The 57,500-nt window shown below is 42.7% G+C and overlaps 3 protein-coding genes across 4 annotated transcripts in view; all 3 read left to right on the forward strand.

The window, feature by feature from the left end:
- Nucleotides 1–657: 657 nt before the first annotated feature.
- Nucleotides 658–7,798, forward strand: LOC118216906 (probable G-protein coupled receptor 139). Its single transcript, XM_035398515.1, has 2 exons — nucleotides 658–1,066; nucleotides 6,700–7,798. Exons 1-2 carry the CDS (start codon nucleotides 919–921, stop codon nucleotides 7,725–7,727), a joined length of 1,176 nt encoding a protein of 391 aa, XP_035254406.1. The 5' UTR covers nucleotides 658–918; the 3' UTR covers nucleotides 7,728–7,798.
- Nucleotides 7,799–10,554: 2,756 nt separating this feature from the next.
- On the forward strand, nucleotides 10,555–38,840 carry proza (protein Z, vitamin K-dependent plasma glycoprotein a). 2 transcript variants are annotated; one of them, XM_035399103.1, is made up of 9 exons: nucleotides 10,555–10,780; nucleotides 12,015–12,191; nucleotides 34,873–35,036; nucleotides 35,317–35,341; nucleotides 35,836–35,949; nucleotides 36,128–36,268; nucleotides 36,656–36,771; nucleotides 37,133–37,250; nucleotides 37,682–38,840. In XM_035399103.1, exons 2-9 carry the CDS (start codon nucleotides 12,116–12,118, stop codon nucleotides 38,212–38,214), a joined length of 1,287 nt encoding a protein of 428 aa, XP_035254994.1. In that variant the 5' UTR covers nucleotides 10,555–10,780; nucleotides 12,015–12,115; the 3' UTR covers nucleotides 38,215–38,840. The 2 variants fall into 2 exon arrangements, with proteins under 2 accessions (XP_035254994.1, XP_035254993.1); XM_035399102.1 differs by having other exon boundaries at nucleotides 10,555–10,757.
- Nucleotides 38,841–47,008: 8,168 nt separating this feature from the next.
- The window catches only part of gprc5ba (G protein-coupled receptor, class C, group 5, member Ba), an 18,476-nt gene continuing 7,984 nt past the window's right edge, over nucleotides 47,009–57,500 (forward strand). The window contains exons 1-2 of the mRNA XM_035399252.1: nucleotides 47,009–48,613; nucleotides 56,157–57,189. Of these exons, the coding sequence (XP_035255143.1) occupies nucleotides 56,163–57,189 (1,027 nt within the window). The 5' untranslated portion in view covers nucleotides 47,009–48,613; nucleotides 56,157–56,162. The remainder of the gene's footprint in view (nucleotides 48,614–56,156; nucleotides 57,190–57,500) is intronic.

Raw genomic sequence — 57,500 nt, forward strand, 5'->3', positions numbered from 1 at the left:
CACACAGCTACACTTCTGCGTCCTGTAATTGTAAGGGACTCCCTTGCGTGCACTTGTATGTCTTTAAAAAAAATAAATGTCTGTGTGCTTCTCTCGTCTGTCAGACCCTCATCTGTATCTTAATCTGTTCCTCCTTCATCTAACTCCACTCATGCGTTCACCCTCTCAGTCTCGTTCTCAGTCCCTTCCCCACTCCTCCCCCGGGTTCCCATCATTACCGGCACTCAGTCTTGCTCTTTGTTTTTGTCCTTTGTTCGTTTGTTTTCCCTTTTTTTACCCCCTTGCACCCTCATCTTTTCAGAGCTGCCTCCTTTGCTCTCCCCCTCCCTCCATCTCTTTCTCTTTCTCTCTCTCTGTCTCTAATTTTTCCTTTCACAATTTTAGAAATCTCTTTTATTTTTCCTGTCACTGTTCCAGCGATCTCTCTCTCTCTCTCTCTCTCTTTCTCTCTCTCTCTCTCTTTCAATCTCACTCAATCTTTCAATCTCTCCCTCCCTCTCTTCTTTCTCTCTCTATCCCCCCCTCTGTCCCCCCTCTCTCTCCCCTCTCTCTCTCTCTCTCTATCCCCCCTCTGTTCCCCCTCTCTCTCTCTCTCTCTCTCTCTCTCTCTCTCGTTCCTGTTCTTACTCAGTCACACACATGCAGGATCTCTCCTCACCAGTCTTGCCACTGCTGTCCCTTCTCTCTCACACTCCTCCTCTCTCTGCATCTCTTACCAAATCATCACTGCTTTTCTTCTTCTCTCTCTCTCTCTCTCTCTCTTTCTCATTCTCTCTCACACACACACGCACACACACACACACACATGCCGACTGACTCCCAAGGACAGTGCACCCTCTCTCTCAGCCCCTCTGTCTGGCGCTGATCTTCGCAGGAGGAGGAAGAGGAGGAAGAGGCAGGACGGGTCCTGGCTCCTGGATGATGGAGCACAGCCACATCTTCTCCCTCCTGCCCTCCAACAGCAGCGCGTGGAGCCCAGGGCAGCTCCCCCCCAGCCCCCTGCGCTGCCCGCTGGGGCCCCTGCCCGTTATCTACTACAGCACCCTGCTCTGCCTCGGCCTGCCCGGTGAGTGTGTGTGCGTGCATGCGTGTGTGCGTGTGTGCATCTGTGTGTGCGTGTGTGTGTGTGCGTGTGTGCATATGTGTGCATATGTGTGCGTGCGTGCGCGTGTGTGTCTGCATGCATATGTATGTGCATGTGTTTGTGTGTGTGTGTACGCGAGACTGCATACATGTTTTCCATGCACGTGTGCCCATGAGTATGAATGCATATGTCTGTTTGTGTGAGAGGAGAGAGAGTGTGTGTGTTTGTGTCTGCTTGTCTGTCTGTTTGCTTCTGTGAATGGGTGTGTGCGCATATGAGCGTGAGTGTGTCTGCACGTGTATGCACTTGAATGTGTGTCCTTGTGTGTGGCTGATCAAGTGTCCCGTCAGCTGCATTTTTTGTCTCTTTTTTCCTCCTTCACTTTCTTATCTTTCCTTTCAAACTCAGGGGCAGCAGATGAGGGGTAATTTTCAGGGTTAACTTGCTGTTAGATAAGGCTTCATTAATAAAAGCCCGCAGGACAAACCAGAGTGATGCCCTGATGTCAGAATTTTAGTCTTTTTTTTACATTTTTTATTTCTTCCCAATTTGGAGCGCTCGGTCGCGCGCTAGCTCGCGAGGCAGCCCCCGCCGCGGATTCGGGAGAGCGCCGGCGGGCATACGCTCTCCCCCGAAGCGCGTGATGTCATGTCAGCCGCCGCTTCTCGGCGCACCGCAGTCAGCGAGCCGGGCCTCATGCAGATATGAGTCACAGGACCACGCTCCGGCGGGCGCGCTCGCAGGGCCGCCGGCTGACCAGCAGGGGTCGCTGGAGCGCGGCGCGATGCCGTCGTGCCGAAAACCCTCCCCGTCCGTTCCGTGGGCGGCGTTAGAGCCAAACGCGCGTCGCCCGGCGGACCCGTCAGCCGCAGAGATCACCGGCGGCTTCTGGGTCTGATACCGGTCCGTGTGGCCCACACTGCCTCGAGAGGAAGAGCCATCGATTGTGTACGAATGTAGCAGTGAAGTCAATGGGTTTATTGGACTGATGAGAGACACCAGGAGGACTAGGAAGTCTCTGGCCGGCCGACTGTAGTTCAGTCTGTTCAGCGGAGCCCATAAGCCATGTTTATCACACATTCTGCTGGTCAGCCGTGCCTTTATACCAGGGGTGTCAAACTCCAGTCCTGGAGGGCCACAGTGTCTGCAGGTATTTGTGGTTTCCTTTTAATCCGCAGGTAATTAAGCCTTTGAGTACAAGGTGCGTGAACTTTTCAACCAATCAATGACTTGAATTACTGACTTGCGCTGAAACACACCAAAAACCAGCAGACACTGCGGCCCTCCAGGACTGGAGTTTGACACCCCTGCTTTATACGCTGATGTGGTACAACGCAGGAAGTTACGCTGAGTCTCTTGTGAGCAGCGGCAGATTGATTCTCCTTGGCCGTTCCATCCTCTGAAGCGTCAGCCAGAGGCTGGGTTGGCGGATGTGATGCGGTCGCGGGTCTGCAGTTCAGTTTGTGGGTGCCGAGTGCACACCAGCGCTTCGCCGAAACCTGTCAGCAAACAGGTCACAGATATCTGGGACGAGTAAGTGTCATCCAGAAGTGGGCAGACAGAGAGAGGTTGAGAGACTGAGGATGCGCGTACACGTGTGTGTGTGTGTGTGTGTGTGTGTGAGAGAGAGAGAGAGAGAGAGAGCCATAGTGAGGAGATGTTTAGAGAAGAGGTATTGAGCTTTGTGCGGGAAATGTAGCAACGAAGCTGAGAAATGGCAACTTTTTTTGACAACTCCTTCACCACCTCGTTCTGCTATGTCCCACAGGTGCTGTGAATTATACCCCCATACTGCTGCCATGGCAACATGTCTCGCTGCAGATCTGTTAACTGTATTTTTTTTTTTGCTCGGGTCTCAACGTATCTCTTTAATGTCCTGTTGCTCAAATCACGGACCTCGAGGTGCAAAAACTGCTGGTTTTCCACCCTCCCTTCGCCTGGCAGTCAGGTGTGAACACCGTCTGGCCAATCAGCAGCACTAATTGTTCAGTTAGTTACCTGGGGGAGAAGAAAACCAGGGCCGGATTTGGATTTGAGGTCCAGATTTGAGTATTCATACTCTAATGCGTCACGGCCCAAGGTTTGAGTCCATTTTTCCAGCCGCCACGTGACATGAATATCCCTGGTTAAGTTGTGTTTCTTTCTGCACGGAGGCCTCTAGCTCTCTGCTGTCAGTTCATAGGTTAAATGTGTCAATGTGGAGAACGGTTAATGTTTTTTTTCAGTATGTATCACGTGGCTGCACGCGTGTTGATTCATTCTGCCCTGAAATAACCCGTCCATAACCCAAAAATATACATTTCAATCAAAGGTCTTTCTGTAGGGAAATCACTACAACGTACACACATGCACACACACACACACACATGTACACACACATACACATACATCCACACGTAACGCACACATATACGCACATGCACAAGCACGCACACACAGACACACACACTCACACTCTCACACACTCACACACATACACACTCACACACATACACACACACACACACACACACACACACCTAATTAACTCCAGCGCCCAGCAGACCAAAGACAGCCTCAGACACCTTGGAGACGGTGCTTATTTCTGCTCTTTCTCTGCCTAACAGTGTAAGGAGGCTCAGGACAAAAGGCTGGTCCAGAATTGGGCCATCCCATCAAGCGGGGGACGACTCAGCCAGCGGCCCTCGTGGGCTCACACCTGACCCCCTTTATTTGTGTGAATGAATCACACCCCCAGGACCCGTCCACATGCAGACGCCCCCCCCCCCCCACAGCGACACGCAGGACGGCAGCTCCTTCACCAAGCAGGAAGAAAGGAAAGGCCTTCCTCCCCTCTCCACTGCTTAATCACTTAAATGAGGCTCGACCTGGAACAGGCCTTCGCCATGACAACGCCAATCGCAATGATTTCTAGGGTTTTTAATCCCCCCTGCCCCGTGCACCCTGGTTTTTCGCGGAGCGCCGTGCCGCGCGACCCATGCGGGGCCCACGCGTGTTCCGGCGTGTTCCGGGGGGGCGTCCTTGGCGTGTTTGTCTACAGATTGAACAGATTTGCAGCCTGTTCTTGTGTCACACTGACACCGTCACCTGGAAGCCTGTTGTGCCCGGTTAGATTCCCTATTGTGAGCACAGATAAAGCAGAATGATTGCAAAGCCGGGAGGAGGGGGGTGGAGGGGGAGGAGGAGGAGGAGGGGAATTGTGGGGGGGTGGGTGGGGGGGGGGGGGGGGGAGGCAGTAAGAGTGATGTATGAGGAATGGAGGGAGATGGATGGAGAGATTGAAGTGCAGTTTTATTTTCACATTTTTATTCCATTCTCATTTTATTTTAACACCTTATTAGACTCACAATTATTGTTTTGTTTATCTATGCATGTTTGTATCACAAACAATATGGCATGGTAATTAAATATATTTTAAATTTGGATTGCACGGCATATGGTTACTCTGGTTAGTCATGCTGAACGAGTGAGAGAGAAAGAGGGAGTGAAGAAAAAACGAAATGAGGGAAGGTGTTACAGAGAGAGAGAGACTTTTTTATTGTTCCTTTACTGAAACACAAAAACTTCCCACGGTTTCCTTAAAACATATCCCAACCCCACATTTAGAAATCCAAATCTCCCACCCCTATCCACCCCCCCCCCCACCCCAAAAAAAGAAAAAAACAATGATGCCCAACACCTACACTCAACCTAAACATATTTACATCTCTTCTTAATTTACCGCACAAACAGCATCCTTTTAAAATACTCAGATTCTACCTAATTCTACGGCACGCAGAGACATAGCACCTACAAACTTGCAATACATCCATTGATTCCTTGGCAATATGCATTTGGACATTTGTCATGCCAATAAAGTATTCAAATAGAGAGAGAGAGAGAGAGAGAGAGACAGAAGGAGAGAGGAGGAGAGAGAGAAGGAGGGAGAAGAGAGAGAGAGCGACAGACAGAAGGAGGGAGAAGGAGAGAGACACAGAAGGAGGGAGAAGGTGAGAGAGAGAAATGGACGCATGGAAATAGACGCAGATGGCGTGCATACGTGTGCAGGCATGTGTGATCAGATGTGCATGTTTGTGCTTCTGTGTTGATCTGAATTGAGACGCCCCCCGTGACTGAAAGACAAACGGAACGCACTCTCTCTCTCCCCTCAGAGCTCAGACCAAAAGTTCAATTAAGCTTCAATAGCAGGATGAACGGCAGCCGTTCTGTCACCAGGACGTAAATAATGATAACAGTTAATGGCACAAGCTATGACAGAAATACTGCTCCTTTTACTGCAATTACTACTGCTGCTTCTGCTGCTGCTACTACTATTACTACTACTGCAATGGCTACTGCTACTGCTACCACAAATACTATCACTACTGCTACAAGTAGTAGTTCTGCTACTACTACTTTTACTATTGCTACTGCTACTGCTACTACGACTACTATCACTACTGCTACAACTACTACTACTGCTTATAATAATAATAATTATTATTATTATAATTATAATAATTACTATTATTATAATAATAGTAACAGGGCAACCATTAAGAACAAAAACATGTAATGATAAAATGACAGTGTATTTTAGGGTGATGTGATTCTGTACTTGCCTGTTTGTAGTGCTTAATATGCATGCTGGCACATTGTGTTGTGTGGACGTCCCTGAGAAAGACTTCACAAGCTTTAAGAGCCAGTGTCTGATCCATCTCTGCCCTTGCCTATCACACACAACTCCAAAGTGTGAAGTGCTGCAGTTCATTATGTGAAAATGCTCTATGCCAGTATACTTATTATTATACATCTGTCTTGCAAAGACACTCTGTTTTCGCATTTCTGGTACAAAGCTCAAGACTGCCTCTTTGGAAGGTCAACTATATCCTCATTATCTCTGTCTCCCTCTCTCTGCACCTTTCATTTCACTATTTCTTGACCTCTCTCTCTCCGTCTCTCTCTCTCTCTTTCACTTGCTCTAGGTCTTGTTTTGTTTCTGTTGCTCTTGCTGTTACACTCTTCTCTGTGAGGGGATGTGTGTGTGTGTGTGTGTGTGTGTGTGTGTGTGTGTGTGTGCATGACTGCATGTACGTGTGCATGTGTGTGTGTGTGTGTGCACAAGTGTCTACTTGTGCATTGAACGAATGATAGCAGTGGAGCACAGTTGAATATCGTACTTCCTGCTACACTTTTTCTCCTTTGATGTAGCACGACTCTTAAAAGCTGAGTGTTTATGTGCTGCATTTTTTCCAGTCATTCTGGATAAGAGTGTCTGTTAGTCGGATGCACTGGAAATGAAAATGTCATCTTCATGTGATGATGACGAAGATGGAATCTGCCACTGGTTCTTCCTCCCTAAAACATCCTGTTCTTTTATTACACTCACTTCCTTGTTCTCTTGTTGCTTGCAATGATTGCTAAATACCCCAGCGACTAATTTATGCTAATGCTCTACTTATCATTACCATAATCTTCTTTTATTATTTCCTTCCTACTGTCCTCTCCCTTTGTCTGTCTCCCTGCCCTCCTTCCATGTGTTTTCATTGTTCTTTCTATACTCTTTCTCTCCTCTTTCCCCCTTCTCTCTCTAACTACCCCCCCCCCCCCCCCCCCCCCCCCCGTTCCCGCCTCAGCGAACATCCTGACGGTGGTGGTCCTGTCCCAGCTGGTCCTGCGGCGGCAGAAGTCCTCCTACAGCTACCTCCTGGCCCTGGCGGCGGCCGACATCCTGGTGCTCCTCCTCATCGTGTTCGTGGACTTCCTGCTGGAGGACTTCATCCTGGGGGCCCCGCTGCCCCCCTCCCTGGGGAAGGCGGTGCTGGCGCTGGAGTTCTGCTCGCTGCACACCTCCGTCTGGATCACCGTGCCGCTGACCGTGGACCGCTACGTGGCCGTCTGCCACCCGCTGCACTACCACGTGCTGTCCTACCCCGCCCGCGCGCGCCGCGTCATCCTGGCCGTCTACCTGGGGGGCCTGCTCTCCGGCGCCCCCTACTACTGGTGGCCGGACCTGTGGCGGGGGGCGCCGGGCGGGGGGTTCGGGCCGGGCCAGCAGGCGCTGGTTTGGGCGCACTGCGTGGCCGTGTACCTGGTGCCCTGCGCCGTCTTCCTGGCCCTCAACTCCGCCATCGTCCGGCAGCTCCACAGCCGCCGCGCCACCCTCCGCCTGCGCGGCCGCTACTCCACCGGCAAGACCACCGCCATCCTGCTGGCCGTCACCTCCGTCTTCGCCGCGCTCTGGGCGCCCCGCGTCATCGTCATCCTCTACCGCCTGTACGCCGCCGGCCCCGCCCCCGACCCCGCCCGCCCCCCGCTCCACCTGCTGGCCGACCTGGCCAACATGCTGGCGCTGCTCAACACCGCCGTCAACTTCTTCCTGTACTGCTTCATCAGCCGGCGCTTCCGCGGCATGGCCGCCGCCGCCATCGCCGCCTCCCTCTGCTGCCGGAAGAGGCTGCCGCCGCCGGCCTTCTGCGCGGGACACAGCCTGTCCGTCACCAGCAGCTCCCGGATCTCCCCCGCCGGCTCCCGCTGCATCAAGATGCTGGTGTACCAGTGCGACCGGAGCTCGGCCCTGTCTCTCTCTCCCCCCCAGCCCCAAAGCCTGTCCCCCTCCCCCTGCCATTACCGCCCCCACCAGCCACTTCCTGGGGGCAGCTGACCGACTCTGTTGGGACAGACCTACGGGGCGTCGGGCTGTCAGGAAGAAAGTGATTGGACGGCGATGCCCCCTGTCTGCTCCAGAGGGATGGGGGTTTGAGAGAAAGATGGAGAGGCCGGGGGGGGGGGGGGGGGGGGGGGGTGGAGAGGGATGGAGTGAGTGCAGCAGCCTGACAGACTGTGACCTCCGGAGCTGTACACCCACAAAAACAACTCCTGCAATAAAAAGATAATGCTCTGCATTGCCTGATAAGGAAAGGTAAAGAACTTGGAAAAACTCATGTGCATTATTTTGTGTTATCTTCCTTTGCAAAAATGTCTATGCTTCACTTTTAAAATTGAGAGAAAAGCAGAAGAGAGAGATGCAGAGGCAGAGACCTAGAGGCTTATAAGTGCACTGTGCATTTTTAAATAACCACAAAAAGGTACAAAGTGGACGGGGTCTCTGCCAGTACTGGTGCCGGAGCGGGTGTACCAGAGAATTTTGCGGGTGGACTGAGACGGGAGATTGAATCGCGGGCTGGGGGCGGGGGGGGGGAGACATTGGTGGAACCACCAATTTTTAGGTGTTCCAATCAAAAACTGGGCATGTCTAGCTAGGCCACCCAGGACACGGCACGCCACCGCCACCAGGGGTCTCTGCTCTCTGAACCTCAGAACCTCACATTCGCCGGTTTGTTCATTTACTGAAGTCATAACACCTGATTGGCAATCTTGTGGAAGTTCCCCTCAAACAGGGGGGTTGATATCTATGGTTTTGATCCTCCAATCGGGAAACGCAGGCAGGCAAAACCAGAGAGAGCTCTACTGAGATGCAGCAGCAGCTTGGAGCAGGTGCAGAACACGTGATGTCGAGCGTGGCGTACACACAAACACAAAGGGCCAGGCGATGTGCCATTTCTCCCCTCCCCTTGCATTTTGGGGTTCAGTCCCCTGCCATGGCACTTGCTGTGCTCCCCTCTCTGTCTGCTGCCCTCTCTGCGTTCTACCTGTCTGAACAAAGCAAAAATACAAAAGGTGGGCAGTCTGTCCCACTCTCCTTTAAAAAAAAAAAAAAAAAATCAGGGCGAGAATAGATGCTGATATCAGTTGGCCTGATTCTCATTTGTGTGTGTGTGTGCACCTGTGTCTGTTTGCCTGGCTGTCTGTCCGTCCGTCCGTATTACAAGTTTTTTGTTTTAACCTTAATTTCATTGTCGTACCAAAATTTCTAAAGATATATGGATGTGAAACTCCTTACAAAGTGAATGTTACAATTTAACTTGAATATGTAATGCAGTGCAATGTATTGATCTATTGATATTTATTCTCTGTTGGGTAGGTGTGCCTTCTTTATGTACATGTCTGTGAGGACACCAGTTCAGTAACAGTTTTTCTATAATATATCTTTTTTTATTTATTAATGTCCTACATTTTGCGTAAACATTTGTAAATGTAAATATGTACGCATGTGCTGTATTTGCATTTATCTTGTGTTTAGATTCCTCTGCTTCATATTCTAAGGTCAGTATTTCTTCACTGTTCCTTTTTCATGGCCGACCGCATGCGATCGATTTTAATAAAACTCGATTGGCTGCACAGTGAGTTCCAGGTTCCAGAATTCAAAATCACATTCTAGAGCATCTCAAGTTGGTGGCTGATGAATTCAGTGCTGTTTTAAACCATAAATATATGAAAGCGAGGGTGGGTAGCAGGTCCCTGTATGTGTTTGTGCACAAATGGAAGGACTGAGAACCATAGTATTACAGCATACTTCATGCATACTTATTCTTTATAGGAGGCCTTGCTGTAAACAACATGCAATATTTCTAACAGGGGAAATGGTAGTGGGGTATTCTGTGCATAGTACCTTTTTTTCTCTAGCTAACGATTTTGTGGCATTTTTATTTGTTGGCAAGTATTTTCAATTTGTTCTGTTGTATCAGCTGACAAATAATCCTCTTTTGAAATGCACCAGGAAATTTGATGAATGTACTTGCTACATACATAAGCCTGGATTCAATCAACATTTTTTCCTTCACTTTGATTCTTGATTAAATTCAAAAGCTTGCATTTTTCATGACAAACACAGTTTGGCGTGTTTGACAGCGACCAAAATTAATGTGTCAAGCCGAGACTGCGTGGAAAATAAATCTTGAATTTAATTGCAAAAGTCAAAGGTGCAATATACAAGGTGGAATTATTGTTATTTTTTAATGTAAACATATACCCTGCTTCAATAGGATGGAGGGTAGAATGAGATTTCTGTGGACCAATTAGTGGCTCAAGAGGGATGCAGAACAGTAAAAATAAATCAGTTTCTCTCTCGGCAGCAAGAAAATTTAACTCATTCTGCCAGTGTAATAATAAAAACAATAAAATTGTAATAATATGTGTGTACTGTACAAATTAATTAGAAAGAGCATTTGCCATTTGCCTCAAGTGTACAGGATGAAACTCTGCTTGGAGAGTAACTACGCTACACATTGCTTGACTAGCGCAAAAGAGGATGCCATTCGTTAAGGCAAGGTGAATTCATAAACTCGTCAGCCTAGAACCGTCATCATCCTAAGGTCTCCCGGTATACAAACAAGCAAATTCACTGATTTTCCCGAACTCCTTCAGGACGTTCAGTGAAATTCAGACGCGAGAAACTAGAAAGGCAAAACACCTCTGTCTTAACCTCGCATTCTCTTGTTTTTTTTTTTTTTTTTTGCTGTTTGGCTCTGGACACTTTTATTCAATCTACCTATACCTCTTGTTTGTCAAAATTCAGCAGTTCTACTGTGAAAGCGCTGCTAAATCCCGTCCTTTGAAACGCCATGTCTCCCTCCTGTGGCTAAATTGTTAAATTGCAATGGCCTGGCTGGACCGAGAACACTCGGAAGATTATTGCGCGTGGTTGTTTTCAGATCTCGGAGATAAGCACTAGAAAGGCGTGGGCGACAGCAGCGGGTCAGGTTTGACGCATCAAAGAGGGCCGTTAGTGAGTCGCGACCAGAACTGCTAGGGATCAGCAATACCGCGACAGGATTCAGACACGGAATCGAAGGTCTGTACCAACGCAAAACGCACGTAAGCCGTTTGTCTGTCATCTTTGCAGCTACATGGCAACATTAAATGCACGCGCAGGAGTGTATAGCTAGCTGCGGGACATCGCAATTGCGTATGAATACTTTATTTGCCAAGGTCACAATTATTCATCCTTTGCCGATAGGTTATATATTGTTATGAATCTGCTTTTTAATAAATCCACGTTTTTATACACAATATAGAGTACTTAGAGTATTTTAATTTTATTATGTAGCTTTTTAAGCATTTATGCGGCAGCAGTAACGGTAGCTAATTTCTGGACCGTTGAGTCCATGTTGTTTAAATAATAATAATTAAATAGATAACATTAGTGATTTGGGTGGGTTTTACCGTTGTACCATCGTCTTTGTCTTTTGTGGACATGCAGATTGTATAAAATGGTATTACAAAGTACACCACGTGATGTCAGTATTGGAGCGTTCACTTTAACGTTTTGGCTGGCCGTAGCTTACTCGTTTGTTACCTGTGGAATAACTCATCACAATAAAGTTCGTTTCAATGCCTTTTCGTATTTATGTCTGACCTGGCTGTTTATTTATTTAGAGAAAAAAGAAACTAATGGGAAATGAACATAATTATGTAAACAAATTAGACATTTTTCCCAGGATGAACTTTACTGCTTGTATTTCTGAAAGTATTTGTTTATAATACTAATTAGGGTTTCCTGGCTCCCATCTAAAAGAACAAATCCTTATCCAGGACGCGAACCTACAATCTTTGGGTTTCAAGTATATTACATTATATTTACTTAGCTTATCCAGTGTGCCTTATAAAAATGGAGAACATCAGTGTTGGTCTCAGGAATGCAAGATCACTAAGAAAACACGAACGGCTCCATTTCTGATAAATTAAAAGAAATAAAAAAATTGAGTTAGCCAAACAAACCAGCAATCATTATTATAAACACAAGTGAATACCAGTACAAGCTAAATGTATCCTTTCACAGAAATACCTATAACATTACTATCACAGATGGAAATTCAAGAAGAATTTCTCCCGTGACCACGACCCAATTTTCCTACCCTTTCTTTTAAAAAGAATATACCACTCCAAAAGTACCACCCCATCCCGCCCTCCCCCCTTCCTCTGTGTTTCCCCTCTGCAGTCCAGTGGGTGGAGAGTGGGACCGTGGTCGAGTCCTCCTCTTGGGCTTTTGGGGGGGGGGGGGGGTGGCTACAGCAGCCTGAAATGCGTTGTGATTTGTCCTTGTTTGCAGGGTGAACTTTGAACCCTGTGGGGTTGATTTGATATAGTGCACAGACCAGGGGCCGGGCCCAGAGCCTCTGAGACAGACGGCCACACAGCGTCGTCGCCACCATGGGCATCCCAGCCATCGCGCTTACTCTTAGCCTGCTGCTTGGCACGACCACCGCCCTGCCAGACCAACGCTCAGGTATGCCGCTGCCAAGAGGGTGTTGACATGAGAAGGGGGGGCGGGCATTGTCATTTTAGTAGGTTTCTCTGCCCTGGGAGATGGAACCCATTTTCCTGTGCATGGTTTCACTTCCATTCAGTTGTGGGACGCTTCTGTGCAGAATTATTTGCAAATCAAAGAGCACCGTTTCTTTCTTATTGGTTCGCAAGAACAGAAAATGACAGTTGGTCCTGCTGGAGGCAGTGGCAATGTATATTTGGAGCCGTAGAACTGAAGCAGGTTTACTGTTAGCATAATCGGCTATCCTGTGAATCCTATGAAACTGTTCTGCATTAAATCTAGACACTGATAGCTGGAGAAGGAAAAAAAAGGTTTGAGGTTTTTAGGGAGTTGTGATGAAGTCGGAAGAGGTCAGTCTCCAGAACTGCCATGATAATCCTATCTTCCTATGCTGATTGAAGATCCACTTCAGGGGGTGGGGGAGGGGCTCAGATAGACCCAGATTGAGGAACAGAGTGTTCTGGCCTTTCGTTCCATTCGCTCACAGGCAGGCCTTTTGTGCGGTCGATTCTCAGCCCTGCGTGCTTTGTATGACTTCCATGTTAGTTTCAAGAAATTTACCACCACCCCACCTCGCCCACCCACCACTGTGGTCTGCTTCAGTGCACTGAACAAAGTAGCACAACTACATCAATTTAGAACTGATGCCAATAGCAACATAGTTGTTAGCAATGGATGCAACATGATTAGCAGGAGGTCATTTTTAGCATGCAGTGTCGTGTTAAACAGCGCAAAAGTCTATGAGTCGGTGTGACTCCCCCAGAAGCAAGAGGGGATTTGGGAACAACACGCCCTTTTGCTTGCAGTGTGTGTACCATGGAGGGGTCAAAGTTAATGTGTGGCCGGTGTTTATATTTGTACAGCGCTGCTCTCGGTTTGGCTGAAGCAAACTGCGGGTTAATGAGTGTCATAGCAAAATTCATTTCAGAACCACTGTGCATGGGTTAGCAATATTTCTGCTATTGATCCAACTACTTCCTCCTTCATTAAGCTTGCTGGAACAACGTAGAATATTCCAGAACACAGGAACAGTGTAAATGCTACATAATTAATACATTTGGAAAATATTCTTATTATGGAAGAACCCATCCCCCCACCCAACAAACCAACCAAGGTTTTGTGACCTCATTTCAGATTTAAATGTATTTCACTGTAGAGTAAGCTTTCTTACATTATGTTACAGGTTAGTATTGTTTACAGACTGTAAGGGATGGATGCACTTTTTGGAGGCCAAGCACAAAGGGTGTTTGTTTCTTCTTCTTCTTCTTCTTCTTCTTCTTCTTCTTCTTCTTCTTCTTCTTCTTCTTCTTCTTCTTCTTCTTCTTCTTCTTCTTCTTCTTCTTCTTCTTCTTCTTCTTCTTCTTCTTCTTCTTCTTCTTCTTCTTCTTCTTCTTCTTCTTCTTCTTCTTCTTCTCCTCCTTCTCCTTCTCCTTCTCCTTCTCCTCCTCTTGCTAAAATTAAAATTTTGCAAGTATGTCTAATATGGCTGCAAATTTGTTATGCATAACTCCCATGCTACTGTTACGGTTAGGGTTACAGCTAGAGTTAGGGCTAGGGTTTGGGTTACAGCTAGGGTTGGGGTTTGAGTTACATCTACAACTAGAATTAGGGTTACAGCTAGGGTTAAGGTTAGGATTAAAGCTAGGGTTAGGGTTAGGGTTGCAGCTGCAGCTAGGATTAGGGTTTGGGTTACAGCTAGGGTTAGGGTTACATCTACAGCTAGGGTTAGGGTTACAGCTAGGGTTAAGGTTAGCATTAAAGCTAGGGTTAGGGTTAGGGTTGCAGCTGCAGCTAGGGTTAGGGTTTGGGTTACAGCTAGGGTTAGGGTTAGGATTAGGATTACAGCTACAGTTACGGTTAAGGTTTGGGTTACAACTAGGGTTAGGGTTACATCTACAGCTAGGGTTAAGGTTAGGATTAAAGCTAGAGTTAGGGTTAGGGTAACAGCTAAGGTTAGGGTTAGGGTTAGGATCAAAGCTAGGGTTATGGTTAGGGTTGCAGGTGCATATAAGGTTAGGGTTAGGTTTACAGCTAGAGTTAAGGTTAGGGTTACAGCTACAGTTAGGGTTAGGGTTTGGGTTACAGCTAGGGTTAGGGTTACATCTACAGCTAGGGTTAGAGTTACAGCTAGGGTTAAGGTCAGGATTAATGTTAGGGATAGCGGTAAGGTTGCAGCTGCAGCTAGGGTTAGTGTTTGGGATAAAGCTAGGGTTAGGTTAGTGTTTGGGTTACAGCTAGGGTTAAGGTTAGGGTTTAGGTTACAGCCTGGGTTATGGCTAGGGTTAGGGTTACGGCTAAGGTTAAGGTTATGGTTAGAGTTAGGGTTATGGATAGGGATAGGGTTAGGGCTATGGCTAGGGTTATGGTTAGTGTTAGGATTACAATTAGGGTTAGAGTTAGGGTTACGGCTATGGTTAGAGTTAGGGTTACGGCTAAGGTTAGGATTACGACTTGGGTTAGGGTTAGGGTTAGGGTCATGGCTAGGGTTAGGGTTAGGGTTACGGCTAGGTTTTGGGTTACGTCTAGGGTTTGGGTTAAGGTTTCGGCTAGGGTTAGGGTTAGGGTTACGGCTAGGGTTAGGGTTAGGGTTACGGCTAGGGCTAGGGTTAGTGCTAGGGTTAGGGTTAGAGTTGCGGCTAGGTTTAGGGTCAGGGTTACGGCTAGGGTTTGGGTTAGGTTTACAGCTAGGTTTTGGGTTATGGCTAGGGTAAGGGTTAGGGTTACGGCTAGGTTTAGGGTTAGGGTTCCGGCTAGGGTTAGGGTTAGGGTTACTGCTAGGGTTAGGGTTAGGGTTGCGGTTAGGGTTACGGCTAGGGTTAGGTTTACTGCTAAGGTTAGGGTTAGGGTTGCGGCAATGGTTAGGGTTAGGGTTAGGGTTACGGCTAGGGTTAGGGTTAGGGTTACGGCTAAGGTTTGGGTTAGGCTTCCCGCTAGGGTTAGGGTTAGGGTTACTGCTAGGGTTAGGGTTACACCTAGGGTTAGGGTTACGGCTAGCGTTAGGGTAAGGTTACAGCCTGGGTTAGGGTTAGGGTTACAGCTTGGGTTAGGGTTACGGCTAGGGTTAGGGTTAGGGTTACCGCTAGGGTTAGCGTTAGGGTTACTGCTGTTTTTAGGGTTAGGGTTAGGATTGCGACTAGGGTTAGGGTTAGGGTTACGGCTAGGGTTAGGGCTAGGGTTAGGGTTAGGGTTACGGCTAGGGTTAGGGTTAGGGTTACTGCTATGGTTAGGGTTAGGGTTAGGGTTACTGCTATGGTTTGGGTTAGGGTTGCAACTAGGGTTAGGGTTAGGGTTACGGCTAGCATTAGGGTTAAGGTTTCGGCTAGAGTTAGGGTTAGGGTTACTGCTATGGTTTGGGTTAGGGTTAGGGTTGCGACTAGGGTTAGGGTTAGGGTTTCGGCTAGGGTTAGGGTTAGGGTTACAGCTAGGGTTTGGGTTACGGCTAGAGTTAGGGTTAGGGTTACCGCTAGGGTTAGGGTTAGGGTTACTGCTATGGTTAGGGTTAGGGTTAGGGTTGCGACTTTGGTTAGGGTTAGGGTTACGGCTAGGGTTAGGGTTAGGGTTATGGCTAGGGTTAGGGTTAGGGTTACGGCTAGGGTTGGGGTTAAGGTTACGGCTAGGGTTAGGGTTAGGGTTACTGCTATGGTTAGGGTTAGGGTTAGGGTTGCGACTAGGGTTAGGGTTAGGGTTAGGGTTACTGCTATGGTTTGGGTTAGGGTTAGGGTTTCGACTAGGGTTAGGGTTAGGGTTACGGCTAGCATTAGGGTTAAGGTTTCGGCTAGGGTTAGGGTTACATCAAGGGTTAGGGTTAGGGTTACCGCTTGTGTTAGAGTTAGGGTTACTGCTATGGTTAGGGTTAGGGTTAGGGTTGGGACTAGGGTTAGGGTTAGGGTTACGGCTGGGATTAGGGTTAGGGTTACGGCTAGGGTTAGGGTTAGGGTTACTGCTCTGGTTTGGGTTAGGGTTAGGGTTACGGTTAGGGTTAGGGTTACTGCTATGGTTTGGGTTAAGGTTAGGGTTGGGTTAGGGTTAGGGTTAGGGTTTCGGCTAGGGTTAGGGTTAGGGTTACGGCTAGGGTTAGGGTTAGGGTTAGGGTTACGGCTAAGGTTAGGGTTAGGGTTAGGGTTACTGCTATGGTTTGGGTTAGGGTTAGGGTTGCGACTAGGGTTAGGGTTAAGGTTACGGCTAGGGTTAGGGTTAGGGTTACTGCTATGTTAGGATTAAGGTTAGGGTTGCGACTAGGGTTAGGGTTACGGCTATGGTTAGGGTTAAGGTTACAGCTAGGGTTATGGTTAGGGTTACGGCTAGGGTTAGGGTTAGGGTTACCGCTAGGGTTAGGGTTAGGGTTGCGACTAGGTTTAGGGTTATGGTTAGGGTTACGGCTATGGTTTGGGTTAGGGTTAGGGTTGCGACTAGGGTTAGGGTTAGGGTTACGGCTAGCGTTAGGGTTAAGGTTACGGCTAGGGTTAGGGTAAGGGTTACATCTAGGGTTAGGGTTAGGGTTACTGCTAGGGTTAGGGTTAGGGTTACTGCTATGGTTAGTGTTAGGGTTAGGGTTGGGACTAGGGTTAGGGTTAGGGTTAGGGTTACTGCTATGGTTTTGGGTTAGGGTTAGGGTTGCGACTAGGGTTAGGGATAGGGTTACGGCTAGGGTTAGGGTTAGGGTTACGGTTAGGGTTAGGGTTTGGGTTTCTGCTATGGTTTGGGTTAGGGTTAGGGTTTCGGCTAGGGTTAGGGTTAGGGTTATGATTAGGGTTACTGCTATGGTTTGGGTTAGGGTTAGGGTTGCGACTAGGGTTAGGGTTAGCGTTACGGCTAGCGTTAGGGTTAAGGTTTCGGTTAGGGTTAGGGTTACATCTAGGGTTAGGGTTAGGGTTTCCGCTAGGGTTAGGGTTAGGGTTACTGCTATGGTTTGGGTTAGGGTTAGGGTTAGGGTTGGGACTAGGGTTACGGCTAGGGTTAGGGTTAGGGTTAGGGTTACTGCTATGGTTTGGGTTAGGGTTAGGGTTGCGACTAGGGTTAGGGTTAGGGTTACGGCTAGGGTTAGGGTTAGGGTTACGGCTAGGGTTAGGGTTAGGGTTACTGCTATGGTTTGGGTTAAGGTTAGGGTTAGGGTTAGGGTTTCGGCTAGGGTTAGGGTTACGGCTAGGGTTAGAGTTACGGCTAAGGTTAGGGTTAGGGTTAGGGTTACTGCTATGGTTTGGGTTAGGGTTAGGGTTGCGACTAGGGTTAGGGTTAAGGTTACGGCTAGGGTTAGGGTTACAGCTAGGGTTAGGGTTAGGGTTACAGCTAGGGTTAGGGTTAGGGTTACCGCTAGGGTTAGGGTTAGGGTTAGTGCTATGGTTAGGGTTAGGGTTAAGGTTGCGACTAGGGTTAGGGTTAGGGTTTCGGCTAGGGTTAGGGTTAGGGTTAGGGTTACGGTTTTGGCTAGGGTTAGGGTTAGGGTTAGGGTTAGGGTTACGGCTAGGGTTAGGGTTAGGGTTACAGCTAGGGTTAGGGTTAGGGTTACAGCTAGGGTTAGTGTTAGGGTTAATGCTGTGGTTAGGGTTAAGGTTGCGACTAGGGTTACGGTTAGGGTTTCGGCTAGGGTTAGGGTTAGGGTTACAGCTAGGGTTTGGGTTAGGGTTACAGCTACGGTTAGGGTTAGGGCTACAGCTAGGTTTAGTGCTTGAGTTTTTTTTTTTTTCCATTGGAGACGACTGTCTATGTGGAATGATATATATTTTAGATACTTGCAGACATTGTTTTGTGACCAGTGAGCATTGCTCCAGCTGATACATGAGCTTTTGATGGTTTGTGGTCTAAAGCAAGAGAATTTACTTTCTGAAGTACCTGCAATGCTGCCTGCACAGTTATGTTATGTTTCCAATGGTTGTACATATGATCACATTATAGTGTTATCTCGCAATTACAGATGTAAGCATCAGCTTTAATGTGATGCTGGTATTACCTGAGAAGAATGGTCTGAGGTTGCATGTACTGTAGCAAATATTTCAAAGCAAAAATAAGGTTAAACATCATTTTGAAAAGTATAATCAGGGAATGTACACATGTACAACCTCTGGAGGCACAGTGTCACAGTACAAGCTATTTTGCATTGCAGCATTGTAAAATACACTTCAAGTGAACCCGAAATGACGTTCCTGAGAATTCCTAATTTTGAGATAAAAGGTTTTTGCCATTGATAGATTTAATGTGGCATGTACCCACTGTTGTTTCAGCCAATGGTGTGGTACGATCCAATATGGTACACATGAAAAATATCTAATTATCACTAGGAAACAGGGGAGGAGGAATCAATATGTTTAGTGCTCCCTTGCAACAATACGCACACTGTTTGATGCTCCCTAGTTGCACAGGCAATAAATTGCTCTTGGGATCATTAAACCGTGTGAAGAGATATTATTCCTTATATCTGTCAGGTTATGGGTCATGATTTAGATAGCTTAGAGGATGGCAAAGCCTGTGTGCTTCGTAAATGTGGCCATGAATGTTAGTGATTTACTGACATATAAAACTGGGCTTGTAGCTCAGAGACTACAAGTTCCGTCCCCAGGAGGGGTACTGCCCTCAAGCAAGGCACTTAGCCTAAATTGCATCAGAAAAATATGCGACTTTTTAAATAGGTTGTGTGTTTAAAAAAAAAACATAAATTCATTATATATTTTAAGCCATGTAAGTTGCTCTGGATAAGAGCATGTGCTGAAGGCTTAAATGTAGATATACAATGAGAGAATTTTGACATCAGGAATAACGATGTGAGTGCAGACAGGATGATGAGAAAGCCAAATATAGGAAAAGCTTCACCCTGTTCTCCTGTTATGTAATGTATAGACTCCTGCTGTGTTACAGTTATCCCTTCTAAACCAATTACCAATTAGTCTTTCCTGGATGCAACGTGAATAACTCATTAAAGAACATATCGGGTTGAAACATTAGTTCAGTGTGTATACCTGGAACCAGTGGTCTATTTGTGGTAAAGGCTGCCTGTTGACTTTTAAGATGAAGTCTTATCTGAGAATATTGTCGGTTTACAGTTGCTGTTTTGCTGTCCTGCACCCACAGGTGCAGGACAGCAAAATCTCTGGTTTCACCATTAATTTTTGGAAATATGATGTATTCAATTATATTTCACTATGAATATCTGAAAACTCATTGTATTCAATTCAGATGTATTTCGTAAATTTGATTAAATGAATTGAATACAATTAATTTTGTGGAGTTTATTGTGATAAAATGATTTCTCCACGGAATCAGAAAAATACAGAAGTCATACATACATAGTCTTATGTCCAAGAACTGAAAACATTTGACAAATATGTGTTTTAACTGCTTGAATGAATACAGAAGGGAGAATATGTAATAAATATGAATAAATAAATAGAATACAAAGATTTTTCAGGCATTTATGGTGAAAAAATGACTTTTGAGGCAAACTAGAAAAATATAAAAGACTATAGTCTTATGTCCAAGAATTGAAAAAATGAGAAGATTTTTATTTATATATTTTATGCAATTGAATGGATACAGAATAGGATGTATTTAGTAAATTTGATTAAATAAATTGAATACAATTCGTTTTGTGGAGTTTATGGTGAAAAAATCATTTTTGAACTGAATCAGAAAATTTCATAAGACTATAGTCTTATGTCCAAGAACTGAAAAAATTTGACAAGTTCTATATGTGTGTTTTAACCATTTGAATGGACACAGATTGGGAAATGATTAATAAATATGAATAAATAAATAGAATACAAAGATTTTTCAGGCATTTATGGTGAAAAAATGACTTTTGAGGCGAACTAGAAAAATATAAAAGACTATAGTCTTATGTCCAAGAATTGAAAAAATGAGAAACATTTTATTTATATATTCTATGCAATTGAATGGATACAGAATAGTACGTATTTAGTGAATTTGATTAAATAAATTGAATACAATTAGTTTTATGGAATTTATGATGAAAAAAATGATTTTTGCACTGAATCAGAAAAATATAAAAGACTATAGTCTTATGTCCAAGAATTGAAAAAATGAGAAGATTTTTATTTATATATTTTATGCAATTGAATGGATACAGAATAGGATGTATTTAGTGAATTTGATTAAATAAATTGAATACAATTCGTTTTGTGGAGTTTATGGTGAAAAAATCATTTTTGAACTGAATCAGAAAATTTCATAAGACTATAGTCTTATGTCCAAGAACTGAAAAAATTTGACAAGTTCTATATGTGTGTTTTAACCATTTGAATGGACACAGATTGGGAAATGATTAATAAATATGAATAAATAAATAGAATACAAAGATTTTTCAGGCATTTATGGTGAAAAAATGACTTTTGAGGCGAACTAGAAAAATATAAAAGACTATAGTCTTATGTCCAAGAATTGAAAAAATGAGAAACATTTTATTTATATATTCTATGCAATTGAATGGATACAGAATAGTACGTATTTAGTGAATTTGATTAAATAAATTGAATACAATTAGTTTTATGGAATTTATGATGAAAAAATGATTTTTGCACTGAATCAGAAAAATATAAAAGACTATAGTCTTATGTCCAAGAATTGAAAAAATGAGAAGATTTTTATTTATATATTTTATGCAATTGAATGGATACAGAATAGGATGTATTTAGTGAATTTGATTAAATAAATTGAATACAATTCGTTTTGTGGAGTTTATGGTGAAAAAATCATTTTTGAACTGAATCAGAAAATTTCATAAGACTATAGTCTTATGTCCAAGAACTGAAAAAATTTGACAAGTTCTATATGTGTGTTTTAACCATTTGAATGGACACAGATTGGGAAATGATTAATAAATATGAATAAATAAATAGAATACAAAGATTTTTCAGGCATTTATGGTGAAAAAATGACTTTTGAGGCGAACTAGAAAAATATAAAAGACTATAGTCTTATGTCCAAGAATTGAAAAAATGAGAAACATTTTATTTATATATTCTATGCAATTGAATGGATACAGAATAGTACGTATTTAGTGAATTTGATTAAATAAATTGAATACAATTAGTTTTATGGAATTTATGATGAAAAAATGATTTTTGCACTGAATCAGAAAAATATAAAAGACTATAGTCTTATGTCCAAGAATTGAAAAAATGAGAAGATTTTTATTTATATATTTTATGCAATTGAATGGATACAGAATAGGATGTATTTAGTAAATTTGATTAAATAAATTGAATACAATTCGTTTTGTGGAGTTTATGGTGAAAAAATCATTTTTGAACTGAATCGGAAAATTTCATAAGACTATAGTCTTATGTCCAAGAACTGAAAAAATTTGACAAGTTCTATATGTGTGTTTTAACCATTTGAATGGACACAGATTGGGAAATGATTAATAAATATGAATAAATAAATAGAATACAAATATTTTTCAGGCATTTATGGTGAAAAAATGACTTTTGAGGCGAACTAGAAAAATATAAAAGACTATAGTCTTATGTCCAAGAATTGAAAAAATGAGAAACATTTTATTTATATATTCTATGCAATTGAATGGATACAGAATAGTACGTATTTAGTGAATTTGATTAAATAAATTGAATACAATTAGTTTTATGGAATTTATGATGAAAAAATGATTTTTGCACTGAATCAGAAAAATATAAAAGACTATAATTGAAAAAATGAGAAGATTTTTATTTATATATTTTATGCAATTGAATGGATACAGAATAGGATGTATTTAGTAAATTTGATTAAATAAATTGAATACAATTCGTTTTGTGGAGTTTATGGTGAAAAAATCATTTTTGAACTGAATCAGAAAATTTCATAAGACTATAGTCTTATGTCCAAGAACTGAAAAAATTTGACAAGTTCTATATGTGTGTTTTAACCATTTGAATGGACACAGATTGGGAAATGATTAATAAATATGAATAAATAAATAGAATACAAATATTTTTCAGGCATTTATGGTGAAAAAATGACTTTTGAGGCGAACTAGAAAAATATAAAAGACTATAGTCTTATGTCCAAGAATTGAAAAAATGAGAAACATTTTATTTATATATTCTATGCAATTGAATGGATACAGAATAGTACGTATTTAGTGAATTTGATTAAATAAATTGAATACAATTAGTTTTATGGAATTTATGATGAAAAAATGATTTTTGCACTGAATCAGAAAAATATAAAAGACTATAGTCTTATGTCCAAGAATTGAAAAAATGAGAAGATTTTTATTTATATATTTTATGCAATTGAATGGATACAGAATAGGATGTATTTAGTAAATTTGATTAAATAAATTGAATACAATTCGTTTTGTGGAGTTTATGGTGAAAAAATCATTTTTGAACTGAATCAGAAAATTTCATAAGACTATAGTCTTATGTCCAAGAACTGAAAAAATTTGACAAGTTCTATATGTGTGTTTTAAACCATTTGAATGGACACAGATTGGGAAATGATTAATAAATATGAATAAATAAATAGAATACAAATATTTTTCAGGCATTTATGGTGAAAAAATGACTTTTGAGGCGAACTAGAAAAATATAAAAGACTATAGTCTTATGTCCAAGAATTGAAAAAATGAGAAACATTTTATTTATATATTCTATGCAATTGAATGGATACAGAATAGTACGTATTTAGTGAATTTGATTAAATAAATTGAATACAATTAGTTTTATGGAATTTATGATGAAAAAATGATTTTTGCACTGAATCAGAAAAATATAAAAGACTATAGTCTTATGTCCAAGAATTGAAAAAATGAGAAGATTTTTATTTATATATTTTATGCAATTGAATGGATACAGAATAGGATGTATTTAGTAAATTTGATTAAATAAATTGAATACAATTCGTTTTGTGGAGTTTATGGTGAAAAAATCATTTTTGAACTGAATCAGAAAATTTCATAAGACTATAGTCTTATGTCCAAGAACTGAAAAAATTTGACAAGTTCTATATGATGTGTTTTAACCATTTGAATGGACACAGATTGGGAAATGATTAATAAATATGAATAAATAAATAGAATACAAAGATTTTTCAGGCATTTATGGTGAAAAAATGACTTTTGAGGCGAACTAGAAAAATATAAAAGACTATAGTCTTATGTCCAAGAATTGAAAAAATGAGAAACATTTTATTTATATATTCTATGCAATTGAATGGATACAGAATAGTACGTATTTAGTGAATTTGATTAAATAAATTGAATACAATTAGTTTTATGGAATTTATGATGAAAAAATGATTTTTGCACTGAATCAGAAAAATATAAAAGACTATAGTCTTATGTCCAAGAATTGAAAAAATGAGAAGATTTTTATTTATATATTTTATGCAATTGAATGGATACAGAATAGGATGTATTTAGTAAATTTGATTAAATAAATTGAATACAATTCGTTTTGTGGAGTTTATGGTGAAAAAATCATTTTTGAACTGAATCGGAAAATTTCATAAGACTATAGTCTTATGTCCAAGAACTGAAAAAATTTGACAAGTTCTATATGTGTGTTTTAACCATTTGAATGGACACAGATTGGGAAATGATTAATAAATATGAATAAATAAATAGAATACAAATATTTTTCAGGCATTTATGGTGAAAAAATGACTTTTGAGGCGAACTAGAAAAATATAAAAGACTATAGTCTTATGTCCAAGAATTGAAAAAATGAGAAACATTTTATTTATATATTCTATGCAATTGAATGGATACAGAATAGTACGTATTTAGTGAATTTGATTAAATAAATTGAATACAATTAGTTTTATGGAATTTATGATGAAAAAATGATTTTTGCACTGAATCAGAAAAATATAAAAGACTATAGTCTTATGTCAAGAATTGAAAAATGAGAAGATTTTTATTTATATATTTTATGCAATTGAATGGATACAGAATAGGATGTATTTAGTGAATTTGATTAAATAAATTGAATACAATTCGTTTTGTGGAGTTTATGGTGAAAAAATCATTTTTGAACTGAATCAGAAAATTTCATAAGACTATAGTCTTATGTCCAAGAACTGAAAAAATTTGACAAGTTCTATATGTGTGTTTTAACCATTTGAATGGACACAGATTGGGAAATGATTAATAAATATGAATAAATAAATAGAATACAAAGATTTTTCAGGCATTTATGGTGAAAAAATGACTTTTGAGGCGAACTAGAAAAATATAAAAGACTATAGTCTTATGTCCAAGAATTGAAAAAATGAGAAACATTTTATTTATATATTCTATGCAATTGAATGGATACAGAATAGTACGTATTTAGTGAATTTGATTAAATAAATTGAATACAATTAGTTTTATGGAATTTATGATGAAAAAATGATTTTTGCACTGAATCAGAAAAATATAAAAGACTATAGTCTTATGTCCAAGAATTGAAAAAATGAGAAGATTTTTATTTATATATTTTATGCAATTGAATGGATACAGAATAGGATGTATTTAGTAAATTTGATTAAATAAATTGAATACAATTCGTTTTGTGGAGTTTATGGTGAAAAAATCATTTTTGAACTGAATTGGAAAATTTCATAAGACTATAGTCTTATGTCCAAGAACTGAAAAAATTTGACAAGTTCTATATGTGTGTTTTAACCATTTGAATGGACACAGATTGGGAAATGATTAATAAATATGAATAAATAAATAGAATACAAATATTTTTCAGGCATTTATGGTGAAAAAATGACTTTTGAGGCGAACTAGAAAAATATAAAAGACTATAGTCTTATGTCCAAGAATTGAAAAAATGAGAAACATTTTATTTATATATTCTATGCAATTGAATGGATACAGAATAGTACGTATTTAGTGAATTTGATTAAATAAATTGAATACAATTAGTTTTATGGAATTTATGATGAAAAAATGATTTTTGCACTGAATCAGAAAAATATAAAAGACTATAGTCTTATGTCCAAGAATTGAAAAAATGAGAAGATTTTTATTTATATATTTTATGCAATTGAATGGATACAGAATAGGATGTATTTAGTGAATTTGATTAAATAAATTGAATACAATTCGTTTTGTGGAGTTTATGGTGAAAAAATCATTTTTGAACTGAATCAGAAAATTTCATAAGACTATAGTCTTATGTCCAAGAACTGAAAAAATTTGACAAGTTCTATATGTGTGTTTTAACCATTTGAATGGACACAGATTGGGAAATGATTAATAAATATGAATAAATAAATAGAATACAAATATTTTTCAGGCATTTATGGTGAAAAAATGACTTTTGAGGCGAACTAGAAAAATATAAAAGACTATAGTCTTATGTCCAAGAATTGAAAAAATGAGAAACATTTTATTTATATATTCTATGCAATTGAATGGATACAGAATAGTACGTATTTAGTGAATTTGATTAAATAAATTGAATACAATTAGTTTTATGGAATTTATGATGAAAAAATGATTTTTGCACTGAATCAGAAAAATATAAAAGACTATAGTCTTATGTCCAAGAATTGAAAAAATGAGAAGATTTTTATTTATATATTTTATGCAATTGAATGGATACAGAATAGGATGTATTTAGTAAATTTGATTAAATAAATTGAATACAATTCGTTTTGTGGAGTTTATGGTGAAAAAATCATTTTTGAACTGAATCAGAAAATTTCATAAGACTATAGTCTTATGTCCAAGAACTGAAAAAATTTGACAAGTTCTATATGTGTGTTTTAACCATTTGAATGGACACAGATTGGGAAATGATTAATAAATATGAATAAATAAATAGAATACAAATATTTTTCAGGCATTTATGGTGAAAAAATGACTTTTGAGGCGAACTAGAAAAATATAAAAGACTATAGTCTTATGTCCAAGAATTGAAAAAATGAGAAACATTTTATTTATATATTCTATGCAATTGAATGGATACAGAATAGTACGTATTTAGTGAATTTGATTAAATAAATTGAATACAATTAGTTTTATGGAATTTATGATGAAAAAATGATTTTTGCACTGAATCAGAAAAATATAAAAGACTATAGTCTTATGTCCAAGAATTGAAAAAATGAGAAGATTTTTATTTATATATTTTATGCAATTGAATGGATACAGAATAGGATGTATTTAGTGAATTTGATTAAATAAATTGAATACAATTCGTTTTGTGGAGTTTATGGTGAAAAAATCATTTTTGAACTGAATCAGAAAATTTCATAAGACTATAGTCTTATGTCCAAGAACTGAAAAAATTTGACAAGTTCTATATGTGTGTTTTAACCATTTGAATGGACACAGATTGGGAAATGATTAATAAATATGAATAAATAAATAGAATACAAATATTTTTCAGGCATTTATGGTGAAAAAATGACTTTTGAGGCGAACTAGAAAAATATAAAAGACTATAGTCTTATGTCCAAGAATTGAAAAAATGAGAAACATTTTATTTATATATTCTATGCAATTGAATGGATACAGAATAGTACGTATTTAGTGAATTTGATTAAATAAATTGAATACAATTAGTTTTATGGAATTTATGATGAAAAAATGATTTTTGCACTGAATCAGAAAAATATAAAAGACTATAGTCTTATGTCCAAGAATTGAAAAAATGAGAAGATTTTTATTTATATATTTTATGCAATTGAATGGATACAGAATAGGATGTATTTAGTAAATTTGATTAAATAAATTGAATACAATTCGTTTTGTGGAGTTTATGGTGAAAAAATCATTTTTGAACTGAATCAGAAAATTTCATAAGACTATAGTCTTATGTCCAAGAACTGAAAAAATTTGACAAGTTCTATATGTGTGTTTTAACCATTTGAATGGACACAGATTGGGAAATGATTAATAAATATGAATAAATAAATAGAATACAAATATTTTTCAGGCATTTATGGTGAAAAAATGACTTTTGAGGCGAACTAGAAAAATATAAAAGACTATAGTCTTATGTCCAAGAATTGAAAAAATGAGAAACATTTTATTTATATATTCTATGCAATTGAATGGATACAGAATAGTACGTATTTAGTGAATTTGATTAAATAAATTGAATACAATTAGTTTTATGGAATTTATGATGAAAAAATGATTTTTGCACTGAATCAGAAAAATATAAAAGACTATAGTCTTATGTCCAAGAATTGAAAAAATGAGAAGATTTTTATTTATATATTTTATGCAATTGAATGGATACAGAATAGGATGTATTTAGTGAATTTGATTAAATAAATTGAATACAATTCGTTTTGTGGAGTTTATGGTGAAAAAATCATTTTTGAACTGAATCAGAAAATTTCATAAGACTATAGTCTTATGTCCAAGAACTGAAAAAATTTGACAAGTTCTATATGTGTGTTTTAACCATTTGAATGGACACAGATTGGGAAATGATTAATAAATATGAATAAATAAATAGAATACAAAGATTTTTCAGGCATTTATGGTGAAAAAATGACTTTTGAGGCGAACTAGAAAAATATAAAAGACTATAGTCTTATGTCCAAGAATTGAAAAAATGAGAAACATTTTATTTATATATTCTATGCAATTGAATGGATACAGAATAGTACGTATTTAGTGAATTTGATTAAATAAATTGAATACAATTAGTTTTATGGAATTTATGATGAAAAAATGATTTTTGCACTGAATCAGAAAAATATAAAAGACTATAGTCTTATGTCCAAGAATTGAAAAAATGAGAAGATTTTTATTTATATATTTTATGCAATTGAATGGATACAGAATAGGATGTATTTAGTAAATTTGATTAAATAAATTGAATACAATTCGTTTTGTGGAGTTTATGGTGAAAAAATCATTTTTGAACTGAATCAGAAAATTTCATAAGACTATAGTCTTATGTCCAAGAACTGAAAAAATTTGACAAGTTCTATATGTGTGTTTTAACCATTTGAATGGACACAGATTGGGAAATGATTAATAAATATGAATAAATAAATAGAATACAAAGATTTTTCAGGCATTTATGGTGAAAAAAATGACTTTTGAGGCGAACTAGAAAAATATAAAAGACTATAGTCTTATGTCCAAGAATTGAAAAAATGAGAAACATTTTATTTATATATTCTATGCGATTGAATGGATACAGAATAGTACGTATTTAGTGAATTTGATTAAATAAATTGAATACAATTAGTTTTATGGAATTTATGATGAAAAAATGATTTTTGCACTGAATCAGAAAAATATAAAAGACTATAGTCTTATGTCCAAGAATTGAAAAAATGAGAAGATTTTTATTTATATATTTTATGCAATTGAATGGATACAGAATAGGATGTATTTAGTAAATTTGATTAAATAAATTGAATACAATTCGTTTTGTGGAGTTTATGGTGAAAAATCATTTTTGAACTGAATCGGAAAATTTCATAAGACTATAGTCTTATGTCCAAGAACTGAAAAAATTTGACAAGTTCTATATGTGTGTTTTAACCATTTGAATGGACACAGATTGGGAAATGATTAATAAATATGAATAAATAAATAGAATACAAAGATTTTTCAGGCATTTATGGTGAAAAAATGACTTTTGAGGCGAACTAGAAAAATATAAAAGACTATAGTCTTATGTCCAAGAATTGAAAAAATGAGAAACATTTTATTTATATATTCTATGCAATTGAATGGATACAGAATAGTACGTATTTAGTGAATTTGATTAAATAAATTGAATACAATTAGTTTTATGGAATTTATGATGAAAAAATGATTTTTGCACTGAATCAGAAAAATATAAAAGACTATAGTCTTATGTCCAAGAATTGAAAAAATGAGAAGATTTTTATTTATATATTTTATGCAATTGAATGGATACAGAATAGGATGTATTTAGTAAATTTGATTAAATAAATTGAATACAATTCGTTTTGTGGAGTTTATGGTGAAAAAATCATTTTTGAACTGAATCAGAAAATTTCATAAGACTATAGTCTTATGTCCAAGAACTGAAAAAATTGACAAGTTCTATATGTGTGTTTTAACCATTTGAATGGACACAGATTGGGAAATGATTAATAAATATGAATAAATAAATAGAATACAAATATTTTTCAGGCATTTATGGTGAAAAAATGACTTTTGAGGCGAACTAGAAAAATATAAAAGACTATAGTCTTATGTCCAAGAATTGAAAAAATGAGAAACATTTTATTTATATATTCTATGCAATTGAATGGATACAGAATAGTACGTATTTAGTGAATTTGATTAAATAAATTGAATACAATTAGTTTTATGGAATTTATGATGAAAAAATGATTTTTGCACTGAATCAGAAAAATATAAAAGACTATAGTCTTATGTCCAAGAATTGAAAAAATGAGAAGATTTTTATTTATATATTTTATGCAATTGAATGGATACAGAATAGGATGTATTTAGTGAATTTGATTAAATAAATTGAATACAATTCGTTTTGTGGAGTTTATGGTGAAAAAATCATTTTTGAACTGAATCAGAAAATTTCATAAGACTATAGTCTTATGTCCAAGAACTGAAAAAATTTGACAAGTTCTATATGTGTGTTTTAACCATTTGAATGGACACAGATTGGGAAATGATTAATAAATATGAATAAATAAATAGAATACAAAGATTTTTCAGGCATTTATGGTGAAAAAATGACTTTTGAGGCGAACTAGAAAAATATAAAAGACTATAGTCTTATGTCCAAGAATTGAAAAAATGAGAAACATTTTATTTATATATTCTATGCAATTGAATGGATACAGAATAGTACGTATTTAGTGAATTTGATTAAATAAATTGAATACAATTAGTTTTATGGAATTTATGATGAAAAAATGATTTTTGCACTGAATCAGAAAAATATAAAAGACTATAGTCTTATGTCCAAGAATTGAAAAAATGAGAAGATTTTTATTTATATATTTTATGCAATTGAATGGATACAGAATAGGATGTATTTAGTAAATTTGATTAAATAAATTGAATAGAATTCGTTTTGTGGAGTTTATGGTGAAAAAATCATTTTTGAACTGAATCGGAAAATTTCATAAGACTATAGTCTTATGTCCAAGAACTGAAAAAATTTGACAAGTTCTATATGTGTGTTTTAACCATTTGAATGGACACAGATTGGGAAATGATTAATAAATATGAATAAATAAATAGAATACAAATATTTTTCAGGCATTTATGGTGAAAAAATGACTTTTGAGGCGAACTAGAAAAATATAAAAGACTATAGTCTTATGTCCAAGAATTGAAAAAATGAGAAACATTTTATTTATATATTCTATGCAATTGAATGGATACAGAATAGTACGTATTTAGTGAATTTGATTAAATAAATTGAATACAATTAGTTTTATGGAATTTATGATGAAAAAATGATTTTTGCACTGAATCAGAAAAATATAAAAGACTATAGTCTTATGTCCAAGAATTGAAAAAATGAGAAGATTTTTATTTATATATTTTATGCAATTGAATGGATACAGAATAGGATGTATTTAGTGAATTTGATTAAATAAATTGAATACAATTCGTTTTGTGGAGTTTATGGTGAAAAAATCATTTTTGAACTGAATCAGAAAATTTCATAAGACTATAGTCTTATGTCCAAGAACTGAAAAAATTTGACAAGTTCTATATGTGTGTTTTAACCATTTGAATGGACACAGATTGGGAAATGATTAATAAATATGAATAAATAAATAGAATACAAATATTTTTCAGGCATTTATGGTGAAAAAATGACTTTTGAGGCGAACTAGAAAAATATAAAAGACTATAGTCTTATGTCCAAGAATTGAAAAAATGAGAAACATTTTATTTATATATTCTATGCAATTGAATGGATACAGAATAGTACGTATTTAGTGAATTTGATTAAATAAATTGAATACAATTAGTTTTATGGAATTTATGATGAAAAAATGATTTTTGCACTGAATCAGAAAAATATAAAAGACTATAGTCTTATGTCCAAGAATTGAAAAAATGAGAAGATTTTTATTTATATATTTTATGCAATTGAATGGATACAGAATAGGATGTATTTAGTGAATTTGATTAAATAAATTGAATACAATTCGTTTTGTGGAGTTTATGGTGAAAAAATCATTTTTGAACTGAATCAGAAAATTTCATAAGACTATAGTCTTATGTCCAAGAACTGAAAAAATTTGACAAGTTCTATATGTGTGTTTTAACCATTTGAATGGACACAGATTGGGAAATGATTAATAAATATGAATAAATAAATAGAATACAAAGATTTTTCAGGCATTTATGGTGAAAAAATGACTTTTGAGGCGAACTAGAAAAATATAAAAGACTATAGTCTTATGTCCAAGAATTGAAAAAATGAGAAACATTTTATTTATATATTCTATGCAATTGAATGGATACAGAATAGTACGTATTTAGTGAATTTGATTAAATAAATTGAATACAATTAGTTTTATGGAATTTATGATGAAAAAATGATTTTTGCACTGAATCAGAAAAATATAAAAGACTATAGTCTTATGTCCAAGAATTGAAAAAATGAGAAGATTTTTATTTATATATTTTATGCAATTGAATGGATACAGAATAGGATGTATTTAGTAAATTTGATTAAATAAATTGAATAGAATTCGTTTTGTGGAGTTTATGGTGAAAAAATCATTTTTGAACTGAATCGGAAAATTTCATAAGACTATAGTCTTATGTCCAAGAACTGAAAAAATTTGACAAGTTCTATATGTGTGTTTTAACCATTTGAATGGACACAGATTGGGAAATGATTAATAAATATGAATAAATAAATAGAATACAAATATTTTTCAGGCATTTATGGTGAAAAAATGACTTTTGAGGCGAACTAGAAAAATATAAAAGACTATAGTCTTATGTCCAAGAATTGAAAAAATGAGAAACATTTTATTTATATATTCTATGCAATTGAATGGATACAGAATAGTACGTATTTAGTGAATTTGATTAAATAAATTGAATACAATTAGTTTTATGGAATTTATGATGAAAAAATGATTTTTGCACTGAATCAGAAAAATATAAAAGACTATAGTCTTATGTCCAAGAATTGAAAAAATGAGAAGATTTTTATTTATATATTTTATGCAATTGAATGGATACAGAATAGGATGTATTTAGTGAATTTGATTAAATAAATTGAATACAATTCGTTTTGTGGAGTTTATGGTGAAAAAATCATTTTTGAACTGAATCAGAAAATTTCATAAGACTATAGTCTTATGTCCAAGAACTGAAAAAATTTGACAAGTTCTATATGTGTGTTTTAACCATTTGAATGGACACAGATTGGGAAATGATTAATAAATATGAATAAATAAATAGAATACAAAGATTTTTCAGGCATTTATGGTGAAAAAATGACTTTTGAGGCGAACTAGAAAAATATAAAAGACTATAGTCTTATGTCCAAGAATTGAAAAAATGAGAAACATTTTATTTATATATTCTATGCAATTGAATGGATACAGAATAGTACGTATTTAGTGAATTTGATTAAATAAATTGAATACAATTAGTTTTATGGAATTTATGATGAAAAAATGATTTTTGCACTGAATCAGAAAAATATAAAAGACTATAGTCTTATGTCCAAGAATTGAAAAAATGAGAAGATTTTTATTTATATATTTTATGCAATTGAATGGATACAGAATAGGATGTATTTAGTGAATTTGATTAAATAAATTGAATACAATTCGTTTTGTGGAGTTTATGGTGAAAAAATCATTTTTGAACTGAATCAGAAAATTTCATAAGACTATAGTCTTATGTCCAAGAACTGAAAAAATTTGACAAGTTCTATATGTGTGTTTTAACCATTTGAATGGACACAGATTGGGAAATGATTAATAAATATGAATAAATAAATAGAATACAAAGATTTTTCAGGCATTTATGGTGAAAAAATGACTTTTGAGGCGAACTAGAAAAATATAAAAGACTATAGTCTTATGTCCAAGAATTGAAAAAATGAGAAACATTTTATTTATATATTCTATGCAATTGAATGGATACAGAATAGTACGTATTTAGTGAATTTGATTAAATAAATTGAATACAATTAGTTTTATGGAATTTATGATGAAAAAATGATTTTTGCACTGAATCAGAAAAATATAAAAGACTATAGTCTTATGTCCAAGAATTGAAAAAATGAGAAGATTTTTATTTATATATTTTATGCAATTGAATGGATACAGAATAGGATGTATTTAGTAAATTTGATTAAATAAATTGAATACAATTCGTTTTGTGGAGTTTATGGTGAAAAAATCATTTTTGAACTGAATCGGAAAATTTCATAAGACTATAGTCTTATGTCCAAGAACTGAAAAAATTTTACAAGTTCTATATGCGTGTTTTAACCATTTGAATGGACACAGATTGGGAAATGATTAATAAATATGAATAAATAAATAGAATACAAAGATTTTTCAGGCATTTATGGTGAAAAAATGACTTTTGAGGCGAACTAGAAAAATATAAAAGACTATAGTCTTATGTCCAAGAATTGGTCAAATTCTATATATGTGTTTTAACCACTTGAATGAATACAGATTGGGGAATATGTAATAAATGTGAAAGAACTGAAAAAAGGAAACAAATTCGGTATATGTTTTATAGATTTTAATGGTTACACAATAGGAAATATGTGTGTCTGCTTCTGTCTCGCTCGTCTTTATTGATGATATAACAGAAGATAGCAGGATGATTTGGGTGGAGTACAGACAGATTTGTTCTGGATATGTACAAAGAAAGTCCTCCTCCCTCATTAACCGGCGAACCATACTGGCAGCAAGACAATGACCCCAAACACACAATCAACAACCAAAGCATTCATCAATGGACAAAAGTGGAACATTTTGGACTGACCGAGCAGGCATGCGTTCACGTGCTGAAGAGGAGGGCTGAAGACAGAGAATAAATTGAATATAAAAGGCAGAGTAAATTGAGAGCAAAATGCCTAAGACTATAATTGTATATCCAATAAGTGAAAAAATAATAATAATCAAAAGTGTGCTTCACCAAAAAAACAAAATACATGAGGCACTTATAACCATACTCTAATCCTGCCCAAACACTGACCTGAATGAAAACATTGACATGAATCAAAACAATTATTTTGAAATATATATATATATATATATATAATTTCAGTTACACATACATTTTACATATGATTACATTTGACATATTACATTTTTCATATTAATCAATCGTATGTTGTACACTACATTTTCACTCAGGTGCTATTCTCTTGTGAGGAACTCAACCAGTAGACATCAGTAAAATATCAAGCTTTATTTTATAACTGTGTTTTTACTATTCAAATTTAATTACATATGACCTATTACTTTTACCTTTCACTTGGAAGTGTCCTACTCTTGAGCAATGTACATAAATTTACTTAAAAATATTAATTTAGAAAATTAAAAAAAAGGATTTATTTTGATTTAAATTATAAGGTATATTGCTTCAGCAAAATATTTTCACAGAAGAATCACTTCAGTGAACAAATTTTATCTTTTATGAATTTGTAATTGCTTTTGGGAGCCCTTGGGTTGTGGAGTGTTATATAATGCCTGTGGTCCTGTCTCCCAGTTTTCATTGAGAAACAGGATGCCAGTGCCGTCATGTCCCGACACAGGAGGGCCAATGTCGGCAACGAGGAGACCCTCATGCCTGCCAACCTGGAGCGCGAGTGCGTGGAGGAGGTGTGCAACTACGAGGAGGCCCGTGAGATCTTCCAGGACTCCTACCGCACGGTGGGTACCCGCTGCTGCCGTGCCCTGTAGGGGGCGCTGTAGGCAGTGTACCACTGTACCACTATTCAACATGGCGCTGGGCGGCTCGGTCACTGCGTGGCACCGCAGGGAACTGGACCTGCAGCTCAGTGTCAACTGCAGTAAAAACACTGTTTTAAAATGCATGTGGTGGGCTGAAGGTAAGCAGACTGTGAGGAAGACTGACGTCATTTTCTTTGAAGTCGTTTTCCTTTTTTTTTTTTTTTTAAATCTTACTGAACTTGTGCTTTTGTCTTTCCAGGACATTTTCTGGTCTGTGTATGTCGGTGAGTACAGAGTGTTCGTGGTATGTGTACATAGACAGGGCTCCAGTGTTTAGTTCCAATTGAGGGGTCCCTGACCTTCAACCTTTTGACCCTAAAGCCACACATCCTCTGACGAAATTACCAGGCATCGCTCTCGCCTCCAAACATTCGGCCACTTGTGGGCGTGTTTTCCATTTTTAAAACAGCGTTCCTTAAATGAATACCGATCATATATTCTGGAAATCCCTACACAGCAATAAATAACAAGTTCTTAACAGAACTATGTAGAATGGGGGGTGGGGGGGGATTGGTTATCGCACCATGTTTCCCGTCTTTTCGGTCGCTCCTCCCACTTGCCTCAAATTGCCAGCTATCCCAGCATGCCTTGCAGATGCGGAAAAAAAAACTGGGCTCCCATTGACATGAATGGAGGCGATAACGAAGTCTCTTCCCGTCGGAGGACGTGTGGCTGTACACTGACCCCCGCCCTGCCCTGTCTGCATCCCCATGCGCAGACGGAGACCAGTGCCTGGGAAACCCCTGCAAGAACGGGGCCATGTGCTCGGACAGCGTGGGCGGCTACGACTGCGTCTGCAAGTCGGGCTTCTCCGGGGCCCTCTGCGAGACGGGTGAGCGTCCCGCCGGCCGCTGGGACACCTCAAATAGTCCGCTGCGATGACCCCACACCAGTCCCGCCCACGGGCGCGTGATGAGGGCCTGTTCGTTTATTCGCATGAGGCCCACCGACCCAGGCTCCTGACGTTTCAGCCGATCCCGTCTCTTCTCTTGTTCCCAAACGCTGTGCAGACCAGACCGTCTGCATCCCGGACAAGACCAAGGGCTGCAGCCAGTTCTGCAAGCCGGGGTACCAGTCCTACGAGTGCTCCTGTGCCACAGGCTGGAAGGTCAAGGATAAGTTGAAGGACAAGGAGAAGTGTGTTCCTGCTGGTGGGTGTTGCTCCAGCTCTCTGTCATACTGAGTCTTCCTCCTAGGAGCAGATGGAGAGGAGGAGGGTGTTATTATTATTGTTATTATTCATTATTTAATATTATTTTTTATTTAATTACCCCAACATCCTTCTGACTGCACTACTTCCTTTTATTACTGTTTTTTACACTAGTGGCCAGAACTTGCAGATTCAGATAATAAATACCTTTGCATTCTCTCTCTCTCTCTCTCTCTCAGTCATTCTCATCTGACCTCATTCCGTTTCTCTTTTAAATGTCACACGGTTGCTGTGTAAAAATGTAAACCTATCTCTCTCGCTCTCCCGCCTTCTCACTTGATCTTTGACCTCTCTCTTGCCCCTCCCCCACCCAACCCCTGGTCTTCAGTGGCATACCCTTGCGGAAAGGTGGACAGTCTAAGTCAGTGGGACAGGAGGAGGTCCGCCAACATCCGCAGTGGCTATGAGGGACTGAGCTGCAACGCAGGGGAGTGTCCCTGGCAGGTAGCTACCTTTCCCCATAAAACACTGTTCTCCAAACCTCTCCTCAACCCAGTCCTCTCTCTCTCTCTCTCTCTCTCTCTCTCACTCTGTCACTCTCAATGGATTTAAACAATTAAAATAGAGTCTATTAGCTTTGCGGGAGGCTTTAAAAAATATATATATATTTTAGAAAGCTGAAGACCAATTTCATCCACCCAAAAATAAAATATGATAGTTATAAGTTATGACATGATAAGTTATGAGAATGAGTTACAGAGTGGTTATCTCTTGGTTGCTTTATTTCCGCTATGGCTGCACTGTGTTGCTGAGTTTCCGCTGAGTCCCTGCATCCCTACTGCGCTTCTGTCTCTCTGGAACCCAGGCGCTGCTGCGCAACGAGGAGCTGAACTGGTTCTGCAGCGGGGTCATCCTGAAGGAGAACCTGGTCCTGACCACGGCGCAGTGCGCTACCAAGTACAGCCGCTTCCACCTGGCCGTGGGTGAGTGCAGCCCGCAGCAATGCCGTCGGAAGCCAGCCCTGTGCCCGCGCTGCAAACCTGCACTGCGTGTGCTAAGCTCAGGCTAGCACAGGCTAGCTCAGGCTAGCTCAGGCTAGCACAGGCTTGCTAAGGCTAGCCCTGGAGGGGGTAAAATAAGCAAGTACACGATGCTGCAGCAGCTAACCGCTCTGTTTGTGTTACACAAATCAAAGAAGAGAAGCACATCCAATTTTGTGACGTAACACAGGGTAAAAAATGAATTCAAGGCAAGGGAAAAAGAACGGGTCGACAGACTAAGGCTGTAACTGCACAGTGCTTTAGTGTCCCCTGTGCTATTTGACTTATTTGCAAAAAATACCTGATGCTTTCGTCCAATGAACGGGGTCCCCAAAGTAATTCTGGTCCCCTGTGCTGTCCTCTGTCCGACGCAGGCAAGAGGGTGAAGGAGTTTGAGGAGGGCGAGCAGACCCTGCAGATGAAGAAGGTGACCCCGCACCCCCTGTACGTGGAGGGTCGCCCCGGCAACGACCTGGCGGTGGTGGAGCTGAGCGAGCGCATCGCGTTCAAGAGGACCGTGCTGGCGGCCTGCCTGCCGGAGCGGGACTTCGCCGAGGGCGTGCTGATGACGGGCGAGTACGACGCGGCGGTCACCGGCTGGAGGGACGCGCCGGAAGGTTCCGCCGACGTGGAGGGCAGCCTGACGCTCAACCACCTGGCCTACGAGCCGTTGGCGGAGTGCAGGGCGCGGCACGCCGGCCTGGTCACCAACAAGATGTTCTGCACCACGCCCCGGGCCAAGGCCGACTGCGCCCTGGGGCCCGGCAGCGCCGCCGTCACCCTCTACCGCGACGTCTTCTTCCTCACCGGCGTGCTGAGCCGGCCCCCGGGACACAGCTGCCAGCAGGGCTACGTCTTCCAGAAGGTCTCGCGCTTCCTGCCCTGGCTGCAGCCGTTCATGGCGTGAGGAGGCGGAGGCGGAGCTGAGAAGGAGAGGAGGCGGGGCTTATGAGTAGGGGAGGAGGGGCCGAGGAAGGTGCGGTGCATTGTGAATGGGGAGGAGCTAGGGAAGGGAATGGTTCTCGACATCAGGACTCAGAGGAGTCTTTGTGTGTTATTAGCCTCATCTTTAAAGCAGGCCTTCACATTTTCCCTGTTTAGTGCTCAGCATTAATGGCATTGTTCTAACTGTCTTTCCACTTTTTCACTGTCCTTTGCACAAGAGATGACATAGCATGTTAACCAGCTTGAGCAACATCTCTGTGTTAGCAGATGTTTTGAGCTGAATCGGTTTTTTTTTCTTTTGTAGTTCTCCACTTCCTCCACAGGGTGGAGCTCTATCATCTAAATATTGTAAAACGTCACTGTTGAGTAACAGCTCTAAACATGAAAAATAGAACAGCATACATTTATTATTATTAATCAGTTATTATTATTATCAGTTTTAAAAAGATATATATATCTGTTTAGGTCTGACCATTTCACTACTTTGTTTCTACTGTTCTTAGCCAGCTGTTAAACATGTAATAAACCCAATGTTAGACATAATATTAGTGATGAATGAAATAAATAATGTAGCTCTGACTGAAGTGACTCATGCGTTGGTGTCGGCTGCATTATCAGGTGCGATTAAGACCGAAATATTAATAATTAATCCCTCTCTGTTTCGAACTGAAAGCTTAAACCAGTGCACCTGCCGCTGGAGCTAGCAGTTCTGTGAATGAGCACTAGAGATAGCGGGGATGTCCGGGGGCCATTGTGAGCTTTTAAGGGGGGGGGGGCGTTGGGAGGTGGTTTAGAGGGAGGAGGGACGATAAGAACAACATGTTCTAATAAGGCCGTTTTCTCAGATCCACAGTGGATGCAGTCAGCTGCGGGTGGAGAACCCCCATCTCTTCTGTTCACAGTCGACACTGTTCCCTCCACCTCGCTGTAAGATAAAGGCTGCTTTTGCTAAATAACACACGCATGCTCATGTATGCAAACGCAAACGTAAACTTACATATGTGCACACACATGCGGACACTCACACACACACACACACACACTCACACGGGCGCTCACACATACACACACATATGCATATGTACCCTCACCCCCCCCGTGTTTCTGCCATTTTCTTTCGATGGTCTCACAGCCTTCTGTCTTGGCAACTCCTGCACAGTGGGGGGGGGGGAGTGTTTGAGTCAGACAGGAAGAGAGAAAGAGAGTGAGAGATATGAGAGAGAGAGATAGGCAGAGAGGGAAAGAGAGAGAGAGGGAGAGAGAGATGAGGGAAACAAAAAACATGCCTGGCCACTTTTTTCTTTTTTTGATCGGGCACCTGAAAGGGACGCCCCAAGTGCTTGGGCCCTCACAGCCTGTTGCCATGGCATTCTCCCAGGAGACTGCTCCTTACTCCCGAAAATCCTCTAGCTCTTTTTTTTATTTATTTGTGAAGGAGATTAATCCCCCTCTCCCTCCCTGCTCTCTGCTTCCTTCCTGCGCCTGGCTCTGTCCGAGCTCCTGCCACTCTGCTTCTCCCCCCCAGGCCTCGAGCAAGGGCAAATATTGGGGGGGGGGGGGGGGGGTGACAAGCTGGAGAGAAGGAGGGAGAAGGAAGGATAGAAGAGAAGAGAAGGGGTGAGAAAGAGAAGGAGGGGAGACGAGAGAGGAAAGGGTGTGATGAGTCAGAGCATGATGAGCCGGGCGTATGATACATTATCTCTGGCACAGATGGGTGCCGTGAATAAAAGAGGATAAACGAGTGGAGGTACACGGCGTGTAGAAAGTCACCGCGGCGTAGGATTCTCGCTGCTCCACATCGCTGCCAGCGTGCATGCAGGCTCCCACAGACCAGCTAGGAGATGCACTGAGCCTCCTACAGAGTCTGCAGAAACTAGGGCATGATGGCTGTGTGTGTGTGTGTGTGTGTGTGTGTGCCTGCATGTGTGTGTGTATGCATAACATATTAGTATGCATGTGTGCCTGCTTCTGTGTGAGTCTGTTTGTTCCCAGTGCAGGCATGCTTGCATACATACGCCTTTGCATACGCCTATGAGTCTTTGTTAGCTCAATGCACACATGCCTCCGTTTCTGCAAGTCCCAAGTGCACGCATGTGCGCATGTGCCCCAGTTTCTGCTCGTGTGCGAGTGTGTGCGCGCACGTGAGTGTGCAAGCGTGTGTGCAAGCGTGTGTATGAGCGTGTGTATGAGTGAGTGTGCAAGCGTGTGTATGAGCGTGTGTATGAGCGTGTGTATGAGTGAGTGTGCGAGTGAGTGTGCGAGTGAGTGTGCGAGTGAGCATGCGAGCGAACGTGCCTCTGACTGCGAAAGAGGGAGGAAGAGGGAGGGACGGGAGTCCTGCAGCTCTACACCTGTCTGGAGCAGAGCGGCACGAGGCCTCTGTGCTCCTGAAGTCCTCCAGCACACACCCAGAGGAGAACCTCCTCGTGTCTGTGTCCCTAATGAGGACGTCCCCCTTCAGTCTGCAGTTCCCACACTGCCTGTGCTCAGGGCTCCCGCTACCCAATGGGGCTCCGGAGTCAAACTCCGTCCACTCCGGCGGGCAATGCATTGCATTTGGCAACCCCACCAAATCATGGATAATCTCCTTACCCCATATAACACAGACTGGCCCTGGGCAGGGATCGGCCACAAATCCACAACTTACTCCCCTCCAGCTGTGTGTGTGTGTGTGTGTGTGCGTTTGTATGTGCGGGAGAATGTGTGTGCATGCGAGTGTGAGTGTGTGTGTGCGTGCGTATGTATTTTTAATGCCGTACAATGCTTTGTAATCCTCTAACCTCTTCCCCTCTGCTCTAACATCCAGCACCCCTTCCCCCACCTAATTCCACGCCACCCCAATCCTCGCACACCCCCACCCCCCTCGCCCTGCTCGGTGTGCTTGTGACCCGGTGCCGGGCCCACGGCTGTGTGGGTTGCCAGACGCCATCAGTTTCCACTTGGGCAGGTAATTGTGCAGAGACCCGGCTTCCCCATTCCCCTCCGCTGCACCAGACCCACTGTCTCTTACATAACCACAGCCACAGCCCAACAGCACTGCTTACCGGGTGTGTATGTTAATGTATCACTGTATATAATCACAACAACAAACACAGAACACACAATAACATACACACACACACAAGTACACAAGTACAGACACATACACACAAACGTGCACACACACACACACAAACACACACACACAAATGCACACTTGGACACATACACACATGCGCACACACCCGTAGACACACACTGACCCATGCATGCACGCACACACACACAAACATGCATATATAAACACGCACACACACACACGCATGCACAGACACACTCATAGGCATCTATCACTCCACATGAACACACACAACAACATACGTGACTGTGTTTATGCACACGTGGTTTGTACCGCCCTGTCTGATGAAACAAAGCGCCCGTATGCTAATGCAATATGCTGTTCAACATGCTAGATTACCCACATTGCTGTGCAGGATGCCAGGTGAACTAAAACACAGAGCCACAGGGGCAACAGCAGCGGATTGCTCTGGCGGACTGCACGGTCGACCCTTTGTTTAATCCGAACCCTTAATTCCTGATTTGGCTCGTCTGTTTGTCCCTTGTTAAGGGGCGTTCACGGGACGGTGAGCAATCAATCATCGGCGGGACCCACAATAGAGACCAGTCCGTCCCACGCCACTCCGTGCCTCTCCGCTGCGGGTCGGGGGGGGGAGGGGAGCCCCAGTTTCGCAGGGTGTAAAAACAGGGACCCGCTGCTTGGCTTCAAGACAGCACGTCACCTGACCCCCTCCAACAGCTCCGATTGGCTGAGGAAACAAAACACCGCCCTCCCCCCTCAACGCCCTTCGCAACCCTAATAGGGTTGTGACGGACTGAAAGCCGCAGAGCAGAGCCGCTAAAACAGAGCGAAACGCTGGAGAGTTTAAAATGTGAGTCACGCAGGAAAGGTCGGCCCCACCCCCCTTTCGGGGCTGGTGTTCCAGTGCCCCCTACTCACAGGGCGTGAGCATCGAGGGGTAACCAGATCGGCTGCCCTCCCCTCCCTAAGAACCCGCTGTCGCCCTGACAACAAGACACACAGTCCCTTCTCAGAGGTCACGACCTTGCGCTCCTTCTCGGCAAACGCCACAGGGCCGAGGCCCGGGGTTTAAGTCGCCGTGGCGACAGTGGTCCCGACCTCGCAGTGCAGATGAGCTTGTGGTTTACGTCTGCGATTACTTAGTGGAAGGTTAATTACAGAGATAAAGTCAGCAATTTTCTTCAGGCAAAGGGAATCCCCAGGTGCTAGCTGACAGATACGGAAGGTGAGTGTGTGTGTGTGTGTGTGCGCGCACGCGTGCGTCTGTGTGTGTGTGTCTGCACACCTGCGGCGAGGTGTCAATCTCTCACTGACAGACAAGATTACTTCGACACGCAAACACACCTACAGACAGGAAAAGTGAGTCACACAGCATACTCACTGTACAAAGTAACAGTTAACAGTCTTGCAACAGTTAACGGCCAACAAATCAACAGTAAGCGCAAAGCAAATATTCTGGATGTCCAGTCCAAATGACAGCAATTAATTTAATGACGATTATCAAAGTCTAATTCTGTCATGCCCAATGACCCGTCTGTCTTTACATCACCTGTCATGTCGAATGCTATAAAAGGAGTGAGAATATTACTCATTTACTGCATGGTCACCTTCTGTTTGCTAATTAAGATTTTAAAAAAGTATGTCACATAAAAAATAATGGGTGTAAAAGTGTCAGCCACTCTGTACTGACAGGCTCTTATTGCTTATTACCTTTTTACTACCTGCTCTCCTTGTTAAATACTGTATGTGTGGAAGTTACTCACACTTAATTGAAAGTAAAAAATCAGTCATAGGGTCCCTCAAAGCGTGCTGGTGGGCCATAAAGATAAGTTTCAAAACGGCCAGAGAAAAGGATATCAGTGTGACGTCTCTCAGAAACATGACCTCATATGGGGTAATAATGGAAGTGCACCTGTGGGTCAGTGCTTAAAAATAACATGTTCTTTCCTGCCACCCCCCTCCCCCCGATACATACAAAAACACACACACACACACACACACACACACACACACACACACACACACCTGTATCCTTTGTCTCTAAAGGACACCCCCCCCCCATCCCCTCAGGAAGCTGGGGGAGTAGAGATAGAGTAGTGGGGGAGGAGGACGGAGAGATGACGGGAACAGAGCAAAGTGGAGGACAGTGACAGACAGGTGGCTGGCAGGAAGGTAATCAGCTTAAGTCCAGGGAAGGAGGAGGAGGAGGAGAGAGGGAAGAGTGAGCTCACAGGAGAAATAACAAAAAAAGAAAGAGACAGAGAGAGAGACCTTTGGGCTTAACTTTCATTTGTTAAAAACAAGAAAAATAAATATTCACCAATATTGACCTCCATCCAAAAACAAAACACAGAACAAAAAAGGAAAAAACCAAAAAAGGAGAGAGAGAAATAGAGAAACAGAGAGAGAGAGAGAGAGAAAGACAGACACTGGAGCATTGTATTTGTTAAATAAGGGATGCTGTAGATTCTGAGCAAACAGTAGGCCCCGTTGTCTGTTGGATTTTGACTGATCTGTCAGGTCACGTACGGGCGGGCCCCAGCCCCCCCCGTCTCACGCAGCTTTACGGGCCGACACAAAAAAAGGGGGGGGGGGTGAAGGGGCGCCGCCCTGCCGCCGGCGCCGTCCCTCACAGGGTCCCCCGCAGCGCCCCGCACACTCGTTTTTTTTTTTTTGTTTTTTTTTTACCGTGCTTCTTCACAGACGCCCTTTCCCAGGGTGACTTCATGCACTTTCGCACGCATTTCCAGAGGAGAGGAGAGGAGAGGAGAGGAGAGCGGGGGAAAAGCGCCCCGCTCAGCACTAACGGGGCCGAGCCGCCGCGGGGGACCGGAGCCCGAGTCCTGTGGATTACAGCTCCGAAACCAGCCATCTACCGCAGCAGCTGCACTGACTTTTACTACAGGCCTCTCCTGTAAAAGAGATTTTAATCTCAACGAGAGACCTGTATAAATAACTGACAATAAAAATACACATTTTTTAAGGCATCTGGCAGATGTTCTTATCTGCAGCCATTTAGACAGTAAATTCTTTTTTACATGCGATTCATTTGTACAGCTGGATATTTTTACTGCAGCAATTCGGGTTAAGTACCTTGCTCCAGGCTACAACGGCAATGTCTCACCTGGGTTTTGAACCTGCAACCCTAGAGTTGCACGCTCGGTTCCCAAACCACTATACTGCACTGTCATCCCAATTTATCATTTATATAATTTCTCTCATCCAGAGCAACACTGTGCATACTGTAAAGTGAGATGAACACCAGCATTAGGTGCCAACAAAATACCACAAAAAAAACGAACTGTAACAAACATAATATTGTGCATACTCCCCAGACCGTAAGTAATGACCAAACGGCCTGTCCTCTGCACTACAGTGGTTCTCACGAGTGCCCCTCAGAATGGGAGATAGTGATACAAGAGTGCAGCACATGGGACTGTGCCATTAACTTCAAAGAATGACCAGTGGTAAAGCAGGTTGTGATGGATGGGGAGAGGTGGGGGGGGGGGGGGGGGGGGGGGGGGGGGTTGGGGGGGGAGGCTAGTGAGGATGGTTCCTGGACGAGACCGCCGTGCCGTGCGTTCCGCGAGAAGCCAGCGGGGGGCATTCCGTTTCTGAGGGCACACCCCCAGGCATGAGCAGCAGTCCAAGAATCACTTCCTCTATAAATACGACGTGTGAGACACCAGGAGCCCCCCCAGAGCCGCTGTGGACCCTCTGAAGGCCCCCCCCCCCCCCGGCCTATTCCTGTACGCTCACATTCAACACCCACCCCACACAACACACGCTGAAGGCTGATGACAGTGGAAAAAGGTGGGGGGGGAGGGTGGGGCAATGGACTCCCCCCGTCTAGTTACCGCAGCTGCCCCCCCCCCCCTTCTCTGTTACCACAACCGAGAGGCCGGGGGAGTAAAAAAAAACACGCGTGTGAAACCGAAACCGGTTTCAGCTGCCCCCTCCGTAGGCGCGGCACCGACGTCTCCGGGACGTTCCGATTCACCTCGAGCGAAGGGCGCTGTACGGAGGTCAGCCTGCGAGGACGAGCGCCGCCGCGTGAGCTACGGAACAGCGCGGGGCTCGGGTTCGAGTCCTCCTGCTCACCGAAACCACAAACCGGGGTCTTCGTCAGCGCTCTTAGAAGGTCGTCAGAAAAACAGACACCCCCCCCCCTTTCACTTTAAAGAATGTTTTGTTTATAGCTCTGTATATTTGTAATGGACATGAAATATTAGCTATATATATTAGCTATGTATATGTAGCTATATATATATATATATACTGTGTTTATTTACTATGCAGTAAAAAAGGTTCACTGCTAAGTCAACTCTTACAGAGCTTATATGAGTCCAGTAAAGATCCAATGTGTTTTCTCAGAGTAAAATGAATTAGTTGATTTGACTGAGAACATTTTTACTGTGTTGCCTGTTAAATAGCCACTGCATTGGAGTGTTGGATAAAAGTTTCTGCTGTGAACCGTTTTACTGAGGTGGGGGTCATTCTACACACAGTGAGCCTTGACTGAGCTGAACAAGTTTGGGGCTCCCTGGCATTAGGGGCTAGACATAATCTACAGGCACTTAGCAGATGCTCTTATCCAGAGCGAATTACACAACTTTTAGCAATTTACATAGTACCCATTTATACAGCTGGATATACTTGAACTACTTCAGGTTGCGTATTTAGCTCAAGGCTACAATGGTAGTGCCCTACCTGGGAATGAAACCTGAAACGTTTAGATTACCAGCCCAGTGACCAACCATCATACAACACTGCCACCAATCAGAGGACACCGATCAGAGGACACCAATCAGAGGAGGGTCCGAAGGGAGTCTCCAGAGCTCCAAATTCCCTATGAAACTCAAAGGTTTGTCTCTCTCGACGGCATGACTGGGAAGACCCGAAGTGTCCAACGATGGCAAGCGCGACGCAGCGTGCAGCAGTGGCTTCTGGGAACGGACCGCTTCGTGCACAAGGCGCTCGGAGCCTCTCCAGCAAGATCTCAGCTGAGAAAAAATGTGATTTTTTAATGCTTCATTTATAAATGGCCAGTAATGTATTCCGCCAACAGTAAATCTGTGTGATAAGGGAGAGAAGGGAGAAAGCGAATATAGAGCATCATTAAAAGGATGAAGGCGATAATAATCATTGCTTATAGGCTATATGCTAATTGGACTCATGTTGCAGTTCAGCAGCTTGAAGCTCCGGATAGGTGCTTGGGCATGGGAGGGGAGGGGGCAGTCAATCAAACTTACAATGGTCAGAACCTACTAGAGAGCAATGGGAGAAACATAGAGGTCTGAGAGAGCTGAGATTTGTCATGGCTGATCATCCTTCCTAACACTCCGCACCCCTCCCCCCCCCCCCCCCCCCCCCCCCCAACCATCGACCTACCTCCAGTCTGTCTCTGAGCGACTACCCACTCAACTCCCCCAAACAGAGACACACAGAAAATGCGTTTCCTTTGTCAATCCCTGCACACCGCACTTGTAAAGCTACAGTAGCACCTGTCAAACTGTTACATGTCGTCTCTTACCATGCCTGTGGCTGAGTGTTACCTCTGGTTTTGCCTGTTTGATTGTGCAGCTTATGACAGAGAAAGGAAAAGACAGAATGACAGAGAGAGAGAGTGAGAGAAAGAGAGAGAGAGAGAAAGAGAGGGGAATGGGAGACAAAATGGGAGTGTCGTTCTGCTGTCATATTGCAAGGAACGCTGCCTTTGCTACCGCTTTCGAATTTCTGGCACGTGCTGACGGGCTGCATTGTAGAAGAAAGGGCGCCGAGGTTTCGGTTTTTAGAGTGGTAACCGTGGGGCCTGCCCAGCAGAGCTCAAAGCCCAGATAATTATAAACTCCCTCGCTGTGAATGGCCGTTTGAGTTGCAGCTGGGCTCTTCACGCGGGTAAATGTTGGCACTTTTGTCTCCCATTGATTGCGCATGGAAATGCATAGAACGTGGGAGGATTAAGTCCGCTGCGGTTCCACGGTACCGGGAAATCAATGCCGTTGTCACTCACCGCTGCCTTGTAAGCGTTTTTCAATTCAAGCCCCGGTTATTCAAATCTGAGGCGAAGGCATCCATATCTGTCCGAAACGCACGCAAGCAGCAGCAGCAGCATCATCAACAACAACTACTACTGACGAACGGGAAATCGTTACAACAAACGCGCTCGCATTCAGATACGCTTCACATTCTCATCAGGCAGCGAGCGGAGAGCAGGCGCGGGGGGGAACTGTCAGTCACCGCACGCCTCTCTGTGAATTGATAGAGTTGAACAGCTGAGGAGGAGCGACTTCGACTGAGAGAGAGAGAGAGAGAGAGCATCACGGCACACCGTTTCGGAGGACTGCTTCTCCTGCAAGCCAGTCCGAAAAGGGGGAAAGAGACAGTGGGAGTGGGAGCTATTATACTGTAAAGGCATTAGTCTAAGTACTACCCGGATCATTGTTTTCATTACTGTCCACGCAGGGGGGTGCAAGACCAACGAGAATAAAACAAAGCACCCCAACCCACCACCACCCCCCTCCCCGCGAGACAATAAACTGGACATACTGCTATATGAGCGCCAGGTTCGCAGGCGAGCTCCTCAATATCCGAGGAGACGAGCGGGGGTGACAACCGCCTCCGGGATTCTATTTTTGGGGTCGGAGGAGGAACGCAAAAGACAGAAGAAAGAAGAGAAGGGTGGACAGCAGACGCATCCCTAATTCTGTCATGCTTTCTCTCGCTCTGGAAAGGGATTAACATACTGCGGGTTATGCGGATCACCGGGCTCACACACACGGGTGATGCGGTCCGTCGGGAGGTAGAGAGTGGGGACCAGTGAGACTAGATTCTGGCTGCCTGGCTGCCTGTCTTTGGTGTCCCAGCACAGTGGGATAACGGACAGTGTGTAGTCAACACTTTTCATTTATTTAACAATTTCTTTACTTATTTATGACAAGACAGTTCTTTGGTGAACGCAGCTCTGAACAAAGGAAATAAGGAAAAGGCATCGCGAAAAAAACCCGATCTGCAGTCCTAAATAAGTCCGCTATCCTGTTTTATAGGACTAGTAGGCTGCACAAGAAGAGGGATATTGTGTGATTGGAGGTGCATCATCAAACCCCGCACCCAAATTTGTTTGAGGCTCTGCGTTGAGTCGTTGCGTAAACGCCAAAGGTGCCTGAAGAGTGCTATCGCAAGCTCAGCGGGGGAGTTTAAATACGAAATGTGACATTTATTAAATCTCCTAAACACGTGACACGTGCGTCCAGCAATCGAGGATCTGTTTACATCTCACAAGGTAGGTTCCCCCAACCTTTCCGATCGCATCGATCGACCGGTCAATGAGATCGGGGTGGATGCTTGTGCGGTTCTCTCTGTGTCCATCAATATCACTAGCCTCATTCCATGTCTTGAACGCGCCGCCCCTGTCATTTAATAGAACTGTAGCGATCTGTCACGTGTCGTGTCGCCACACAAAACGTTGAAGTTATGTTGTGACCATCAATCATCGAGGTGAATACGTGAATACGCGGTGCTATTGCACCAAACGCGGTTTTAAATATGCATGATAGGTGGAATATCTGTGTGGTCACGTGGTCGAGCTTCTAGAGAGGGGTCAGATATAAGTTTACACTGGGTGACTGGCACGTGGCCCTGACCTCTGGGGTCACTGGAAAAGCACCTAGAACCTTAACCCATTTGCTGTAATTATAAACACCGTAGGAACAGGTCACACATTGTTCATCCTAACGCACCATTCATGCGCAGGTAATCATTGTAAAAGTAAATGTACAGGACCAAATGCCCATGTCTTTCATGCAGTCTGCCTGGAATTAAATGAAGCTTTTTGGTGGTAATGTTACAGCAATTCAATGCTTCTAACAGCCTATTCATTGTGTTTGCTCAGTGTTGGTGGGCAGGAGTTGTATTATCCAATGGCAGTACTATCGTCTGTATATTTGGATTACATATTATACAATATAGGAAAGTAAATTGTATCTGTTTTTGTAATATAACATATGTCTGTTTATGTTGTTAAAAGACCTTGGACACATAAATGACATCCTGGACACATATGCACTGACCTAGTCCCCCAAAGCACACACACACACACACACACACACACACACACACACACACACACATATACATACATATTCACACGCACATTAGCGATGAAGCGATGCTCTTTTTTTAGATATGCGGATCATTCCCCTTCCCCTGAAACAATAGTTTGCTTTAAAGTCCAGGAGCCAAACAATAATTTGTGAACCTCCCTGTAGCCGCTGCCACAGTCCGCATTGTTTTGTGAGACTTTCTAAAAAAAGACTTTTCTGACGAGATATTCAGTTTCAAGGCTCAGCCAGTTTGGTCAGCTGCTGCTCCTGATACCCCAGCTGTTATCCTGTGTCGAGAATCTGGCACCAGACTTTCAGGACGGGTTCAGGGTCACACCCACGTTTTTGGCCCAAACATCATACAGTAAGGAGTTATGTTGTTTGTTTATTTGTTATGTGTTTTTTTTAATGGTTATATGTTGGACACTGGGTGTCTCAGAGTCTCCCTTTCTTAGACACCTGGGGGCAGTTTCACAGGCTCAGATTAAGCCTAGTACTAGACCAAATTCAAATTTGAATGGAGGACTAAGCTTAATCTGTGTTTGTGAAACTGGCCCCTGGCGTTATAGGGTGTGGAATGAGGGGTAAAGGGTGGTATGATATTCTGTCATGGTCTGAAGTCAGGACTTCAGAGGAAGGGCTCAAAGGTGCCTTCTCTGGGAAACGTACCAGTATGTATGGACCTGTATTCAACTGGCAGGACCTTGTGTGTGTGTGTGTGTGTACGGATGTGTTTGTACGCGTGTGTGTGTGCACGAGCATTCTGTTTGTGTGTGTGTGCGTGTGCGTGTGTGTGTGTGTGTGTTGTGTGTATGGGTACATGTGGACATGTGTTTGCACGTGAGTATATGTGGGTTTATACGTGCCGTACTGTGGAAGGAGGTTAACAGCACTGTGAGCTTAATGTCGATCCAGGAGGCAGTGGGGCCACAAGCTTCCAGATACCCTGATTCTTGCTGGGCTAGTTCTGATGAGAAGACTACTCTCATAACATTAAAGTGTTCTTCCCACTATGCTTTTTCTAAACCGTGATGCCCACGGACTGTGATTCGAACACCAGTTCAAAGGGGGGAGACATCATGCTGGCTTGGAACTGACATGTTCCTGAGTTCCAAGCCAGGCCCTGCGATGGGGAGAGATTAAATGATCTGAGTGTTAATTGCCAGCCCAATTAGCATATGGTCACAGTGTGAGACCAGTCACAAGCTAATGAGTGCTAATTACCAGATCTAAGCATGTCTTGAGGGGCTATCGTGGGGATGGAGATGGGGGTGGGGGGGGGGGGTCAATTTACACCTTCAGAAGTAACTTCTTTTTTCAAACGTTTTTGCTCAGTGTCGGCTTTGCAAGCGGTGACTGACGGCAAACTGTTGGGTTGCGCAAAGATAGGCAGATTACATCACTTCCATGACCTTATTGTTAAAAAAAACAAAAAGTTATCATTGTAAGAATAAGATATGGCAGTGGGGGCTTTTCATATGGGACACATGTGATTAAACAATGCAGGGGGTTAACTACCTGTCCAGAATCCAGATCCTGGGGAACCCCCCACCCCCCTAGCTGAGATGGTAGAGACAGTTAAGCAGAAGTCAGTAAAAAAGAAAAAAAAAAACTTTACAGTAAAAAAAAAAAATGTGATATTGAGAAGTTACTGATCATGTGAGGCAGGTAGTTTGTATTTAAACCAAAATTTAGTCCTAAATTTTAGTCCCTTATTTACAAACCCGTATCTTATCTATTTGAAAATTCCCTGCATCGTTTCATTGCAAAACAAGCACATCTTTTTCCTTTTGATGTTTGTAACTTGTTTGTCCACTGTCTTGTGTACCATTGTAACTCTGTGATTTATGTCAGGTGCCACCTTGCAAAAGAGATTGCGATCCCAATGGGTTTTTTTTTACCCGGTTAAATAAAGGTCAAATAAAAATAAAAAATACATGCACACTCACTTCCGCGGGGCAGTCTGCAGGCCGTCGCCTCTTTTCATCGCCAAATCCAGCAGCTGAGCTGCACGTTCCCGTTCCGCCAGAGGCGTGCGGTTCACACACACACACACCTAGCGCCGGCCCACGCCGGATCCACCAGGATTCTGCTGCGAGTAGAACCAGGGGACATAAATGTAAATGAACACACAGACATTAGGAAGAATTTTTTTCGTTGCACACAGAGAGTAGTCAATGTGTGGAATAGCCTGCCAGGTCACGTAGTAGAGGCAGAAACTCTGGGGATTTTTCAAGACTAGTCCTGATACAGTGCTAGATACTATCTAGTCTGTAGGTAATCAGAGCACTAATTTAGTTAGTAAAACGAGCGAGCATTGTTGGGCTGAATGGCCTGTCCTGTTAGGGGTGTCAAGCTTCTGTGCCACGAGGGGAACAAAACCTGCCGAATGAAACGCACCCCTCCGCGGGCGTCGCTACCCCCAAATAATCTGCCTTTAAAATCAGCCAGGCACCGCTACTCAATTAGTCAGGCAACATGCTAACAAAAAAAAAAGAGTAGCCATTGCTTGTGCCTCTGGCTTACCGAGCACAAGCAGAACAGGCCCATTTAAAGAGCGCACTGCTGCGCACAGATGGTTGGTGAACTGCATGTGAGGGAACAGTGGTGCCCTCATAACGTTTCCCTCCAATCAGCTCAACGCTGAACAAACCTTGTGCCTGGATCCAATTAGCGATGGTGCCCTCTATTTTTTTTTTTTCCTGCCGTTATCAACAGATGAATTATCTCTCATCTATCGGAACCTTCCTGGAATCAATACGAGTCGCTTCCCTTTAATAGGGACATCAATCAAGCAGCCAAATTAATAGCCAACTATGCAGTTACTACAGTTTGTAGTCTAATTTAGGGACACCCGCATCACAGCCGCTGTGATTTATTGAAATCCCAATGCATTAAATATGCATTCAATTCCTAGCTAAGTGCATTCCTTAGTTCATGCTCTACTAAGTAGATTTCTTCAATTTCGGTATTTTTGGTAACATTATCACATAGAAAGACATAGTTACATTGGTGGCCGTTAGTCTGGCAGTGTAATTATTGACAATGTGGTAAAGATGTTAACTATGTAAGAAATTAGTGGTTTAGCCTGGAGTAACAGAGTACAACACGCGGCACTCTGATTGGAGGATCAGTTTCCTCTGTTCTTGGCTGTAGTTGGCCAGAAAAACACCCTCTCCTATGTGCAGGCCAATCGCGAAGCTTTACACCAGGAGTGTATTTTTGGAAGGATGGCCTTGGAAGCTGTGGGTACACATTTTTGTGAATAGCAGGCTGCTCTTGACGAGAACAGGCCCAGGTCTTTGTGCAGGTGGTGCTCAGGACCAAAGCCATAAAGAAATGCCAGAATTACTGGTTGCCCCTTTCCGGGTATCATGACATTTTCTTGCAATATTGCAAATGCTGAGAAAAGAGAAGATAAAAGAAAATATTTGATGCTGTGTAGCCTTCCTGCTGTGTGCAGTAGTGTGTAGCAGTGTGGTAGCAGTGTGTAGTGGTGTGCAGTAGCAGTGTGCTGTAGCAGTGTGTAACTGTGTGCAGGAGCAGTGCATAACCGTGTGCAGTAGCAGTGTGTTGCTGTGTGCAGTAGCAGTGTGTAACTGTGTGCAGTAGTGTGTAGCAGTGCGCAGTAGCAGTGTGTAACTGTGTACAGTAGCAGTATGTAACTGTGCTGTAGTAGTGTGTAATTGTTTGTAGTAGCAGTGTGTAGCTGTGTGCTATAGCAGTGTGTAACTGTGCAGTAGCAGTGTGTTGCTGTGTGCAGTAGCAGTGTGTAGCGGTGTGCAGTAGTAGTGTGTAGCAGTCTGCAGTAGCAGTGTGTAACTGTGTACAGTAGTAGTGTGTAACTGTGTGCAGTAGCAGTGTGTAGCTGGGTGGTAGCAGTGTGTAGCGGTGTGCAGTAGCAGTGTGTATCGGGGTGCAGTAGCAGTGTGTAGCTGTGTGCTATAGCAGTGTGTACCTGTGCAGTAGCAGTGTGTTGCTGTGTGCAGTAGCAGTGTGTAACTGTGTGCAGGAGTAGTGTGTAGCAGTGCGCAGTAGCAGTGTGTAACTGTGTACAGTAGCAGTATGTAACTGTGTGCTGTAGTAGTGTGTAATTGTTTGTAGTAGCAGTGTGTAGCTGTGTGCTATAGCAGTGTGTTGCTGTGTGCAGTAGCAGTGTGTAACTGTGTGCAGTAGCAGTGTGTTGCTGTGTGCAGTAGCAGTGTGTAGCGGTGTGCAGTAGTAGTGTGTAGCAGTCTGCAGTAGCAGTGTGTAACTGTGTACAGTAGTAGTGTGTAACTGTGTGCAGTAGCAGTGTGTAGCTGGGTGGTAGCAGTGTGTAGCGGTGTGCAGTAGCAGTGTGTATCGGGGTGCAGTAGCAGTGTGTAGCTGTGTGCTATAGCAGTGTGTAACTGTGCAGTAGCAGTGTGTTGCTGTGTGCAGTAGCAGTGTGTAACTGTGTGCAGGAGTAGTGTGTAGCAGTGCGCAGTAGCAGTGTGTAACAGTGTAACAGGCTTCATAGAGGATTCCTTAGCAGCAGCGATGCAGCAGAACTGGTGAGAGCTGGATCGTTCACTATTACGTAAGAGAGAGAGAGAGAGACAGAGAGAGAGAGAGAGAGAGAGAGAGAGAGAGGGAGAGAGAGAGAGACAGAGAGAGAGAGAGAGAGAGAGAGGGAGAGAGAGAGAGACAGAGAGACAGAGAGACAGAGAGAGAGAGAGAGAGAGAGAGGATGGGGTTGAGAAGAGGGAGGATTGGAGAACACTGTTTTGTGTTGGAGGGGGGTTTTCGGAATGATAAATCTTTCACAGCTCCTCTTAGAACATGTCAACCACATAAGAGGGGTAATTTAAAAATTAATGAAAAATATTTGCTGAGCCAAGGAGAGAAGCAAATGAAGATGAACTGTGAGAAAATGAGGAGGGATTGAGGGAGACAGAGGGAGAGAAAAGAGAGACAGAGAAATAGAGAGAAGGAGAGAAATGAAACCTTCAGAGAATTCTGGAGAGTGATTAAGCCTGCGGTGACTTTGTGCCGTAGTGGGGGTGGCTGGACAGAGGGTGGAGGGCGGAGAATTTTCTCGCGTTGCTGAGTCTGGTGAGCCCTCGCTGTTTTGGGACTGGGGCTTGGGTCTGACCGTTTGGTTTAAGGAGCGTCGGTGCGGGAGTGGGGGGGGGAGGCCCACGGTAAGCCCCGGGGTGGGCGGTGCCAGGGCTCCGGCGGCACGGGCGGCACGGGGAGCGGCACGGTCGGGGGTTCGGCGCGAGCCCCGCTAACGGCAGCCGAGAGGCGAGAGGGAGATGAGATGAGATGGTGATGCGGGAGAGAGGGGGGAGAACTGCAGGATTAGGATGAGCCCCGCCCCCTTCTTTTTTTACCACGCTCTGTCTCCCTACCCCCCCCCCCCTCCGCCCCAAACCACTGATGCTCCCTGAATGGTGAAAAATCACCAATCAGATTCTGTCAGTTTAAATATGCATTCATTTTCCTCGAGATTCACAGGCTGTACAGTGATTAAGCATTCAGTGGTCGAAATGCCCACAAGAGGGAAGAGGTTAACGTTCTGGTTTCCCTAACAACATTACAAAATAACCAAGGGACCCTCAGTGTTACACAGCGTAGTGTGCTGCTAAAATAAACGTCAGAGGACGAGTGTAATATCACGTATTTCAAGTGCACGCATGCAGGCTGTGTTTCATTTCCAAAATGGCCGTTAAGGCGTACGGGCTAATATATCTGAAGTGGCAGCGAGAGAGTGCGGCGGCGAGGTTAATGGGTTTTAGGTACGGCGCTGGTCCGTACTCATTTTCTTCCCCCTCCCTGCTTGTTTACGGTCTCCTCTGCTCTGGCAGTCTCGGCTCGGCGGGGCAGCCGCGCGGCGCAAGATGGAGGCCGCCGAGCCGATTCAATAAAACCTAATTGGATGTTTTATTTGCGGAGGAAATTAAACGGGGTTCGGCCCGCGGAGCCGCTGAGGCTTCCTTCCGGCGCTTTCCGTGCGCCGCGGGCCCCTTCCCGAGCTCCGCTCCGTGACGCACGGGCGCCTCGGTGTGTGAAAACGGGGGGGGGGGGGGGGGGGGGGGGAATGGCGGAACTCTGACTTCACACAGGATGGAGGAAGAGAGTCACAGACTTCCTGCTGCCAGAGATATAGGATATCAGTGTAGCACAGTGCACACACACGCACACACACACACTGTCGCACATGCTCACACACCTGCATGCAAACAAACATACACACAGATGTGCACACATGCATGCACATGCTCACACACATGCATGCGTGCACGCAAACAAGCACGCACGCAGATGCACATGCACACACACACATGCACACATGCATGCACACACAGAGACAGAGGCAGACACGCACGCATGCGCACGCACACACACACGCATGCATGCATGCACGCACACACACACACGCACACACACGCACACACACACACACACCCTGTTCCAGCTGCTCAGTGGGCTCTTAGTAATCTGACTGTGTCATACTGTGTAAAGCAGCGCATTGTTTCACAGCTGAACTAAACCTCCCTGTGTCTGTCTGCCTCTCTCCCTTTCCTCTCTCATTCTGTTTCTCTCTCACTCTCCTCTCCCTTCCCTCTCTCATTCTGTCTCACTCTTCTCTCCCTTCCCTCTCTCATTCTGTCTCTCTATCTCTCACTCTTATCTCCCTTCCCTCTCTCATTCTGTCTGTCTGTCTCTCTCACTCTTCTCTCCCTTCCCTCTCTCCAGTCAGCGATGGCAGGATTCCCCGTTCTCCTGGTCCTCTTCCTCTCCCTGGTGGCCGGCGGCTCCTCGGAGGAGGAAGAGGAGGAGGCGGCGCCCTTCGGCTGCGGCTTCCTGGGCCTGCGGCGGCCCTACACCACGCTGTGCGACCTGGAGGCGGTGTGGGGCGTGGCGGTTGCGGCGGCGGCGGCCGTCGGGGCGCTGGCGGCCCTGCTGCTGGGCCTGGTGCTCCTGGGGCGGCTGCGCTCGGTGACCGAGGCCGAGAAGCGCAGCGCGGTGGGGCCCCTCCTGCTCCTGCTGGCGGGGGTGACCGGGCTCTTCGGCCTCAGCTTCGCCTACCTGCTGGAGCGGGACGAGCGGCTGTGCGTGGTGCGGCGCGCCCTCTGGGGGGTGCTGTTCGCCCTGTGCTTCTCCTGCCTGCTGGCGCAGGGCTGGCGGGTGCGGCGGCTGGCGCGGCAGGGGCGGAGCCCCGGCGGGTGCGCGCTGGTGGGCGCGGCCCTGGGGCTGACGCTGGTGCAGGGCATGGTGGCGGCCGAGTGGCTGCTGCTGACGGTGCTGCGGCTGGGCCAGCCGGCCTGCCAGTTCCAGCCGCTGGACTTCGCCCTGGCCTGCAGCTACGTGCTGGTGCTCCTGCTGGCCGCGCTGGGCGCCGCCGCCCTGTCCCTGTGCGGGAAGGAGCGGCGCTGGCGCTGCAGCGGGGCGTGGCTGCTCCTCGTCTGCCTGGCGTCCGTCCTGCTGTGGGCCGCCTGGCTGGGCTTCTATCTCTACGGCAACAAGGCGCTGGGCCACGCCTCGGACTGGGACGACCCGGCGCTGGCCGTGGCGCTGGTGTCCCAGGGCTGGGTGCTGCTGCTCCTCCACGCCGTCCCCGAGGCTCACCTCTGCCTGCGCCCCGCCCCCCAGCCCTCCGCCCCCGACTACTTCGACACGTCGCAGGCGCCGTCCCGCATGAGGGAGACGAGCTTCGACGAGGACGTCCCGCTCTCGCACCGCCAGTTCGTGGAGAACCAGAGCTACGCGTTCGACGAGCACAGCGCAGGTATGCGAGGAATGCAGCCGCGTTGTGTAACACTGTGTGTGAAAGTTATTTGGAGTTTTTTTTTTTTTTTCTTTTGTGAATGAAGATTCGGGAGAGGAGATTTCCCTAAAACATTGTCTCTACCCACTCATCCAGACTCCTGTTCCCTCCATTCTCAATCCAAACCCTTCCCTGTCAGAAGTTTCTGGTACCACTCCTCTTCATCCCAACCTTCTTCTTCCTCTTCCTCTTCCTCTTCCTGCTCCGTGAGGTCCACGGAGGGGTCAACAGCCTCTTCCTAAAGGCCAGGTGTGATCCCTTCCTCGGACGTC

The sequence above is a fragment of the Anguilla anguilla genome, chromosome 17, assembly GCF_013347855.1.
Source record: "Anguilla anguilla isolate fAngAng1 chromosome 17, fAngAng1.pri, whole genome shotgun sequence".
Lineage (NCBI taxonomy): Eukaryota > Metazoa > Chordata > Actinopteri > Anguilliformes > Anguillidae > Anguilla > Anguilla anguilla.

What these genes read in the sequence shown, in the direction of transcription:
- LOC118216906 (XM_035398515.1), top strand. Translation starts at nt 919, where the DNA reads ATGATGGAGCACAGCCACATCTTCTCCCTCCTGCCCTCCAACAGCAGC. An exon ending in GCTCTGCCTCGGCCTGCCCG is followed by an intron (nt 1,067 to 6,699) that starts GTGAGTGTGTGT and finishes TTCCCGCCTCAG; the next exon opens with CGAACATCCTGACGGTGGTG.
- proza (XM_035399103.1), top strand. Translation starts at nt 12,116, where the DNA reads ATGGGCATCCCAGCCATCGCGCTTACTCTTAGCCTGCTGCTTGGCACG. An exon ending in CCTGCCAGACCAACGCTCAG is followed by an intron (nt 12,192 to 34,872) that starts GTATGCCGCTGC and finishes CCTGTCTCCCAG; the next exon opens with TTTTCATTGAGAAACAGGAT. An exon ending in TTTCTGGTCTGTGTATGTCG is followed by an intron (nt 35,342 to 35,835) that starts GTGAGTACAGAG and finishes CCCCATGCGCAG; the next exon opens with ACGGAGACCAGTGCCTGGGA.